This window comes from Oryctolagus cuniculus, chromosome 6 (genome assembly GCF_964237555.1).
Source record: "Oryctolagus cuniculus chromosome 6, mOryCun1.1, whole genome shotgun sequence".
In the NCBI taxonomy this organism is placed as follows: Eukaryota; Metazoa; Chordata; class Mammalia; order Lagomorpha; family Leporidae; genus Oryctolagus; species Oryctolagus cuniculus.
This window is the reverse complement of record NC_091437.1, coordinates 116500075-116572163: the sequence shown is the minus strand read 5'-3', so window position 1 is coordinate 116572163 and position 72089 is coordinate 116500075. Positions and strand designations below refer to the sequence as shown.

The window sequence follows — 72089 nt, the reverse complement described above, 5'->3', positions numbered from 1 at the left end:
CATGGATCCATGTCAATTATTTAAATTAATACAGAGAAGTACCTGTAGATAGTTACATGAAATTTTTTATTCAATGATAAAGGTTTCACTTCCATATGTAGTTTTGTCTGATAATTACCACACATTTAGGGGGCCCGTGCTGTGGAGCAGTAGGTTAATCCTCCACCTGTGGCATCGGCATACCTTGTGGGCGCCGGTTCTAGTCCCAGCTGCTCCCCTTCCAATCCAGCTCTCTGCTGTGGCCTGGGAGGGCAGTGGAGGATGGCCCAGGTACTTGGGCCCCTGCACCTGTGTCGGGGACAAGGAGGAACCTCCTGGTTCCTGTCTTCGGATTGGTGTAGCTCCAGCTATTGCAGCCATTTGGGGAGTGAACCAAAGGAGGGAGGACCTTTCTCTCTGTCTCTTCCTCTCACTGTCTGTAGCTTTACTTCTCAAATAAATAAATAAATAAAATCTTTAAAAACACATACACATTTAGGTAATTATTTGGATGCAAAGGCTGTTACTGTATTAGTTTCCTAATATTGGTGTAATGAACTGCAATGAACTTCATGGCTTAAAACAACACAAAAATATTAAAGTTCTTGAGGCCAGAAATCAGAATTGGATCTCAGAGACATGCAACCAGTGGTGGTAGCACTGTGTTCATTTCTGAGAACTCTTAAAAGAACTGTAAGAGAGAGGGCTATCAATGACTACTTGAAATTTCGTTTCTATAAAGAAGTAGATTTCATTCTTTTCCCTAAAGTTTAGTGAAAAAATTCTTAGTAGTCAACCAGTATGGAGAACCTAACAAAATCTTGAGCACAGATGAGATATGCAAGAGTATCAGGCATCAAAAAAGGTCCAAGATTTTATCCAATGTGCAAGCTAACAAGTTAATCTGCCAGTTTCATAAATGCTGATAGAGACTGTTTCTGAGAACTTCAGGAAAGAGACAAAGTACAATTACTTTGAACAACCGAAGTGCCAGCATATCACTATTTTTGCATTAGAAATGCAAAAGAAATGATACCAGGATTACAGTGAGCTGTGTTACAGAAAAGAAACCATGTGCATAGGGACCCTGATTCTTTTTTAATGGGCAGTAAATGATTCACCTTTGCTCCAAATGGAGACACTTATTTTCAAGGCTGTCTGCTATTTAAATACCCTTGAAAAGTTAATCCAGAACAAAGGCAGCCTATGCTTCTACTTACAAGACATTTGGAAGAAAAAAAGAGGGTGCAATTTATATTTTAAAATTAGGTAGGTAAAAGTAAACAAGAAATAGAGCTTGTGATTTCTCACATTATCAATATCTTTCCCTACATTTCTGAGGACACATATTGTATAGTGTTCATTTTGCATGTTATGACGTAAGTTGTCAACTACGAACTAGAGATAATTTTGTCATTGTCTACACAATATCTAAAGGAATGGACAAGATATATAAGGATAGCATCATAATTTGATTCCATGGCATATCAAAGAGAAGGCACAGGATATTATCAATCTTGACTATAATGTGAGGTGGCTTTTTATTTTATTTCATGTTTGTAAGGTTTTTGTGATGACTAAAATATAAACAAATGAAGAAAATACATTCTGAACCACCCATATTCTGAGAATATAATCATCTCTAAGAAAGTAGCTGGAAGGTCACCTATTGATTTAAACACTCTGAAAAATATGCATTTCATGCCTACCATGGGCATGAAGTAAGACACATGAGTAAGACACATGACATCTTTACCCTGAATTTGCTTACACAGTAATAGTAAAAGAGTGGTAACACAATAAATGGCTGAACAATTAATAATAAAAAATAACAAACCATATTAAGATGATTTTCAATCATCTAATTGAAAGAGGAGAGAGTGATTGATCGGGACAATCTTAGACATTGATAGAGACATGAGTGACACTAAGGAAGAAGAAATGACTAAAATAGGCCAGAGCTGAGGCTTACTTGGCTAATCCTCCACCTGCGGCACCAGCACACCAGGTTCTGGTCCTGGTTGGGGAGCTGGATTCTGTCCCGGTTGCCCCTCTTCCAGGCCAGGTCTCTGCTGTGGCCCGGGAAGGCAGTGGAGGATGCCCCAAGTTCTTGGGCCCTGCACCCACATTGAAGACCAGAAGAAAGCACCTGGCTCCTGGCTTCGGATCGGCACAGCGCGCCAGCCATAGCAGCCATTTGGGAAGTGAACCAATGGAAGGAAGACCTTTATCTCTGTCTCTCTTTCTCACTGTCTACCTCTGCCTGTCAAAAAAAAAAATGACTAAAATAAAGATCCCAAAGTAAGAATGTTCTTGGTGTGGCTGGGGAGGCAAAAGATGCAACTGATGCAGCTGAGCACAGTGGGTAGAAGGAAGCCAACAAATATGACAATCAAAAGGGTTATCTGGGTCAGATGTATGTATGGTTTTGTAAAGCAAAGAAAGACAGTGGAGAGAGATGGATAGGTTTTGGAGTTGCTTTCAATGTAAAGCAAAAAGAATGTGAGATGTAGGAGAAACAGAAGAATCATGGATGGCATCTATCTTTGAAGTCTGAGCATATGTGCACATGTGATGGGCAAAACTAGTTCAATGGCAGTTTTTGGAAGAGGAACAAGGAATTAAGAGTTTTTCTTTAAAAATTTATACAAAGAGAAGATATTTCATGTATTTCATATATACAATTTTAATTCCATATGATACTTCCCACCCTAGTGCCCTCCTTCCCTCATCCTTCTTTTTTTTTTTTTCTTTTAATGTTTGTAATAGCACACTTTCAATTTAATTTATAGTTATGGCTTAATCCTCCACTAAATAAAGAATTCAATAAGTAGAAAGTGGAAAAACCATTGTTATGCAGGAGTATAAACAAAGGCAATAAACAACAAGCAAACCTCACAATGTCAATTTCACTCAGATACATTTTTTGTACTCTATGAGCTACTACGAATCAAACATATGATATTTGTCTTTTTGGGTCTGACTTGTTTCATTAAGCATAATGGTCTATAGTTTCAGACCTAACCTATATGTATCACTAATTCAATTATGTTTATTATCAGTCTGTTGCAGATACATGAAAAAATGCTCAGGATCACTAGCCATCGGGAAAATGCCAATCAAAACCACAACAAGGTTTCACCTCACCCCAGTTAGAATGGCTCTTATACAGAAATCAACAAATGACAAATGCTGGTGAGGATGATGGGGAAAAAGGTACCCTAATCCACTACTGGTGGGAATGTAAACTAGTACAGCCATTGTGGAAGACAGTATGGAGATACCTCAGACAGCTGAAGGTATATCTACCATATGATCCAGCAATTCCATTCCTGGGAGTTTATCCAAGGGAAATGAAAGTTCCTGTATCCCATTTATTGCAGTTCAATTCACAATAGCTAAGATATGTAATCAACCCAGATGTCCATCAACAGATGACTGTATAAAGAAATTATCACTCACACACACACACACACACACACACTATCAATTACTACTCAGCTATCAAAAAGAATGAAATCCTATCTTTTGTAACAAAATGGTTACAACTAAAAACCATTATACCTTATGAAATAAGCCAATCCCAAAAAGACAATGACCATATACTGGGGCCGGCGATGTGGCTCACTTGGTTAATCCTCCACCTGCAGCACCGGCATCCCATATGGGTGCCGGTTCTAGTCCCAGCTGTTCCTCTTCTGGTCTAGCTCTCTGCTGTGGCCTGGGAAGGCAGTAGAAGCTGGCCCAAATGCTTGGGCCCCTGTATCCACATAGGAGACCAGCAAGAAGCACCTGCTCCTGGCTTCTGATTAGTGCAGCTCTGGCCAGAGCAGCCATTTGGGGAGTGAACCAACTGAAGGAAGACCTTTCTCTCTGTCTCTTTCTCTCACTGTCTATAACTCTACTGTCAATAAAAAGCTTTTTTAAAAAAAAAATACCATATGTTTTCCCTGATCTGTGGTAACTAATAAAGTACCAAAAATGTAATGTATAGACGTGAAATTGACATTTTGAGATTTAATGACTGTTTACAGTCTTCATCTGTACTGTTGGGGAACAGTGGTTTTTTTCTTCTTAGTATTTGTTGAACTCCCTACTTAGTGTAGGGTTAATCTTTTAAGTATAAAGTAAAGTGAAAATAGATCATTGTAAAAATTAAGAGAGGAAGGAGGATAAAGGATGGGACTGTGGGCAGGAGGGAGGGTAGAGTGGGAAGTATCACTATGTTCCTAAATCTATATATATGAAATACATGAAATTTTTATACCATAAATAATTTTTTTCTTGATCTGAAAAAAATAATAAGTCTCTTCCATCCTACTATTATTTTGAATGCTAGAGGTACCACTCTGAACGTAAGATCTCTATCTTACATTTTAGGGAGTTAGACAAGAAATAAGCCAACAAATAATTTAACTGTTTAGTGTGAAGTTCTAGATAAGAAGGAAAGAAAGCAGGATAATGGGCTAGAAAACAACTCAGGCTATACTGGATAGTTAGGGAAGATCTCTCTGAGGAGGTGACATTTGAGGTGAAAGATGTGAGGTTCCGGCTGGCGCCGCGGCTCACTAGGCTAATCCTCCGCCTAGCGGCGCCGGCACACCGGGTTCTAGTCCCGGTCGGGGCACCGGATTCTGTCCTGGTTGCCCCTCTTCCAGGCCAGCTCTCTGCTGTGGCCAGGGAGTGCAGTGGAGGATGGCCCAAGTGCTTGGACCCTGCACCCCATGGGAGACCAGGAGAAGCACCTGGCTCCTGCCATCGGATCAGCGCAGTGCGCCGGCCACGGCGGCCATTGGAGGGTGAACCAGCGGCAAAGGAAGACCTTTCTCTCTGTCTCTCTCTCTCACTGTCCACTCTGCCTGTCAAAAATAAATAAATAAAAAAGAATTAAAAAAAAAAAAAAAGATGTGAGGTTCCTTGACAAAGTTGTTCCAAATGGTATTTTACTAAACAAAGGGTTTCAGAAATAGTAGCCATCCAGAAAGAACATACTCAGTGGGTGGTTAGTAACAATCTATGGTTATGAGTAATTCCTAAAGGAAGGTTTTAGTCACAGAGAGCTACTTCATAAGTGTGAAAGCTTGGATGGCTTTAATAATTATGTATAGATCCAAGTTCTGTTGATGTTCAGAGAGAGGAACTTTTCTGTCCTCTGTAAACTAGTATGTTGCCTTAGATCAAAAGACACAATCACCCCAACTGATTTGTTATGAACCCATGATCCAGGAATTAAAGCATCTTACAATTAGGAGCAAATTTCTAATAAGCTAATGACATAAAGTTTAGGTGAGTATTGTATGCCTTCCTTATGAACACACCCAGGGACAGGTAGCTCTATTATCTTGTTGGAGAGATATTTAGCATCTAACTATTTGTGTATATCTATCATCTTGCTCGATCTACCTATATCATCTATCATTAGTCTATATCTTTTAGGCTTAGACTCTTCCCAATTCTTCCCACAGCAATCATAAACATTTTTTAAATCAAAAATTGTCCATTTTTCTTTCTCTCATGTGCTCATCTTTTAAATCTTCAAAGATTAATATCATATTCCCTCTAAAATTACCCCATTTTTCCTTAAGCATTTTCCTCAAGATATAATTCCCAGGCCTCTGACCATCCTTGCCACTCTCTAATTTTTGTGAATATTTCTCTCTGAAAATGGAATGCCTAGGGTGAGACAGGAAATGAGTCTCATAGCACAGATGCTGATGGGACCACTGGGTTTCCCTCGGGCCAATGACTGCGCTTTCATGAACGCAGCATAACATGGCATGCACTCTTTCAGCAACAGGGCATGTTGGTGGTACATAATTAATTTTGTCTGTGGCCAACAAAACCCCTCAGTTAGCTGTCAAGCAGATAACCCACATCCTGAGCTTGTGCAACTGAATTCTTTTCTCAACCTAAATGCAGGAATTTACATTTAGCTTTGTAAAAAAATGTATCTTATTGGTTTTGGCTCCAGTGCATCACTCCAAATCAATGCCCCTAAACAAAGCAGATCTGTTTTTTGCATTCCCATTTTGTTTAACACACTTACTGTTCTAATAATACTATGGTGGCCAAACTTTGAAGTCACCTAGAACTTCCTTCTTTTACACTCCCTAAATTCAATAAGTCACTAAGTCCTATCTCAAAGTTCCTTTTAGGTTCATCTTCTTCAGCTCTGGCTCATAATAATCATATTAGTACTATACTCGTTAGTGCTTGCCCATAGCGCTACACAGCAGAACACAAAGAATGGGCTGTGTTATCATTTAAATTCCCTTTATTCAATCCTACTAAACTGTATTAGTTGCCTAAATGAATCAGTCCATGTACAATTTCCCTACCTCATACATCCTCAATGTTTTCAATTTCTTAGTAGCCTTTTTAATTCCTTGTTACAATAGTCTGTGTCTTCTCTTCTTAAATTTTATTTTATTTGTTTGATTGAATTGACCCACTCATACCACCAAGCTATAAGCTATCTGTGGCCTGCCTTGAAAAGTTGTCTGCATTTCTTCTTACAAATTGGACACAAGGTAAACATTTCAGTATCCACTGAAACCTTTGGGTTTCAGTGTATAGGTTCAATGTATAGTCTTTGCATGAATGAGAAAGAAAAGAACACAAAATTTGAGAAGGAAAACTACTTATCAATTTATTTTGACAATACTAATGGCTAACATATAAATGGAATTTAATATGTACCATACACCATGCCGGTACTCTTGAGCATTGCCTAATGTGGACCTCACAATACGCCTGATTTTACAGAAATGAATCTGAAATGTAGACCATGATCTATGGTACAGTAACAGCTTCATTCTATGGTCTACACTCCTAACTTCTTTTTAAAAAAATTTTTTTTAATTATTTATTTTTTTAAGGAATACAAATTTCATATGTACAACTTTGGAATATAGCTATTCTTTAATTTAAAAAAAATACTTCAAATAATGCAGAAAAATATAAAGAAGAGTTCAAAAGCATATATAGATGTAACAATGTTTAGCATTTTTGCTTCATATGTAAATATTCTACATATGTACATATAAACACTATTTTTCATGAAAACAGAGCTGGCTATATTAATATTACATAATGTGATTAAAAACAAAAATTATAAAGTGAGAAAAAAGGCTATATTATTATATAAGTGGTATTAGTGAAGACAACATTTATAAATAAATATATAACATATTATATGGTGCCCACATATCTTAATAATCTATTTATGTATACTACATATATGAACTGCTATATATGAGAGAAACATGTGGTATTTGTCTTTCTCTATCCAGCTTATTTCACTTAACATAATGATCTCCAGTTCCATCCATTTTGTTGATATCAGAAGTTATAATTTCATTTCATTTTATGGCTGAGTAATATTCCATTAGGTACATGTACCACATTTTCTTAATCTATTCATCTATTGATGGACATCTAAGTTGATTCAATATCTTTGCAACTGTGAATAGCACTGCAATAAATATGGGACACACTCCTAACTTTTAAGCTACACTTCAGTAATACTCAACCCTATTATTTAAATATCATATACACACAATACACATATGCACATGCACACACATGATGTGCACACACATACACAATGGAATTCTCATTTTAAATATTCTTGTTCTTTTTGTGTGCTCATTGTTTACTCATATTACACAGTGAGCAAACATAGGTTTTGGAGACTTCCTGTTATACAATGTCCTAGCTATGTGATCTCAGGTAAGTCATTCAAATTGTGAAATCTCCACATATTTTTTTAAAATGGGGATACTAGCATCTACTTATAAAACTATTTTAAAGATTAGAGACAGTTTAATAAGGTACCTAGCAAGTATAAGATATTATTAAATGCTTCCTATAATCCAAGAAGATAATGTGGGAGAAAATGTTAGACACACATAGTGCTAAATGCAGTAGGCATTATATATTTATTGCCTACTGCATTTAGCATTTAGCTAAATTTTATATATATATATATACACACACACACACATAATATAACTTCTAACTCATTTGTTCAAGTATATCTACAGTCATGACGATTTTTTAAAATCAAGTATTCAGGGACCAGCACTGTGGCATGTAACCTGCAGTGTCAGCATTCCATATGGATGCCAGTTCAAGTCCTGGCTGCTCTACTTCTGATCCAGCTCTCTGCTGTGGCCTGGGAAAGCAACAAAGGATGGCCCAAGTCCTTGGGCTCCTGTACCCAAGGGAAGAAGCTTCTGGCTTCATATCGGCTCAACTCCAGCCATCTGGGGAGTAAACCAGTGGATGGAAGACCTCGCTCTCTCTTTCTCTGTAACTATGCCTTTCAAATAAATAAATAAATAAATTTTAAAACAAAATAAAATGAAGTATTCAGCATTAAATTTCATAGATTAAAAATCATATTAACTTATAAACATATTCATTCCACAATTCAAAGTGAAGAGCAGTTGGCTTAACTCAAGGAGTGGTGCTGATACCCAGTGGGATCAGAAGGATCCCCCTGTGCAGGGACAGCCATGAGCACAGGGATTTGAAGAAGACCTGCTGGGAATGCCACAGAGCAACTCTGCATTCTGTCTTGTTCTGCCCTCAGAACTCTCTGACCAGAGTTTGGAGGGCACAGTTACTTACAGAGATCTTATTTCCCTTCTCATTTATTATTGATGTTGGAAAATAACATGGTGTGACAAATTCCCACAAAGAATATAGCTGATAGAAACTAAGGGACTGATATGTCTTATGCCTGCAGCGGCCAGGGGGCCACTGGGAACTCAGTTCAAGTCTCCCATGGAGGCAACAGGGACCCAGCCACTTGAGCCATCACCAGTGCCTCTCAGGGTCCACAACAGTAGGAAGCTGAAATCAAGAGCATGAACTAGGGACTGAACACAGGCACTCCAGTGTAGGATGTGGGCATCCTAACCAGCAGCTTAACTACTAAGCCAAATGCTCATCCCAGTGTTTTCCCTTTCATCACACAAGCTCTTCACCTCTTTGGTTACGTTTATTTCTAGGTATTTTATTCCGTTTTGTGGTTATTGAGAATGGAATTATTTGGTTAGTTTTCTTTCCAGATAGTTTTTGTCAATTGCCTCACATCACTCAGCTGACAAGTGAAAGGGCTGGGTCTCTTCTAGATGCCATCCTGCTAAGTAGAGGAAGAAGCTGAAGTGTCAATAGGGATGCAGGAGGCTTAAGCAGACACAAAGGAGAAATCATCAAAAGAGCTTGGAGAGAAGGAACTCATTAGGTTCGCCTAGTTATACCATAAAGCAGGATAAGGAATCCCTGTTTTGATAGTTTGGTTTAGAAAATAAAAGGTTTTACCTACTTGATGGAAGACAAAGGGCTTTCCAGGGAATAAGATAGGAAAAGGAAAAGCCTGATGTTGACAAACAATATAAATGACATCAGATGCATCCTGTTCTGCTAGGATTAGAGTGAGACACAGGTGGAAATGCTCATGGAGGTAGAAATAGTCTTTTCACACCGTCATCTCTCTCGTATTCCTTTGCACAGTTCTTTCCTTATGATCACCTTCTTTGAATTCTCTGACTAGAGATTCACACCACAATAAAGATCTCCTTCCCTGCACTTTTCACAATTGCAATTTTCATTTACTCATGTGGCTGATTACCTCTCCCTCCTAAATCAGAGATAAGGGATAGACAAATGTTTTGTTCCTGTTTGTGTTGCTATCACCTAGCAGAATGCCTAGTTGCTGCAAGCAGAAAAAACTAGTTGTCTAACTCATAAAAAGGAAGCAAGCAAGCAAGCTAGCTATCTAGCTGGCTCGTTGGTTGACTGATCTGGGGTCATCATAGATAGTAAATGTGGAAAAAGGAGAGGCTAGGGACACAGTAGCGCATTTATAAACTATACAAGTCTGCTTAAAGTTGGCCTTATTTACTGTCAGTTGTTTGTGGTCAAGTACAAAACTCTGAAAGACAGTATCTTTGCCCTGGGCAGCCACACATATGAGCAGCTTAAGGGGAACATTGCCACACTGTTACTGAACTTTGTCATGCCTGTCAACAACATTGCAAACAACTGGAAATCATAACTATTGGTTTCCTTGAGGAATTTAAAACTATGGCTGCCTTACCTTTAAGTAACTTTCAATGATTCCCTAAGCATGATAATACCATATTAGTTAAGCCTGGCTTGGAAAAATGCTTCCATTCTATTTTCACTCAAGATGACATTAAGTAGCCCTCTTGTTGCCAGGAACTAGGGAGAGGACAGGATGTTTGCCCTCAAAATTTATAAGGTGCTTCTTTGAAAATTGTTGATATCTCAGCACTTCAATAGTCACCATAAATACATTCATCATAAATTATAGAATATTAACTCACATTTTGTTGTCATTAGAAGTGAATGAAATTTCCCATAGAGTCACTAATCAAATTAAGCAAGGAAGAAAAGATATGATCTGTATTTTCTGAGGAAACAACTCATACATTTTATCTGTTTTAAGTTATACTGTAATGGTAATACTAATGATAATAACAATTAAAATGTATTGAAAATTTCCTACATTCCACCCATGAAATTTTTTTCTCCATTCATATTTAATTTAATCCCCAAACAGAAAAGCAGGAACCACATTTAATTCGCACCTATATCCTCAGAACCAGCACAAATGTAAGAAAATGAACGGCTAATATTTGCTAAAAGAATGGATATGCAAACAAATCAGAGATGAGGACAACCCATGTTCAAATCAGCCATCATCAGGAAATCTAGGTTTTTTTCTAACTATAATTTGAACACCATATCCTAGTAAATTTCATGTTACATACAAGTATATAGAATAATACAGCAAAGGAGCTGAAAGATACTTTGAAAGAGTCCTCATCCTATAGATATATTCACTCAGTGTGTGAATATATCTTGACATGTGACATAATCTCTTCTTATAAATTTTATTGACAATATGAGGGAAATAACTTCCTTGCAAGATTGGAGAAAATGAATGAGGAGCCCCAAGTACTATGCCCGGTTCTCAGAAGACAGTGCTGTTATTCTATGTGATACCATTTTGTGAGTATAGAAATTTAAAAGTAATATTTTGATTATGGGAACCTTAAAAAATATCCAGACTACCTTAATATTTTTAATTCTGTGAAAGATACGAGTAAAAATCAGTATATTGAGAGTTTCTTTGATGGTCAAAGAAAGCTCAGTCCAAAAGAGAAGCATGGTAGGGCAAAATGAAACAGAACAAAAGTGGTAGGTTGATAAATTATGTTAATCATTATTGATAAAAGCAGATAACACGTCAGTCCTGGGCACTGCTTTTAGTCCTATCTCCACACATTTAAATTTTCTGGAAATATTGTATAAATAATATAACATTTTGAGATTTGATGATTGTTTACAGCCCTTGTCTCTACTGTTGAGGAACAGCATTTGTTCTTCTTATTTTTGTTGAATTTTTTACTTAGTGGAGGATTAATCTTACAATTATAAAATAAAGTATGTAATTGTAAAAATTAAAAGAAAGGATAATAAAGGGAGGAAGAGGGAAGGTGAGAGCCTGGGTGGGAGTGAGGGGAGAGTGGGAAGCATCACTATGTTCCTAAATCTGTATATAAGAAATACATGAAATGTGCTCACTTTATATAAATAAAAAATTTTAAAAATATATAACAGGTGGCATTTTATACAAGATTTCTTTCACTCAACATGTTTTTTAAGGCTCATTCTTGTAGCATGTATCAGCGGTATGCTCATTTTTATTGCTGAAAAATATTTCCTGTACTATATTTCTTATTACTATAGTTTTTTTTATAAACAGAATAGACTTTGTTTATTCATTCATGAGTTGATGGAAATTTAGATTATTTCCAGGGTAGGAATATCATGTATAATGCTGTTATGAATAGTCACATACAAGTATTTGTGTCCACATGTTTTATTATTCTTCAATAGATACCTAAGACAAAAATTGCTGAAGTGTATGGTGAATTTATGTTTTTTTTTTTTTGAAGCTGATTTTCCATTTTGCATGCCCACCAGTAGTGTGCAAAGGTTTTAATTTTAAAACACACTCACCAGTACTTGGTAGAGACAATATTTTTATTAGAGTCATTCTAGTATGTTTATAGTAGTATCACATTGTGGTTATAATTTTCAGTTCCCTAATGAGTAACAATGTTATGAGTCTTTTCACACACTTATTAGCCATTCACAGATCTGTTTGGAGAAACATCCGTCCAAATCTGTTATATCAGTTATCAATTGATCCATTTGGAGCACACTATCCCAAACTTAGTGATTTAGAACAATAATAAGTATTTCTAAGAGTCAAGAATCCAGTTGTGGGACCAGCAGTGTGACACAGCATGTTAAGCTATCTCTTGAAAATGCCAGCTTCCTATGTGAGTCTTGGGTTGCTCCATGCAGCTCACTGCTGTGCCTTGGAAAGTAGAAGATAGCTCAAGTACTTGGGCCCCTGACACCCACATGGGAGGCCAAGATGGAGTTGCAAGTTATAAAAGGCCACAGGACACTAGGCAGCACAGATAACTCATCAACATTTCAACAGAATGCCACAACATGCCCTGCCCCTTTTCCTTGCTCTTTCTCCTTTGCATTAATCAACATTATGCATCCTATTTTACTTAATTTTTTTTCTTATTCTCTGACTAGAATGTAAACTTTATGAAGGCAGGGATTTCCATGTGTTATGCTTACTGCTAAATCACCAGTCCCTACCTCCTGAGCCATAGACTATATTCAATACTTGTTTTTTGTGAATTGAATAAATGAAGGCAGAAATTGAGGCCAAGAAAGATTAAGGGCTTTATATTCATCCAGTAAGTAGTTAAACCAATTAAGTTATTCCAGAACTTTGAAACTCTTATCCAGGCTCCTTTCAACTCTCTAAGCTCTCTCTGACTCTCCACTTTCTCTCTCTCTCTCTCTCTCTCTCTCTCTTTATCTCTATCTCTTTCCTTCTCTGAAATCATCATTCACCCTTTCAATAGCAACCACAAGAATGAATTATCAGAATTTCTGAACTGTACAATAATGTATATCCATTATTTGAGGGTTTCTAGCACATTATAACTCACATTATAAAGGAGAAATGAGTTTTTTTAAATCTCACAATTTTGGAGACCTTATACAAAGAAAAGTGCTAGTTCACAAACAGCTAAACGGAATAATGCTGTTAATACAAATCTGAATTATAAAGTATTTTAAAGACCACAAAAAACATAGTTTCAACCAGCTGAATCTTAGAGGGCGGGAGGGAGTGAAGTATCATTATATTCTTAAAACTCTCTATTTGAAATATATGAAATCTGTTCCCTTTATATAAACAAAAAAATTGCTTAGCCCTATCCCTATTGAAGGAAACTAAGTTTGTGCAAACAGAAACCAAACTTTAGAGTTACCCCTAAATTGTAGAAGAATAAAAAGAAAGCAACAAGAGAAGCTATAAGAACAACACAAGTAACAATAATGATAAAGGTAGTGATAACCAGACTTGGTATTCTTTTTACTGAAGAAGCATTTTTTAAATCTGAACTTTTTTTTTTAATCAAAGCAACTACTAATCAAACATGAGAGGAGAACACAGACATTTTCAGATATGCAAAGAGTCAAAAAATATTTGTACGGGCCGGCGTTGTGGCTTTAATGTCCCAGCCTGCAGTGCCAGCATCCCATATGGACGCCGGTTCAAGTCCCAGCTGCTCCTCTTCCAATCCAGCTCTCTGCTATGAACTAAGAAAGCAGAAGAAGATGGTCCAAGTCCTTGGGCCCCTGCCACTGTGTGGGAGACCCAGAAAAAGATCCTGGCTTCAGATCAGCTCAGCTCTGGCCGTTGCGGTCATTTGGGGAGTGAACCAGTGGAATGAAAGACCTCTCTCTCCCTGGCTCTACCTCTCTAACTCTGTCTTTCACATAAATAAAATAATTCTTTAAAATAATTTGCAATTAATTAATGTATTTGAAAGAGTTACAGAAAGAGAGACAGAGAGGAAAAGACAGAGAAAGAGAGAGATCTTCCATCTACTGGTTCACTCTTCAAATGGCCAGGGCTGGGCCAGGCCGAAGCCAGAAGCCAGGAGCCTCTTCCAGGTCTCCTACGTGGGTGCGGGACCCAAGCACTTGGACCATTTCCACTGCTTTTTCGGGCACATCAGCAGGGCACTGGATTGAAAGTGAAGGAGCTGGGCTGCAAACAGGCTCTCATATATGATGCCAGCAGGAGGTGGCTTAACCCACTATGCCACAACACTGGCCCCAAGAATCAAAAAAATTTAACTACCACATACTCAAACTAGGATGGGTTGCTGGAGACTCATTCCTGAAAAAATAAGACGGTAAACCAAGAAAAAGAGATAGCGAAAATAGTGGGGGCAGTTCAGGAGAGCAGCAGAAGGATGCTGTGGGCTGACCGTATCCCATGAACCCAGAGCCAGCAGCGCACTGGGCCAGAACAGTGGCCCCTGAGGAAAGGCTCTTCGGGAGAAAGCACATCTGATAGACTAGGTAGTGTGACCGAATCTGAAACAAAATGAGACCATAACAAAGCAAGAGCACGAAGTAAAGCAGAGGGAATTAGAAACTCCGAAGGAACAAAAATGGTACCCAAAGAAAGAAACTACAGCTACACGAGATTGATTGACTCCATCTGAATTACATTTACTTATTATATTAAACAATATACATTTTAGAAGTTTAGAATTCACCAAGAGACAAAATAAAGTGATCATGGTTAGAACTGAATAGTGTGTAAATTCTATAAATTTTACAGAAGGGAGAAGGAAGAGGGAGAGCTTTACAGGGATTGCAGACTTGGATATTGTTGTTTTACCAAGTGAGGAGTAAAAGGAAATTGTGGGTGGTGAAGGAAGAAATAAAGGTGTAATAGTAAGTTTCTAAGATAACTATGGATAAATAAACATATAAATAGAACTGCATTTGGAAGATGAAGAGTAATGTCTAAAATCAAGGGAAAAATGATGAGTTAAAACTGATTATATATGGCGATCAGAGTTGGAGATGAGGGGAATTTGGACAGAGATCACATTTTAATATGAACTTGTTTTAGTAATTAATTTTCTTAGAAACAATTTGCAATATTACTTTAATGAAAATAAATTCAAGCAGTCGGGAAGAACTGTTTCATGGTTTGGTTCCAAATTCTTTTTCCTATAAACCCCTCCTTCCCATTACAAAAGCCCACGTCCTGTAGGCTTGTAACTACGAGTACTCTTTCTGAGGTCATTGCTGAAGGGAGAAATGCGTGGCTATCTGGCTATTTCCTTATTTCTTGTGAAAACCCGACCATGGATTACACATTGAAATTTCTTTTTAAATATAAAAGGAAATCAGGCAAAGTGACAGTAAAACAGAGATTTATTTTATTTGCTTATTTATTTTTTGTAACTCTGAACTCAAAATCAGTGAGCTAGAATGACTTAGCTGCTTGAAGCTTCTTTCCCTGCTAATGAGCATTTAAAAGCAAACAAAAGGAAAAATCACAAAGTTAATAACCCTTGCCTTCTCTCAACCTCAAGATTTTCAGCAGCTGGAGTTTTACATTGTTAGGCAGAAAAGTTTAACCCAAGCATCTGGGATTCATTTACGTCAACTATTGCCCTCTAAGAAGGGCATTCTTCATTTAAAATATTAACCTGCTTTTAAAGACTGTTTCAGAAGAAATGAACATCCCCTCCTTCCTATTCCCTGCCAACATGCCATTTCAAAGTTTTAGTCTGCTCTAGGAAATTGAAAAGGAACTCCCTTCCCACATCCTAAACTTTCTTCATTCCATATGCAAAGGCTTCAGGACAATCCCCAGGGAGAACAGCATCTCCCAGATTCTCAACCTACTTCCAGATGTGAGCCCCCAAGGTAGACAAACAGACCCCAGCTTCCAACCCCTTTCCAGATGACAGCCTCCAGAAAGATGAGCGCAGCAAGGACCTAATCCCCTGATCCCAGATGTGGGCCAAAGAGCACACAAATAAATTGAAACATCTCTCCCTACCACACGTAATTCCCTAGCGAGAAAGCCTTCTTCAGCTTTTCCAACAATGCTCTACATTAGATATCCAGAGAGCTTAGCCTCCAAAGAGCAAAGGTTTATTGTTCTCTCTCTCACTACTTTTATCAAGCTAACAAAATACGCTGTTCCTCACCTGGGTTAAGGTGCTGATCTCTGGGCATACTTTTGGGATTCGGTTGTTCTGAAGGTTCAGAGTATTCAAGCCAGGCAGTTTTTCTAATGTTGAGGGCATCTTTGTCATCTTCTTCCCATTCAACGTAATGATCTTAGTGTTTTTGCCACCCTTTAATGCACTTATTAACAATCTCTCAGTCATGATCTTGGAAGAGAAAAGGAAAAAGAAGGTAAGAACTAGGAATCAGAGTTCTTTAGAGCCTCTAATTGCAGAATTAGTGTGTCATGGAAACAACAACATTCTAAGATCTGCCATGTTGAAAGTGGAACATTAGATGATATTCTATGTGGAAGGTAGGCTGGAGAAACAACTGGTCCAGGTTGGGGGCAGGAAATGTAGAAGATAAGCCTGGGGCGTCTTATGCCAGAGGCATGGAAGTTATCAAAGACCAGTGTGTCCACATCAAAAGGACACAGAAGCCAATTTCTGGAAGCTCCCATTGAAGATCAGAAAAATAACCTCGAGTGGACTGAAACACAACAAAACATAGTAAAGTCTGTGTTTATAATCACACTTTTAAAACAGCAATTCATTAATGAAAGTAGGGGGTTACTAAGGTACTAAGGCTGAAAATTGATGAAGAAAAAATAAGCATTTATTATAACCTAACAGTTAAGGAAGTTCTCTTTTGTACAGCAATTAGTGTTAATAAATGAGGAAGAAAAAACTTGCTTTAGAAAAGTCACCATTTTTGCAAATTATGCTGAAATAAAAGATCTATGCAAAAATCATAATTGGATGCTAAAATTAGGTGAAAAGTTGATTAGGAACTTCATAAGGAAGGGATCAGAGCTTAACCCACCAGTCAATCTTGGCAGCATTAAAACTGAGACTATCACATTATAAGCCTTAAGATATGAAGCAATAAAAAATGTACACAACACCATCTGTGAAATGTTCTTGACTAAAAATTGAACCTGAATCTAGTCACAGCTTTGATATCTACCATTTACAGAAAATATGAGGACAAAAGTACAAGTCAAGTTCATATTAAGGAAGCGGTGAGTCAAATTCTGATCTTGGAAAATCTACAGGGCAAATAATAAAAGTTTTCACCAACAGTTATTCGTTCTTAACAAAAATGAGGGAAAACTGTTACAGAGTAAGTGAAACTTAATACAAATAACAGCAAATACAATTCCTGAACCTTGTTTTAATTCTTGAAACTTGTTTTAATTCACATTTGAATAAAAGTGTATTGGAATCAATCAGGGAAATTTGTTTATGGATTCATATTAGGTGATGGGAATTATTTTGTCATACATGATAATATGATGGTGGTAGTGCTTGTTTTAAATGTTCTTAACATTTGGAAATACTCAAATTTTCAGGTGAAATATTATGATGTCTTGGGTGGAAGAAACATACCAAACAAGACTGACCAACGCTGATAGTTATAAATGCTGAATAATAACTACACAGGGGTTCACTATACCAGTTTTGCTATTCTTATGCTTAAATATTTCCAAACAAAAGATTAAAACAAAAGAAGATGGGGAAGATATATTCAGTGATATCTGATTATTGTCAGAACCTCATTTGTACCCAGATATAATGAGGATTCGAGGCATTTGGGTTACATTCTCATATAAATATGCCACATTTAAATTGACTTTCAAAAACAAGGTTTCATTGAACATTTACTAAATGCTCAACACTTGCAGTTACTGAGGTAAAAGGATGATAAAGACAAAAATCCCTGCTCTCAAGGACATTACATTCTACTAGAAGATGGACAATTAGGATAAATAAAATGTATATTAAATGATGATGGATGCTACAGGAAAAGAGTAAAGCTGGAAAGTGAAGGGAGCAGCCGAGAGCCGCCGAGAGCCGCCCTAAAGGTGGCCTTGATAAGATAGAAAAACAGGAACTTCGACCCAGTACTTTTCCACTGACTATACTTCCTCACCGCTCAACGACCCCCTCCCCTTGTCCAAGCTTAACAAAGAAACCTCAAGGCACGTAGGGCACCGTTTCTCCTCCTCAATGACCCCCTCCCCTTGTAGTTGCCCAATGAACTCACTAACATACCACCCTATGGTATGTTAATTTTGTGGTTTTGCCCCTTAAAAGCTGTGTGAGATAACTGCTCGGGGCTCCTCTCTTTCTCGCTGCTTGCGGCGGCAGAGGGCCCATTTGCGCAAATGAAATAAAACTGCCTCTTGCTTTTTGCATCGCCTGGTCTGGAGTCTGTGTTTCTGGGGTCGTCACAAAAGGGCACCACTTTTGGGGTCCTTCAGAAAGAAAATGGGGAGTATAGGGAATGAGAAGCTTACAGTTTCAAACAGGACCACCAGGGAAGACATCCCTGAGAGAGGAGAACTATTAGAGATAAGACTTTTTCCAATAGTAGAGTAAAAGCCTAAGTCCTAAAAAAGGAACATTAAATTTAGAAAGATGTTACAATGAACCTCAGTACTACCATAACAGAAAAACAAGAGGTGCTGATTGACAGTAGCTTCCAGAGCAGTTCCGAGAGTGATGAAACAACTTTTCAGCTGCTTAATCACTGCACTTTGCCTTACCACTTCCAAATCTGTCTTTCAACTTCTTCATTGTTATTATTTTAGCTATAATAATATTCAAACTGTTACTATCTAAACAAACTGATCTTAAGGCTTTAAGTCTTAAAAAAAAAAGACTTTCATCACTTATAGTAACTTCTGTAGTCAGCACCCCAGCTGACACTAGGGAAACATTGGCAATTGGTTAGCTACCTAACCGGGGTAAGAAGGTCATTATAATCTGATATTGCTTCTTGTTAATTTTCTGAACCTACAAAACCCAGTAAACCTTGATTCCTTCTCCTTTACTTTCAACAATCAAACTGGCAATCCAGCCATTACCACCTGTTCCAGCTATCTATCACTATGAAACAAACCACTGCATAACCTAGGGACTTGAAATGATAGTTACTTTATTCACAAAGCGAATTTTGGACAGAGGTTGTCCATGCTCTTTCTAACAGTCATGACAGCTCAAAAGCTGGAACAGAAATCATCTAAGGGCTCCTTTACCCATATCTAGTAGTAGAAGCTGGTGGCTGGCAGTTCAATTTTTAAAAAGATCAAAGTAGCCACTGGTTCATAGCAGTTCCAAAACCTGACAAGGTACCTAAAGTCAGTTCCTTGATTGGAATTAGCTTTTGGTTCCCCCTCTTTAAGCTCTTGATCCGTCCTGTGCATACAAGTTCAAGAGTCTAAGGAACTCTTTTCATTTTCTTATTTTGTGGTAACAACTTTATTAAAATATAATCCACATATCACACAATTCACCCATTTAAAATGCACAATTCAATGTGTGTTCATATATTCACCAAGATGTAAAACCATCAATTTTGGAACACCTTCATTACTCCGAAAACTAAACCTGGAGGTTTTAGTAATTACTTCCTAATCTTCTATCTACTACAATGCCAGCCAATCACCAATCTACTTTGTATCTCTATAGATTTTCCTATTCTGATCATTTTATGTAGATGGACTCCTCCAATATGTGGTATTATGTGGCTGGCTTCTATGACTTAGCATGATGCTTCACAGGTTCATCCATATCATAGTACCAGTACTAAAGTACCAGTACTTTATTTATTTTGTCAAATCACACCCACTGCATGATAAGCCACATTTTACAGAATTTCCACTAATCAGTGGATGGACTTTTTTTTTTCTACTTTTCAGCTATTAAAAATAATGTTGATATGAGAATCTGAGCATATCTTTTGTGCATGAACATTTTTCATTTCTCTTGGGTGTATACTCGGGGTGGAGATCTTGGTCATATGGCACCACTCTATGTTTACCTTTTTGAGGCAATGCCACAGTGTTTTCCATGGCAACTAGCTGTACCATTTTACATTTGTGCTTTGTGCTGTTCCTTTTTATCCAAAATTATACAAACCCTTTAATGCTTTTGTGATGTTTCTTTTCAGTTTAGAATTTACCCCATCAGACAAAAGCAACACCCACAAATATCTTTGGGATGGCCTTTCTCTATCTTGGGTTCTCATATGAAACTACTGTGGGTCCATTCTCTTTAAGATTTGTAGAAACACTGTCATTTGTTGATGAAATAGCATTTTTAATCTTCATGAGATCTTGAAAAAGGCTTTCCTAGTCATGCCTTTGACTTCTCCTTTAAACTTCATTATTCTGAGAGTTCCCTGGATTTTCTGTCTGGAATCTATTTCTTAATTTTAGCATTATTTACTGTCTGGAGAGGCTAGTAATGAGAAATGGTTGTATTTTTCAAAGCCAAAAATGTGTGGCTTCTTTGTATTTCATAAGTCTTCCTCTTGCTTGCCTTACTCCTTCTGTCTTTTAATATAGGCAGCCAGAATAATACTTATAGGACTTTCAATGCTCTAACTAGGAATCTTAACTTAATCATCCTGTTGGAAATCTATATTTTACTTTCCATGGGTTCTTGTTGCCAACATTGCTAAAAATTACTGTGTAATAGCAGTAATCTTTCTTCTAGCATCCAAGAGTATTTTCCTTGCTTTCTTTAAATTCACACCAGCAGCCTCCTAGAATGACATAAGGTTCCTGTCAATAGTCTCTTCAACACCCTTATAACTTCCACTCAAGGTCCAGTCCCAGTGCTCCTGGTACACAGCTTAGGTATTTTGCTATAGCAAAAAAAATTTGTATCAAGGTTCAATCACAATAAAAATTAGAAGTTACATAGAATGTGGAGTTCACTGTAAAGAGTTGACTTTATTTGTGTAAGCTGGGTAAGACAACTATGCACAGCTGTTGCTTTTTTGTTTACTGTTATGCTTGCCCCAAGATTTACAGAAGCTGAAGATGTGGCATAAGTGGGAGAGACGGCAGGTAGAACTGTTCATTCATTACAATGACTGAGCCAGCAAAGCAGCAACAGTGTGTGTGATATTAGCAAGTGATGTTTCCACACCAACTGCACTGACTGTTACTTCGCTTGTGATTTCCAAATGTTGGGCCATAATGTCTCTTGTGACCAGGGTTGGCCTGAAACCATGCAGAGAAGGGGATTCTGAGATAGAAGCTGGGCTTAATTATGTTGATTAAATATAAATATAAATCCGCGGCCGGCACCACGGCTCAATAGGTTAATCCTCCGCCTGCAGTGCCGGCACACCGGGTTCTAGTCCCAGTCGGGGCGCCAGATTCTGTCCCGATCGCCCCTCTTCCAGTCCAGCTCTCTGCTGTGGCCCGGGAGTGCAGTGGAGGATGGCCCAAGTGCTTGCTTGGGCCCTGCACCCGCATGGGAGACCAGGAGAGGCACCTGGCTCCTGGCTTCAGATCAGCGCAATGCACCGACCGCAGCGCACCGGCCACAGTGGCCACTGGGGGGTGAACCAACGGAAAGGAGGACCTTTCTCTCTGTCTCTCTCTCACTGTCCACTCTGCCTGTCAAAATAAATAAATAAATAAATAAAAAAGATAAATCCGCCACACAGTGAATCAACCTATTTTTCTTCTTTTTCCACTACTAGTATCATAGCTCAGATTCCAGTCACCTCTTACCTGCACTACTTTCTGCTTCCATCATATACTCTCCCATTGCACTGTCACAGACATCCATCATCTTTCCATAGTAAACCTGTACTTCTAACTGTGGGGAGCAACTGGGAGCAACTCGGACTAGACTATTACTGGAATTAAGACTTATTCTATGCATCTGCTCTCCCACAATATGGCGCTGAGAAGGGAGTAACAGCTTCTACACAGCTGCCTCCAGTTCAACCAATGAACTGTAGGACCTGCTCCTGATTGGAGGAGAGCAGCGTACTCGGCGTGTGCGTAGCAGAGTTGGGATTGGTGGAAGAGGACTATAAAGGAGGAGAGAGACAATATGCACCAGGAACATCTATCTGAAGGAACACCTGTGCAGCCCCCGAGAGAGCCGGCCGGCGGTGTGCCGCTCCCCCGCGGAAGTGGGGAAAGTGGCAGGGGGAACCGCCCTTCCACGGAGGTGGAAGGGACAGTAGCCAACCCGGGAAGAACCAGCAGCAAACCCGGGGAGGGCCGAGCAGACGAAAGAACAGCGCAGGGTCCTGTGTCGTTCCTCCACGAAGACGGGGAGCGACATAATGGTGCCGTGACTCGGATAGGAAACCTAGGCAGTGTCTAGTGTCGTTCCTCCACGAAGAGGGGGAGCGACACTAACATACACACTTTTCATAGCATCATTGCTTAAAAATTAAAAGCTCAACTATTGAGACTCAAACCTTATCAATCTAACCCCAGATATATCACCTATCTTCCTTTCACAAAATACTATTAGTTATTCTTCAACAGCATCGAGTACTTTCACCCCTTTGCTCATGCTGTTAATTTTTCTTATATGCCTTTCCTCCCATTTACCTAACTCTTCCTAATCCTTTGAGAAGGCAGATCAAACATTTCCAGTATTCTTTTCCTTGAACTATGATCTTTGCCTCAGTCAGAATTAATTTGCTTCCATATCTGTGTTTAAAGAACACTTTAAACAGACTCCAATTTAGCACTATGTATTTATGGACTATTCACATTTGTCCTTTGTTACAGTAGGCCATGTTTGAATAACAAATGCCAGCTTTTGGCATACAGTAGACAGTCAATAAATATTAATTAAATTGATTCGACAAGGCCAATGCTGTGGCATAGTGGGCTAAGCCTCCGCCTGAGGCATCAGCATCCCATATGGGCACCAGTTGTAGTCCAGGCTGCTCCTCTTATGATCCAGCTCTCTGTTATGACCTGGAAAAGCAGTAGAAGATGGCCCAAGTGCTTGGGCCCCTGCACCTACATGGGAGACCCGGAAGAAGCTCCTGGCTCCTGGCTTCAGATTGGCTCAGGCCTGGCTATTGAAGCCATATGGGGAATGAACCAGCAGATGGAAGACCTTTCTCTATGTCTCCCTGTCTCTCTCTGTAGCTAAAAAATGTTCCCTAGAAATCATTATAGCATAGAATTCACTTCTTGTGTTGTGGCAGGCTATTAAAAGAAAAAAAATTACTATCTGAAAGAACATGTTATACAATGCCCATCAATTCCATAACATAAACTTCATAAATATATATAAAATTAATAACACTTAGTGACTACCATTTTTAGGCACTGTCCAAGAAACACTGTATACAAAAAAACAGTTACTGTCTTCAAGGAGCTTAAAGTCTAAATGGAAGTTATAAATGTAAACATATCTTTCATTCATCAAATATTTATTAAGTATCTATTATCTCTGAGGTCCTGGAAATATAGTAATGAACAAGACAGATTATTGGCTTACATTCACACAGTAAGGTAAATGCTAATTTATTAAGTACATAAAGTAGAAAAGAGCCTCAGCAGTTGGTTCAAAGACTTCCTGCTGTTGAATGTTGTGCATAGTCATAATAGACTAATAAAGAACTAACCAGTTAATATAAGTATGATGGAGGAAATCATTTAAATAAAATGAACATAAAGAAAATGTTCAGAGACATGAAATATACAGGGCCATAGAAATATAAATAATTAGCTCTAGTACACAAGTCTAAAGAAAGGAGCAATGGGAGGTGACACTGGAGAGATAGGTAAGACCAGTCGAAAGACCTACCATAAATTCATAAGGAGAGTGAACACCATCCTATGGGAATGGACAACACCTTGAAATTTAATATGAAGCATATTAAAACAGAGCACTTAGTCCAGAGGCTAAAACACTTAAGATGCCTGTGTCCCTTATCAGAGTACCTGGGTTCAATATTTGGCTCTAGATCTTGACTCCAGCTTCACTAATGCATATCCTGGAAAGCAACAGTGATGATTCAAGTACTTGAGCTCCTGTCACCCATTTGGGAGACCTGGATTGAGTTTTCGGCTCTTGGCTTTGGCTGGGGAGTGAACCAGCAGATAGGAGCACTCTCATTTTCTCTCTCCCTCTGTATGTGTGGATATGTGCACATGTATGCTGAATATCTCAAATGTAAAAAAAAAAAAAAAGTGTCCATGATTTGATTTTTTTTAATATCTACCTATTTATCTATTTAATTGAAAGGCAGAGTTACAAAGGGAGAGAGAGAGGTCTTTCATCCACTGGATCACTCCCCAAGTGGCCACAATGGCCGGAGCTGGGTGGATCCCATGCCAGGAGCCAGGAGCTTGTTCCTGTCTCCCACATGAATGCAGGGGACCAAGCACTAAAGCCATTTTCCACTGCTTTCTCAGGCACATCAGCAGGGAGCTGGATCAGAAGTGGAGCAGCCAGGACTCAAACAGGTGCCCATTTGGGATGCCAGCACCACAGGAGGTGGCTTACCCCACTAAGCCAGCGAAGCCCCACCTTATAATTTGTTTTAATCAGATATGGTAACAAATACTAACATGGGTGTGACTGTTATGAAGGAAATGTATACTCAGATCCTTAGAAACAGGAGGGATGGTAAGCCACTCCGAGCCTAGTGGGCAAGGAGTGGGATTGGTCCAGAGGTAGAAGAGGACAGTGAGGATAATGTCTTGGCCTTTACTGGAATTTCCAGAGGAACGAAAAAGCAGGGCAGGGTAAACAATCTGAATAATTCAGGCAGAGTTTGGATTCCAGGGGTGGTCCCTGGTTGTCTAGTACCTGGCATTGGAATGATTATGGCAAGAAAAAAAAAAAAAAAAAAAAAAAAAAACTGAACCCTGGCTTATGGGACAGATGGAGAAGATAGGAGACAAGACTGGTGATTTGCATGTCAAAGGCATGCTCCTGGATGGGCCCTTGGTTATCTCCAATACTTAGCCAACCCCAAACATGGTAGTCTTTTCCCAGCCAGAAAGATTTTTTAAGATGTCAAAACATAAGAATAGAAAACATATTTGAAAAATATAAAAAATACAGGACGGCAGTAGTAAAAATTGCATTTCTTGAAGTCAATTTTAGGAGCATGAAGAAAGGGAGAGTTTAGGGAAGTTAAGACCGGAAGCAGGGACAGCAATTATGAGGCTTCTCCACTATTCTAGGTGACAGAGAAAATGGAATATAGATGGATTAAGAGGTTACAATGTGAGTGACTTGGGACTAAAACCTGTTCTCTTCACTGCTTCATTATGGCATGAATGATAATTTTGGATGTAAAGGGGGGAGATGAGAGTTGGCTAACATTTGGCAGGCAGAATTGTAGAACAGTCCAGGCTTATTAAGACATTAAAAGCCTAGGAAGAGAGATGCACAAGAGGGGATGGGGAGTTTGCTGCTTCAGAGTTTCAGAGTTTTGACCTGCATCTTAAACACACTCCATATTGACGGGCATCTGAAAACAAAAGAGTTGCTGAACTTTCTGCTGTAGAGATTAGCCTCATAGAATGTCTAAATCCAGAGTTTTCCCAGCAGTCAATCCTTTTGGCAGAAAAATTGAAAACTGGCCAGTTTTTTTTTTTGAGATAGTGCAGGACTAGAACCTAAAGTTGGATGTTAATCCAAAAAGAGTTAAAGACTTATTATGTCAACTTAAGCAAGTCAGTCAAACTGGCTATATCTCTCTTCTCATCAGTAAAACAACAAGAAAGAATACCAATCTATTCCACTGAGATTATGTGGGAAATAGCTAGCTAATAGTCATATACCACTTTGGAAATATAAAGTATTGTGAGAATGCTAAAATATATAGCATCCAAAAACCACAAGGACCGTAAAGTAATCATTAATTTTATTGACATAGACAGGCTTGTTCCACTTATTAACACTCTATAATACAGAAGGACCTGGCTAATTCTTACTATGACAGAGGCCTCCGCAAAAAATTACATGATTTGTTTTAAGCAACAAAAATAAGAGTTCATAAATGCAGATTATCACAGAAACCAATGAACTTATTTGTTTTGGCAAACTTATTTTTAATTTAAGCATGTTCTGAGACTTCAAGTAAAATCTTCAACAGGAACAGATGCTTCATATACCCAAAAAACTACAGAAATCCTCTGTCCTGTTGTGAAGAAGAATATTGAGTTTCTCAGTTCATTTTCTTTTTAAATATGGAAATTTAGGTTTGATTTAAAAGGCTTTGGACTCCCAAAGGCCTACTTTCAAGAGTCAACATCACCACTTAATAGACCCATGGCTTGAGCAAGTTATTCGTTCTCAACCCCTTTCAGTCTCCTTTCCATTGTTTCTAAAATAGGGATGAATATATCAAGCTCTGCTTTCTATTAGCAGTAAATATGACCACATGCCTGGCACATTGAGTGCTCAGCAAATGATAGTTGTACCGCACATAAACATTTAGATTGAGGTCTCCACTTTTTAAAAAATAATCTAAGAAGGTTTTAAGTGTTTTAATATTTATTTATTTTCCTTTTATTTAAAAGGCAAAAAGAATATTCCCCAAATGCCCACAATAGTCAGTCAGGTCTGGGCCAAGCAAAAGCCAAGAGGCTGGAACTCAATCTGGGTCTACCGGATGAGTGTTAGGGACCTAAGTACTTGCTGCCTCCCAGGGTGCACATTAGCAGGAAGCTGAACTTGAACTAGACACTCCAATACACAATGTGGGCACCCTAAAATGGCAACTTAATCACTGTGACAAATGCCTGCCCCAAAGATCTCCACATTTTTATTAACAATCTCACATGCAAACACTACCCTTGGGGTTGATACAAGGTGCTGCCATACTCACTATAGCAAGGACTTGTCTTTTTTTTTTTTTTACTTTTATTTAATGAATATAAATTTCCAAAGTACAGCTTATGGATTACAATGGCTTCCCCCACATATCGTCTCTTCCACCCGCATCCCTCCCCTTTCCCACTCCCTCTCCCCTTCCATGCACATGAGGATTCATTTTCGATTCTCTTTATATACAGAAGATCAGTTTAGCATACATTAAGTAAAGATTTCAACAGTTTGCTCCCACACAAACATAAAGTGAAAAATAATAGATGATTTTTTAAATGATGATGAAATCAGATTAGACCTATTGTCATGTTTAATCCCAGTGAGAGTCAAGTTGGGAATTGATAATTTCTTTTTTTTTTTTTTACAGAAGATCAGTTTAGTATACATTAAGTAAAGATTTCAACAGTTTGCACCCCCATAGAAACACAAAGCAAAATATACTGTTTGAGTACTCATTATAGCATTAAGTCTCAATGTACAGCACATTAAGGACAGAGATCCTACATGAGGAGTAAGTGCACAGTGACTCCTGTTGTTGACTTTACAAACTGCCACTCTTGTTTATGGCATCAGTAATCTCCCTATGCACCAGTCATGAGTTTCCAAGGCTATGGAAGCCTTTTGAGTTCAGGGACTCTTATCTTGTTTAGACAAGGTCATATTCAAAGTGGAGGTTCTCTCCTCCCTTCAGAGAAAGGTACTTCCTTCTTTGAAGACCTGTTCTTTCCACTGGGATCTCACTCACAGAGATCTTTCATTTAGGGTTGTTTTTTTTTTTGTTTTGTTTTGTTTTTTTGCCAGAGTGTCTTGGCTTTCCATGCCTGAAAGGACTTGTCTTCTTACCACAGGTATGCCACTATCCTCTTCTTTACCCATTACTACGTCAACTTGTTACTTCAATAACTGCGTGTACGCATTAGAGGGGTTCAAATCAGAGGCTAGGTGGGAATCTGTGGAAAATGTTATATAAAGAATCTGTATATTGGTTATAAGACTGGAGACACATCAACAAGTGTTTTCTAAGAAAGTTATCCACTCTTAATTTTGCCAAGAGAGATTAAAAAATATTTATTCTCAACTAGTACTACTATAAAAAAAGGACAGCATAAACCCTTCTGCTAAAAGAACATAACCCATAAATAAATTTCTTTAAGATGAATAAATTTGCTTTAGGAAAGGCCCACTATCATATACTAAATATTATTTTGCCAATGGGATCTCCTGACAGATTAGCATTTACTTCATAGGCCAGATGGACCTCTCAATATTCTACCAAAAAATGCACAAATACATATATGTATTTTTTAAAAATTTATTTTATTTATTTGAAAGACAATTCCAGAGAGGTAGAGAGAGAGAGAGAGAGGTCTTCCATCTACTGGTTCACTCCCCAAACGGCCACACTCCTCAGCCAGAGCTGAGCTGATCTGAAGCCAAGAGCCAGGAGCTTCTTCTGGGTCTCCCACATGGGTAAAGGGCCCAAGGAATTGGGCCATCTTCCATTGCTTCCCAGGTGCGTTGGCAGGGAGCCGGATCGGAAGTGGGGCGGCTGAGACTTGAACTGGTGCCCATATGGGATGCTGGCACTGCAGGCCAGGGCTTTAACCTGCCATGCCACGATACCAGCCCCTATATATATATTTTATTTATTTCTTGGAAGCTTCTACCAAATAGTAAATACATAAAAATCAGAAGAAACCTTTTGCATCCAAAGGTTCTGCTTTATGAAACAACCACCATGATAGCTCCACTCTTCCAAAAGATGAATGACCTCTCATGGTCCTGCCCCATTTCCAGGTGACAAACAGGCCAAATACATATCCATATAAAACCATTATTTGGGACAGGCATTTGGAACAGCAACTAAGACACTGCTTAGGATGCCTGCACTCCATATCAAAGTGCCTCATTTGAATCCCAGCTCTTCCACTTCCAACCCGGCTTCCTGCTAATGCACACCCTGGGAGGTAGCAAGTGATGGCTCAAGAACTTCGGTCACTAGCCTTATAAGGTAGATTTGATAGTAGTTCAGGCTCTTGGCTTTGGCCTGGTCTAGCCTCAGCTATTGCAGATATTTGGGGAGTGGAACAGTGGATGAAACATCTCTATTTTTCAAATAAGGTGAAAATAACTTTTTAAAAATAACCATTGCTCTCTAAATACCATAAATTATATAGAATATGTCAAAATGGTTCATGTATTACCTAAATATCCTTACTAGAGGCAATCACTGTGGCATAGCAGGTGTAGTTGCCACCTGTAGTGCTGGCACCTCATATGGGTGCTGGCTCATATCCTAGCTGCTCCACTTCCTATCCAGCTCTCTGCTTATGGCCTGGGAAAGCAGTGGGGTATGCCTCAAGTCTTGGGTCCCTCCCACCCACATAGGAGACCTGAATGAAGCAGCTATTTCCTAGCTTCAGCACTGCCCAGCCCAGCAGTGGCCACTGCAGCCACGTGGGGAGTGAACCAGCAGATGGAGCTCTTTGTGTCACTCCCTCTCTCTCTCTAACTCTTTCAAATAAATAAATAAATCCTTAGAGTATAAATACTGCTCTTTATCTTCATAGTTTTCCTATCAGATAAATATTACTTTATAAATAGCAAACTGGAGTTCTGAAAGGTAAGTGCCACCATCAAGATTTAAATGTATGACCACAACTGCCCAACTTCCAGTACATGTGATACTGCTTCACATTCACCAAATACTCCAGCTACAAATGCAAAACTGCACTTTGAGGATAAGTGAGGAAATTTGACTATTTTGAGCCAAAGACTAGAAATGAGACGTACTTTTTCTCAGCCACAGAATTCATTAGATGGAGTGAGACCCTCCAGAATGCTCTCCCCACTAGCAAAATTTAAGATTAGGACAAATCCAACAGCTTGGGCTTCAAGTACATAAACATGGAGCAGAACCTCAGACAACTTGCAAAATGTAACACAAAAGTACTCCTTTGCTGGTACAAGACAAGATTTTTTTGAGTTGCTACCACAATATAACCTAGTCTATCCTGACTTCTACAGTGATCTGAAAAGTCAAACACCGTTTAGTGGGTAAGGAAAAGAAATTAAGACCCACTAAGCCTTTCAAAGGGGGCTCATGTAAAGTCTGGCATTAGGGGATTTGCCAAAGTTATGCAAAGCAAATGAGTAACTGTGCCCAGCTTGTGTTTTAAAAGGTTTTCCCAGGGCCGGCGCTGTGGCTCACTTGGTTAATCCTCTGCCTGCAGCACCAGCATCCCATATGGGCGCCGGGTTCTAGTCCCTGTTGCTCCTCTTCCAGTTCAGTTCTCTGCTGTGGCCCGGGAGGGCAGCAGAGGATGGCCCAAGTGCTTGGGCCCTGCACCTGCTTGGGAGACCAGGAGGAAGCACCTGGCTCCTGGCTTCGGATCAGCACAGTGCCGGCCGTGGTGGCCATTTGGGGGGTGAACCAACGGAAGGAAGACCTTTCTCTCTAACTGTCAAAAAAAAAAAGAAAAAAAGGTTTTCCTTAGAACTTTCCAATCTGATTAGCAATAATACTTAAGATTTAATAAGTGGTTCTCGACTAGGGATGACTGCCTCCAACCAGGCGGTGCTGCAGGAACTTGGCAGAGGCCAGGGATTCACAAAACAGGTTGCATAACAAAGAAACAGCCAGCTCAAAACATCAAGAGTGCCAGTGCTGAGAAATTCTATTCTAGATGTATAAAACCTTTCCAATTTCCCTCTTACTGCTTCATTCTTGTATACAAGTGTTTACTTTTTAGCACCTAAAAGATGTAGTTAAATTTATTGGCTCTAAATAAGTCATTATTCTAAAAAGTTCTAAGATTCTAACTTATTTCTTTTTTAAAGATTTACTTATTTGAAAGTCCAAGTTACACAGAGAGAAGGAGATGCAGAGAGAGAAAGAGAAAGAGAGAGTGTGTGTGTGAGAGAGAAAAAGTTTGCCATCTGCTGGTTCACTCCCCAATTTGCTGCAACGGCCAGAGCTGCACTGATCCGAAGGCAGGAGCCAGGAGCTTCTTCCAGGTCTCCCATATGGGTGCAGGGGCCTAAGGACTTGGACTATCTGTTACTGCCTTCCCAGGTCATAGCAGAAAGCTAGATTGGAAGTGGAGCAGCTAGGACTCCAACTGGCACCCATCTGGGATGCCAGTACTACAAGGCAGCGGCTTTACCTGCTATGACACAGCACTGACCCCTAACTTATTTCTAAGAGTCACGGCTTATCCTATTATCTCCCTCTATTCTGTCACATATTTCTTCCAAACCAAATCTCTTAAACCCAAGAATTGGTGATAGTACTGTTCTTAATTACATGTAAAATCAAAACAAAAGCTGAACAAAATTCTGAAGCAAAATGAGTACTCTTTTCTGAATTGTAAAATTGTTAAAGAATGACAATAAGAAGAACAAACAAATGTTGATTTAACTCATTTATCTTTTATTCTTTTGGCAAACATCAGATAATATGAGCAAAACTATATGGCTCACTAAAGATATACACATTCTTTTTTGCTTTATACAGTTGTAAACATATTTAAGTGGATAAAATTCTTGGCTAAAGACATATTCCAGAACTCTTGACATATACTCTTCTCAGTTAAGACAAAAGAAAGCTTATATAACTTCCATTAGACCATCATCATACAGCAAAACTGAATTAGTACATGCTGCTTTTGAATTAACATCTGCCATTTTTTAAAAGACTTTTTGGTTATTGTTAAAATGATATTTACCTGAAGTTTTATGGATCAGAAGCTGATCACACAAACAGTTCATAACCATACTGGTCATTTAAAAATTTGTTAAAATAATAAAAATGCAAAAATAAATAAATAATTAAGAAAATTCCAACTCTCCTTGTTAAAGAAAAAAAAGCTACCAGTAAGTTTTCTTTCAAATATTTTAGATAAAGGTGAAATTTACAAGTAGACTACATTATACTTTTACTATTTTAATACTGATATTTTCTGTAAAGTGAAAATATCAGTATTAAAACAGTATTTTCATTTTACAGAAATATTTTCATTTTACAGAAAATACAGCATTAAAACAGTAAAAGTATAATTATTATTTCAAAATAAACCCAAACCCTTTAGCATTTTACAATTTAATTCTTTTACAAATTTCAGACCCCCAAAAGTTGAGATCAAGTGTCACAAAACAGGCAGCCCTCAGAATATATTTTGTTTGTCAGGCAGAATGACTTTTTCTTCTCTTAAATTGTAGTGCCTTCAGGAAGTACTTGCTCGCTCTAGTTGACTGCAGTCCCTACCAAGTTTCCACATTGTCAATGTGATAGGCATGTGAGACTGACACCCCATTTTCATATTATAAACCCAATGCTTACTTATAAAAAATTGGTTGTGTTCATGGAGCAAATGTCTTATGTTACAAGCATGATGATAAATCCTACTGTTGTATTTCTAATTTTGGGAAAATTCATCAAACAGAAAATATCTCAATTTCTTACTAGTTTAACATAACAAATTATCAGACACAAGTATGTACGGGTAATATAGAATGGATACTGTTATGAGTACCTAAAATCTGAACTACACAAATCATTCCTATAGAAAACTATTGTATACCAACATTACTGCAGAGGTCATGGCTCCTGACAGTGCTGTCAACATAAAAACTCTCAAATTTTTGAGCTGATGGAAAGGTGACATTAATAAGGCTAATAAAATAACAAGTAACAAAGGTCTTCATCTAATCTTAAAGTATAAAGCATAAAGTGAGAAATCCTGTAAGATAAATTGGAAAAAAAAAAAAAGAATGAAATAAATGTGGCCTTGGACCCTTTTTCCTGCACAAGGTACAGAATAAGAGAGGTTACAAAATGTTTCTTGGTGGAAAAGGCTACAGACAGCAATGCAAGGAAACATACACATACATACACATACACACACACACACACACAAATACAAAAATCTGTAGTTACAAAAAGAAGCAAGAAATGATGGTACTAGCTCCAATCTGAAGTTTGAAAAACAACAAACAACAACAAATGAATTAGAAAAACAGTAATCTGTTAGCTCTTTCTGAAGTCATACACAAATAAAAAACTTATCTCTCATTGTTTAGGTTTAAATCTGACAGGGAACACCTATTTGCCTTTGAATTTTCTCTTTGAAGTTAATGACTGATTCTCATCTGAATAAATATTTTTAAGTTTTTAATTATTAAGGTAAGTAAGCTTCTTAACTGCACTCAAATAGGTTTATATCAAAAGCTTCATTGCATTAATCCCCTCAATACCAAGGTTACTACAATCAAGTTCATTTTATAAGCATTAATTACATTTGCTATCACCATACTACAATATTATAATGATAAATGACTGAGTCACTTTACTTCTTCAAGAAAAATTACATTGAAATTGTCACTTTGAAAGCTTTCAGTAATGAGGAAAAAAATGAAAAACATTTAAAATGCATTCCAACACAAGGCAGGATGTCCAGGATCCTAAATAAATAAAAGTATCAGCAAACAGGGTACCATCTTGGTCTGTCAATGATGTTCTCCACAATGGACTTACCAATTTTCAGAGTAACACTAAAAAGACAGTGGTGAAAGCTGATCTCTGACATATTTCTCAAAAGCCTGTTAGTAGCTTTAGCATAAAACTGGTTTAAGGTAGTTGTGTTTTTCAGTAGCATTTAGAACAAACCCAGCACTTGACAGGAATACTCAGCTTGGCACACTGTGCTAAAACACAGTTGTATAGCATTTTGCAAACTAGCTGCAATTTTCAGTAGCTGTGTTCACCAACTGTGTAACAGAATTGTAATGCTCTCCTAAGCCATATGCATGTCTCATATATCTGAAATGAAAAAAGAAGAAATTAGATTTGATCAAAGTAATTTATTATATATAAATGCTTCTTGTGTAAATAAAACAAGGCACTTTAAGTTACTTAGTCCATAGGAAAATCACTCAGCAGACTACATGAACATATTTATTAAGAGTTCATAGGGTGGGTATTGTGACACAGTGGGCTAAGCCACTGCTTGGGACTACCACATCCCATGTTGGGTGTTAGATCAAGTTCCAGCTACTCCCTGCTTCCAATCCAGTTTCCCCAAGAATCTATCAGGAGACAGTGGATGATGGCTCAAGCACTTGAGCCCTTGCTACCTATGTGGGAGACCAGGATGGAGATCCTAGCTCCTAGCTTCGGCCTCTCATGGCCCCAATTATTTTAGACAGTTGGGGAATGAACCAGCAGAAGGAAGATCTCTCTTTTTCTCTCTGTCCCTTCCTGTCTGTCACTCTGCCTTTCAAATAAAATAAATAAATCTTTAAAACCAAAAAAAGAATTCAATACCATCTGAAAAGTATCAGCGTCAGGAAGATCTGGTTCAATCATCACAGGGAAAATGGAAAAGCTGAGATGCTGAGTGCTCAATAAGCTTCCATTTTTACCTCAACCCAAGCCATTAATGACTATCTTAATAGGATTAGCTAATAAACATTAAAAGCAACAGCAAACATTTTATGCTATATTGCAGAGATTTCTCAATTATGTAAAATATTTTTACAATATGAAAGAAAACCTCTAAACAAGAAACTTGATATATTTCAGTTTTACACTTGTAAAATTTTAGCATTGTTAATGTCAAACTAGAATATACAAACTAATCCTAAAACTTCAAAGCCTTTAAAAATTACCTTATTCTTAACTCATTATACAAGAATAAATCACTAGCTTAAAACATTTCTAAATCATAAATCTTGACAATGCTTTCTAGTTTTGTAATAGCTTTATACCATAAAATAAGCAGAAATAAGTTAGCTATTGTTTTTGATTGATCAACATATAAAACCTAAATTTTTTCATATTTCTTTTTGTCTTAATTATGAAAACCAAACAGCAAACATTTCTAGGTACTTACACAAGTATTAATGGTTTTTTTTTATATTCTTCACCAACTACAATAGGAAGAGAATCCGCCTGTATTATTTCTATTGGAGTTTGCAAAATGTGAGATAGAGCTCTTAGCTACAGGGGGAAAAAAGTATATTAGTAAGAAAAATAAAAATATAAATTTTATTCAAGTCATAAACTAGTGAAATGCATATGAACAGGGCAAATGAGGAGGAATGTGCTCTGTTTGTCACTGTACACCAAGACCCTGGCACAGTCAGCATTTTATAATTATTTGTTGAATAAATAAATCTAATGCTTATTAAATAAAATACAGAGGTTCCTAAGCCCTCACCAACAGCTTTTTAAAATATCAATGAAATTAATGAAGTGGGTGATAAGTAAATTGAATTTAATTTTTTTTAATGCTTTTTATTTATTTATTTGAGAGGCAGAGTTAGAGAAAGGGAGAGACAGGGAGAACCATCCCCTAGTTCACTCCTCAAATAGCTGCAATGGCCAGAGCTGGGCCTATCCGAAGACAGGTGTCAGGAGCTTCTTCTGGGCTTCCACGTGGGTGCAGGGGCCCAAGCACTTAGGCCATCTTTAACTGCTTTTCCAGGCCATAAGCAGAGAGCTGGATCAGAAGAGGAGCAGTTGGGACACTAACTGGCACCCATATGGAATGCTGGTGCCACAGACAGAGGCTTAGCCAACTAAACCATAGCACCAGCCCCGACTGGCCTTATTAAACTAGTCTTATCTGCTTTTGAGTAAGCTTGAAAATTTCTATAAAAAAATTTTTAAATGCTCAAGCATCAGACCAAATCAACTACAATGCAGGGGCGGGGGGGGGGGGGTTGGAAGGCAAACCAAGATTTTTTTTTAAAGCTTTTTGATGATTCTAACATATAAACGACCAGTGCTGAGAACTTCTGTAACTGTCAAGGCAAAACTAGGATGAGGTATAAATGAACTGTACTTCCTTTTAAGGAATTTCCAAATGATAAATACACAACTTTAAGTAATTTTACACCACACCATATACAACTAGAACCCATACATATAAATAATGGATAAATAATGGTTAATAACAAATATTAATGCTAATATTTTTTAGACTTACAATGATCAAGTCCTCTTAAATACTATATATGTATTAATTCAATCTTCACAACAGCTTTAAGAGATAGGTATTATTATTATTTTAAAGATTTAGAGTCTGAGGGAAAAAATGGTAAGAGATTTATCAAAGTCAGGTTTTGGGAAATGAACTGACTTGTGCTGAAATAAGGAAATCTGTCTCTGGAGTCTGAGTTCAGAAACAAATCAATCGTTAACAGTCTTCAATCATAGTACCTTGGCTTATATATTTGGCCCAGTATAAGGACACCCTATCAACAACCTTGTAAGAGGTTTTGAAAGAACATAATAAACTACTTCAGGAATCTGCAAGGTGGCAAATCTAATCCCATATTCTACCTTCTAAAATATTGCTTTGAGGCACATTTTCTAAATTTAAAATGACATTTTTAAAAAACTAGTACAGAATGGAGGGTGAAAAACAAGTTCTGGGAATCTTAACATCCCTGCTAACTCTTTAGAAATCACATAGATTTTTCTCTTTAATACTTCAAATTTACTCCATTGCGATAACAGCAACTCTTACTTCAAATGAATTCATAAATGAATGGTTTATGGGTAAATATCCTGCAAAGAATGTTTTGAAAAGCTTTTCTTGATTTAAAAAGAGTTGATGAGGTCTCTAATACTCATAAATTTGTGATACTTGTAGGAAAATTCAACCATCTTTATTCCTAATTCAGTCACGAGAGGCATACAAAACTAATGGACACAGTACCCTCTAGTGGAGAGGTTCCAAAACAGCAAGATGTGAGAAATATCTAGTAACAAGATGTGAGAAACACTCATGTCACATCTTCAAGCAATAGCTTCTGGAACTGAAATAGTCAAACCTGCAGACTACTCAAGATGACTGATCATCATTACATACTACTAAATATGACAGTGCCAGATTCACTACTTTAGCTTATAAACTTTTATGCATGTACTCCCCTTATTTAACCCATTAAGCCTAAAATTTTCAATTCTGTGAATATTTCACATAATATTTATTGCAAAGTTACTAATAAGTGGGATATATATTTTTAATTTAAGTAGTTAGAGGATCCTACAAACATTAGACTATGGAACATAACAGGTTAATGTTCATAAATGCTTGATTGCATACATCTACAGGAGTTTTACTATCCCATTCAATAAAGTTAAGAAATGAGTTTGGGGCCAGCACTGTGGCTTAGCAGGTAAAAGTGCTGGTTCGAGTCCTGGCTGCTCCACTTCCGATCCAGATCCCTGCTGTGGCCTGGGAAAGCAGTAGAAGATGGTCCAAGTCCTTGGGCCCCTGCACCAGTGTGAGAGACCCAGAAGAAGCTCCTGGCTCCTGCCTTTGGATTGGAACAGCTCCAGCCGTTGTGGCCAGTTGGCTAGTGAACCAGCGGATGGAAGCCCTCTCCCTTTCTCTCTCTCTCTCTCTCTCTCTGCCTCTCCTTCTCTCTGCGTGTAACTCTGACTTTCAAACAAATAAATAAAATCTTAAAAAAAGAAAAGAAAAAGAAATGAGTTCAGGAATTTGGCTAACTCCTCCAATCTCACAAAACCGAAACACAGGGAAAAGCAAACACCTGAACCTGGGAGTTCTCACCTTCCGTCTTTCTAAAACATCATAGGCTGCTTTACCATAAGTCAGCTCACTTTTCTATTTTATGTATTTAGTTTTAATGAAACAAATAGTAAGATTTTTTTTTTTTTTTTTTTTTTTTACAGGCAGAGTGGACAGTGAGAGAGAGACAGAGAGAGAAAGGTCTTCCTTTGCCGTTGGTTCATCCTCCAATGGCCGCCGCTGCAGCTGGCGCACCGCACTGATCCGATGGCAGGAGCCAGGATCCAGGTGCTTTTCCTGGTCTCCCATGGGGTGCAGGGCCCAAGCACCTGGGCCATCCTCCACTGCACTCCCTGGCCATAGCAGAGAGCTGGCCTGGAAGAGGGGCAACCGGGACAGAATCCGGCGCCCCGACTGGGACTAGAACCCGGTGTGCCGGCGCCACAAGGTGGAGGATTAGCCTATTGAGCCACGGCGCCGGCACAAATAGTAAGATTTAAATAAAAAAAAAAGTACAGCTAAAACAAAATCTTAACTCCCTACAAATGATCTGTTTTATTATTTTATTACATATGAATTAATGCATCCACTACTGCATTCAAGTGGGCCAGTATTCTGGCATAGTGGGTTAAGTCGCTATCTACGTGGCTGGCACACAATATGGGCACCAGTTCAAATTCCTTGTACTCCACTTCTAATCCAGCTCCCTGCTAATGCAAGTAGGAAAGCAGTGGAAAGTCCATGGGCCCCTGCATCCATGTAGAAGACCCTGAAGCTCCTGGCTTCTGGCTTTGGCCTGGCCCAGCACCAGCCATCTGGGGAATAAACCAGCAAATGGAAGACTTCTCTGTCTCTCTGTGTAACTCTGCCTTTCAAATAAATAAATCAGACACTATGAAATGGGAATTCAAAACATAATTGTGGGGCTGGCCCTGTGGCACAGTGGGTTAAAACCCTGGCCTGAAGCGCTGCCATCCCATATGGGTGCCGGTTCTAGTCCCAGCTGCTCCTCTTCTGATCCAGCTCTCTGCTGTGGCCTGGAATAGCAGTAGAAGATGACTAAGTCCTTGGGCCCCTGCACCCACGTGGGAGACCCGGAAGAAGCTCCTGGCTCCTGGCGTCAGATCAGTGCAGCTCCGGTCGTTGTGACCACCTGGGGAGTGAACCAGTGGATGGAAGGCCTCTCTCTCTGTCTCTACCTCTCTCTGTAACTCTGTCTTTCAAATAAATAAAAAATAAATCTTTTTAAAAAAGAAAAAGCCATAATTTTAATAGATGTGTTATGATAGGATTTGATTTATAATTTCACATTAAAAATATTATTTACTATTTCTGATGTAAAGGAGAAGTTACTTTTCCAAAAGTGATTTTCATCAGCTTAGCTACTAGCGTAAATTTAAATCTTCAGTTTCAAAAGTCCAGAAAATCAAATATATTGCCAGTAGCAGGATCATAAATGAAAATAACAAACAACAAATTTTCATAGATGAAATACTAGTTTCTCCAACACACAGATCTAATACTGAGCTATTCAAAATCAAATAGTGCTTCACTTCCTCAAGGTACCTCTTTTAATCAAAAAACCCAAGAATGTTAATTCCGTATTTCTTTGTCAGTAGGGAAGGAGCAAATATAAAAACAAAGGAGTCTTCAAAGAGAAATTGGGATCAACTGAAAAACATCTGAAACCACAGAAGGGATTTAGAAATAATTTAAGGATCCACAGTCACTCTGAATAATTACAAACTTACCTCAAGCTGACCTCCCCATGCAGCTGTGTTTACAATATCATCACAGTACTTTCCAAACTCTTCTGTTAAGAACAGAGCAGAATTCACACTTAATAATTTTCCTAACTCATGTTACAATATCCCTTTTATGGTTCCCACAATTCTTGGTGAAAATGTCCAAATTATAAACATCCTCCTTTCTCTACCAGAACCCTCCAGAATTTAATCTACTGCTCAGATCCAACCTAATTCACCCCAAATTTCTGCGACCTTTCCACCCAAGAACAAAGCAATCCACTTCAGTTTCTCTCCCTCAGCCGAAGCCCAGAGACTCACCTCTATAAGAAACCTACTTCTCTTTGTTTCAAGCAATGACCCACAAAATTGCTATCCTGGTCATTACTTTGATATGAGTTTTGAAATTCAAATACCACAAAAACTAAAATATTCAGCCTCTATATAATTAGGATTGTTCTAAGACTCTACAAGAAATGTGAGAAGGAAATCAGGGCAGATGTACAAATGAGTTGAAACTCTCACCAGAGATACAGCATCAAATAGTGCCGCCACTTGTTATTTTGGAAGCACTTACATGATTTGTATCAGTACCACTTCTACAAAGAAAGGGCTTCTGGGAGGAAAAATAAAAGACCTAATCAGAGTTTACAATGGATATAGCTTATATACACATCTTTTTATATAGCATGTTAAGTTTAAAATTGGCCACAAACATCAGAGATGGGAGAGGAAATATGGGCAATCTAGAAGAAAAGTATGTCCTAAATATGTCTCACATACTCGGTGTCTAGCACACCATGACCTCCAGTAACCATTACCTGAATGAATAAAGATAACTAAGTCGTTTGAGTTTTCTCCGACTCACCACAAATGCCCTACAACTAGCAGCACTGAGAAGTTTTAATGATCATTCTGAAAATACATTATAAAAGAGCCATTTTTTATGTTAAGAGATACAGAAAAATGTTTCATGGGCCCTAGCAAATTCTGGCAATTTGAAACATAGCAATGGGCCCAGGACTGTGGCATAGTAAGCATCCCATATGGGCGCTCATTCATGTTCTGACTGCTCCTCTTCTGATCCAGCTCCCTGATGATGGCCTGGGAAAGCAGTGGAAAATGGCCTAAGTGCTTGGGCCCCTGCACCCATGTGGAGACCCAGACAAAGGTCTTGGTTCCTGGTTCCTGGTTTCAGATTGGCTCAACACCAGCTGTTGTAGCTATTTGGGAAGTGAACCAGTGGATGGAAGACCTTTGTCTCTCCCTCTTTCTGTCTCTTCCTCTCAAATAAATAAATCTTAAAAAAAAAAAAAAAAAAAAAAACAAAACAGCAATGATCTAAAACAGATGTATTAGATATATTAACACTGATAACATGACACCTATGGAAAATAAATTGTCTATAGAATTAGTTACGTCTGCAGTAAATACTTGATATCTTTCAACAGATACCTTAGCCCATACACACTAAAGGAGACCTAACTGACAATCAGTGCTCACTCTTACCTATTTTGTATCATGCCGTACCTTCCTTTCATGAGGACAGCCTCCATCAAAGGAAAGTCAACCTGAACCTTCCCCTGCCCAATCTGTCCTGGCCTTATGACTTGTTCCCAGTGGATAGTGCCAACCCTGCTACATTCTCCCAAAGATGAACTTTCCTCTATTCTATTCTTGACTGCCTGGAAGTCCTTTCAGAATTTTACTTGCTTTTTCCTCAATTGCTAGGTATGCATTTTGTCATAACTGTCAGAAGTACTAGAGAGAATAAAGCAGGTTTCTGGTCTTAAAAATCATACTTTATGCCAATACAATCTTTATAATTATGCTCTAGAGAGAATAAAATTAAATCTCCTAAAGTAAAATATTAAAGGAGGAATTAGTTTTCCTAAGCATTCTCTGCTTATGGTTTTCAGACCCATCATATAAGGTTACTTCAAAAAGCTCATGGAAAGTGGAATTAAAAGATAAGTTTTTTTGGTGCAAAAATTTTTTTAAATTCATGCAGTTTTTCATAATATATATTTTCCATGAACTTTCTGAAGACCTCTTGTATACTTTCAGAGACTGGCCAAAGTTTACCTTCCTATATGCTTAATTTGTTAAATATGAATTTATACTATTCTTTTTTTAATAGCAATGATTAAGACTATTACTATTTTATCTTATAAAACCAATTAATATATTTTAACCACAAAGTGGTTACATACTTAAGGGATGTTAATGAAACAAAATGTATCAGCACCTATTAAAATTACAGAAAATAATTCTGCCTAAATTTTGTGATTTTTTTCCTGTAATGACCATACAGGCTTTTCTTATGCTCAATCCCAGGAAGCACTTTATTAAAAACAACCACAGCCACAACCACCAACAGCAACATGACAAAGAAAAATATATCACCTGAAGTATACATATTTCCGGTATTAGGGTTTGTTAGAAATGGCAGGAAGTCTTCCACATGGCTCTGCATATATTCAGCGGTTTGACTTCTTAATGCAGCCACAGTCACAGCAGAATCCTGTTCTTTCAGTTGATCTTCAATAGCTCTATACATACAGTGGCCATCTGACGGAATCTGTTTAATTTCCAATTGTCTAGCTGCCAATATTTGAGCAAGTTTTTCACTTTCTATATGTCTGGCTCCAGATAAGTTTTCAATTTCAGCTTCTGCTATCCTTTCTTCTCTCTCCTTCTCCAGTGCAGCTTTTTTGTCCTAGGAGACAATGTAGAACAATTAATTCATATAGTGATTAGGCTCATTCTCACTAAGGAGACTGAAATGTAATATTCTCAAAACTTTTTGGCATTTTTCTCCCTTCTCCCACAAGCATGATCATATTGATCATCTCATCACTTGTATAATTTTCTACACAATGGGGTTTGGCATTGTGGTCTAATGGATTAAACCACCACCTGCAATGCCAGTATCCCGTATGGGGCCAGTTCAAGTCCATGCTGCTTCACTTCCAATCCAGCTCCCTAGTGATGTCCTGGAAAAAGCAGTGGAAGAGGGCCCAAATGCTTGGGCCCCTGCTACCCACGGGAGAGACCCAGGAGCTTGTTTCGGCCTGGCCCAGCCATTTGGGGAGTGAACCAGAGGATGAGGAGCTCTCTCTCTGTCTGTCCCTCTCTCTGTATAACTCTTTCAAATAATTAAATGAATCTTAAAGAAAGAAAAGTCTACACTATGAACTACTTTAAGAGACAACTGTCTTACTCATCTGTGTGTTTCTTATACCTTGCTTTGTACTAGTACTTAAGAAAGACTTTGAATCCTTCTTTGAAGAGTATGTAAAAATTATAGGTCAATTTCTAAAATTTGTATTTACTGACTTCAGAGTAATATCTCAAGACTGAAAGACTAAGTTATCCTAGACTTTAAAGCACAACATTATCATATTTAAGCACTGGATAAACCAAGCTTCTGGGTAAACCAAGTGAGACATCAGTATTCGCAAGCTTTTAGAAGGTCACAAGAAGGGGGCCATTTGGGGAGTGAACCAGCAGATGGAAGATCTCTCTCCCTCTCTGTAATTCTTTCAAATAAAAACAAATAAATCCTTAAAAAAAAAAAAGGCAAGGGGTATAGGCAGGCACACTTTTTATCTAGTTTTAAATAAACTGTGTGTATTTACACTCACACATATTTAATAAAAGGATAAAAACATTCACCTTTATAAAAAATTACATTACAGATAGACTAAAGTTCCCTTTAAGGATCAGTGCCATTACCATGCCCAGTCCAGAGGTTTTGTATAGATCCTTCTAGACTATTCTTCCATGTATTCTAATAAATACATACTGTAGTAAAACTCACAGAAAATGTTTTGTAATAAAAATGATATATATTACATCCTGCGATTTGCTTTTGTTATTCAAGTGTCTTAAGAGATCTTTCCACAGTAGCATACACAAGCATGAGGTGGGGTGAAGTCAGCGAGAAATGTGTGACACGAAGGATGACAGGAGATGGGATGGGAAGGCTGGGGAAGGAGATTCCCAACAGCTCAACTAGTAAGGATTAAAAACCAGAAAGCAATGTATGTTTTATATCTAAAAACAACTGAAAGAGCTAGCTAGCTAGGATACCAGAGAAAAGTGCCAAAGACATAATGCTGGGGGCAAAACAAGATAGCTATACAGTTAATATATATTAAATCCATGCATATACAGCACACACACAGAAATATATACACAAAATATTTGTGCATTTCTCTGGAGGAGAGAATTATAAAATAGATTGTTTTATTTTGGTGTGTGTGTGTCTGTGCTTTTCTGCTTCTTTCTAGAAGATTGCTTACCATGAGTACGTTTTACTTGTACACTTGGGGGGAACTGCTCTTCAATTATGAGAATAAAAAGAGTTCATTAGTAGTAAAGTACAGTGAAGGATTTCACAAACAAGAGTAGGGAAAAAATAGACTCTCATAACCCCATCTAATTCCTCTTTGAAATAGACACAAATAGGTAGGTAGGCAAACTTCAATTAAATTTATTGCCAAATATTTGTACTACTTGCACATTATGTGTCATGCTAGGCTTCACCTTGAGTGATTCGTAAGTTTTCTGAGTCAAAAGCAGTAATAGCTTCCTAATAAAACCTAAGTCTCTTTAGGTAATTTTTTCTCTCCCAACTCTAACCATGACAGAGGTAACAAATTTATTTTACTGCATACCTACAACTGTGGATTACAGAGACCTAAACTCTTAAAAACACAAGCTGGCACTATTACTTTACAAAAGACTAAATAAAAAGCAGTTTTAGAGGGGAGAGGAAGAATAAGCACCTTAGAAATCATCTAATCCAAACCCCCTCATTTTCCTCTTCTGAGGAAACAGCACGCAGAAAGATTTCCAAAGGCCACACAGCTGGTTACAGCAGAGCAGGGACCAAGGGTAACACTTCTATGCAGGCACCTGAATCAGAATAAAAGTCAGAGCACATGGGAGCTGCAGTTAATGGTTATTTATGGGAAGAGGGGACCTGCAAAACCATGTAAGCCTCTAGAATACTAATTCTACTCATTCTATTTTTTTCCTAGCAATGTATGGTTTCCCAGTAGCACTAGGCACTTTGGTTTTTACAACCACAGTACTGGAGATAAAATGGCACCAATAAAATCTAAAGAAAATATAAAGAAGATTAAAATAGTATGTAATTCAAAATACACCATTGGTGAAACTAGAGTTGTATTGACATAAAGGAAAAACTCAGAAGGATGTTAAACCTGGGTTTGTATGGAATTCTCAATATATCTTTGAAACTACCTGTCTAATCTTTCTCATTTATAACATAAAGTGAACTGGATCTCATTCTAGTTCTCAAATTCCAGTTTTGAAGCTCAGTTCTTCTAAGTTCTACTTTGGGCTCTTTGTATCACACCAAAAATCTTCTAAGTTCTTTGAATTACATAAAATATGCCAATGTTTTTCTAGATTAAAAATAAGAGATACGCTCAACAATGCTCCACAATGCTCTCACAATAATCTATACAAGGTTCTGTCATGTTTTTCTTCCAGAGCTGTATGTATCTTTCCTAAAGAGAAACACTTCTAGTTAATTGACCTTTATGCCTTGTGCCTTTGGCAAAAAGATAAGTTCCAAATAATGAAATACCCAGTTGTTCACCCTGTTTTCAGATTCCATTTTCTTATATATTATAACCTTTTTGTTTCTAATATAAACAAAGTATGTTTTATATTGCAGTATATTTTTATAGTGTATGTGTTCTGTTCCAGAATCCCATTAATTTAACAAAATAATAAGAAATTTAGGGCATAATTTCTAGTGTATTTTCTCTGCCAACTATTAGGGCAGCTGACTATAAAAAAGATAACCAAATTTTTTGAGCATCACTGGAAAAGGCATTAGTTTCATTTAGGAAAAAAGTAACAAAATTTTTGAGTAAGGACAGGGAGTTTTGTTTTTGTTTTGTTACCCAAGGGTCCAAGTGGGGATAACCAACTTTGAATCAAGACAAGAGGGAATTGCATCCGTACATTTTCAAGAATTAAATACGCTACTATAAGATGTATCAATTACTAAGTAAAAGTAATTCCAAAAATTATCTTATTATGCTACTGCCACACAAAAAATCTATGTTTCAGCTTTGATCTATGGAAGCTAGATGACAATTTTTGCAGGGCCAAAAAAAAAAAAAAGAATGAATATCAAAAGCAGAGAGTTGAACTAGACAACCTGTAAGATACTGTGCAATCTAAATTTCATGATTCCAGGAAATTCACATAATATTTAATTAAAAATAACATTTTATACAAGCACCAGAAATGTTTGACTATTTGCAACTTAACCAAATTTCAAATATAAAAGACATTGCTCTTGGGTTTAATTTTTTTAGAGATATACTGCAGTATTTAACATAGTAAAAAACACTGGCATTTATTGATCCATCAGTTTTCCAGGGCTTATGTTAGAAATGCTGGCAATAGTATATTATTTAATACGTATAACTCTATGAAGTGGGTATTATTTTCCCCCTTTGTATAGATGTGAAATTGATGCTTAAAGAAGGTAAAACTGTAAGTAAAATTAAAAACTCAACTGTCTGACACTAAACTCCATACTCAACTATATTATGTACTACTAAATGATAAGATGCAAAGCTAATTTTAAAATATGCATTCAATTGCTCGAAAATATCAAATACTAGTAAAATAATCCCTGGGACTAAAAAGAATGAAATTGAATCTTTTTTTTCTCTTGCAAACTGAAAGGATCTTACTTATATAATCTCATTTCCATAATACTGAATTGATTAATTTGCTACTTCCAACAAATTAGTTTCTTTATAAAGCTACATATTTCTCTGAGAATTTTATATATACATATGTATCTTGTTTAACTTCCAATCTATTTTCTATTACTCAATACTATGGTTTTTAACCAGGTTTGTACATTAGAATCACTTGGATCCACACTCTGAAGATTCAGAACTAAGTCTGGAATAATATATTTGTAAATAGAAAAGAAAAAAAATCCTTTGCATTATCACTTTCTATGTAAACTTCAAGCTAGACACGCTTTTTTATATTGTCTCAGTCATATTTTTCCTCTATAAAATGAAGATAAAAAAATCCTTCTCGCAGGATTATTATCCAGAGAAAATGAGATAAAAGCAACCTGGTATAGCATCTTGCACACAGCAAGTGCTTAATAAATGTCAGTTCAAATTTTTGACAAGAAACTCCATTCTTTTATTCCTCTTCCCTTTCTATGCAACACCTGGGATACGGAGCACATAGCACGAACTTATATACTGGTGACATGACTTTCATACCCGTCTCTTTTGTGCTTTTGATATCCGTGGTGGCTGATTCTCAAGTACCAAGTTGGAAATGTTAACAGCAACAGAATCTATCTGAAGGAAACAAAAAGCATTAACATGTCAATGGAAAGTACTTTTATTAATGAAAGTATTAGATTACTAAATTATTACTGAAATTCACAAATATACCCAATCCTATATTTGAAAGTTCAGTAACAGCACCAGACATGGTATTAGACAACATGGTTTTGTCTGTTTTCTCATTTTTACGTCAGACTTTGTCAGATACTCGAGAAGTGTCCCTGTAGTTCTTCAAAGATGATACTCATTCCGCAGGTTTTCCTTCCTTTTACTGCAATAATCTAAATATTCCCTCCTGTCAGTGCCAACTCATTCAGTTCTTCACTCTTCTGTTTTCTGAATGTTGACATTATAGGTTGACTATCCCTTATCTAAAATGCTTAAAACTAGAAGTGTTTTGGATTTCAGGTTTTAGAAATATTTACAAATACATATTGAGATATATTAGGGACAGGGCTCCAATTTAAACAAAATCCCTTCATGAGTGATATACACCTTATACATGGAGTCTTCACATAATATTTTTAGTACACCTGTATTTTAACCGTGAACTCCCCTTCATCTGAGGTCACATGTTGAATTTTCTACTTGTGGCAAATTAAAAAGTTTTATAATTTGGAGGATTTCAGATTTAGGATTAGGGATATTTAATCTGTATAACATATAGATCCTGTGCTGCTTCAGTCCACTGCACTACTACTTTCATAACTTCAAATGTGGCAGCAGAGGCTTCTGCCTTAATTAGCTAGAGCTGATGAGCAATCATTCGAGGCCCTTGTAACAAGCTGAGCTTTTCCTATTCTTTCCTATATACAAACTGATAACTACAGAAAATACAGTTAATGTATATAACATCATTAGATACTACAATGAATTCTAATATTCAAGTAGCTATTACCTGTTTGCTGAAATAAGACAAAAGATGATGGTCTACTACCAGGATGAGTAGCTAGTATTTATTACAACTTTAATTTAAGCTAAATATTTTTGTAAATATTTATTTGAGAGGCAGAGAGAGAGAGAGACAGAGAGAGAGCGAGCGAGCTCCCACTCATTGGTTAGCTTTCTAAATGCCCACCAAACCAAGCCTAGTCCAAGATGAAGCCTAGAGTTGGAAACTCAATCCAGGTCTCCCACATGGGAAGCAGGGACCCAGCTACTACAGCCATTGCCTACTGCCTCACAGGGTGTGCGTTAGCAGGAACGTGAGCTGAGCCAGGACTAGGACCCAAGCACTCCACTTTGGGATACAGGCATCCCAACCAGCATCTTAAACACAAGGCCAAATGTCTGCTGCATGTTAAGCTCGTTTTCAGTATGACACATACATAAAATGAATCAAGGCCTCCAATACACAGAGACAGAGCTCTCAAAAAGTTACGTCCCAAACAATCAAAATAACAATCAGAAAAAGACTTCAAAGCATTGTAATTAACTTTAATGAAATAAGGCATCTTCAGATTTTTTGAAGTAGGACCAACACTGTGGCACGTCACAGGTTAATAAGCTCCTACTTGTAATGACTACATCCCATAACAGCATACTGGTTCAGGTCCCATACTGTTCTGCTTCTGATCCAGCTTCCTCCTAATGTGCCTGAGAAGATAGCAGGCAATTGTCCAAGTGCTTCTGCCCCTATCACTCATGTTGGAGACCTGAATGGAATTTCTGGCCACTGGTTTCAGCTTTCAGCATGGTCCAGAAACTGTTGCAGCCATTTGGGGAAGTAAACCGACAGATGGAAGATCTATCTACCTTCCTCTCCCCCTTCTCCTGCCCCACCCCTTCTCTGAGAGTTTGTCTTTCAAATAAACAATTTTTTTTTAAAGCTGTTCAGAGGAATCAGTTAAAATTCACAAACTGCCATATTGACAACAGGCAGGATACAACAGAGAAGCAACTGAAAACAAAAGCAATGGCATGGAATTTAGGCAGTATTCTGAAAGAAAACCAATTTAAGTTAATGAAAAGATTATAGTTCTAAGTAGAATGAGAGTTTGTATTTTAACAGTTGGCAAATACATATCTTAGGAATCAAATATTTTCATAGTTGAAAGACTAAGAAAAATATCTGAAAACTGAAAGGCCTGAGAAAGCGAACAAAACAATCTTACGATCAGAAAAGAGAAGCAATTAGCAATACCACAATCATGACAACAAAATTAAACACCTATAGCACCATGTCATGTTACAAGAAGATTAAGTATAATAAAAGCAAGGTAGGCCAAGGAGCTTGATGACGAAGCTAACAGTTAAAGAAAGAGACGAAGTTTTACAGGACCAATGTAAACCAGTAGACAGGCTGATCTCCCTGTCAACAGTAGACCAAAAGTGAGCCAAACAAAATGTAATTATGCCAGATATGATTTAGCATAGACCTAAGGATTTTCTATCAAATGTAGAATGAGGTTGTAGAGGTTATCATCCTTCATATCCAAATCCATGCCATAAAATACCTCACTATACAAAGTATTACGGAACTCAGTATTCACGCCCTGATCATTCTGATTTTTAACTATGCCTTTGGCACTGAAGAGCTCTTATAGCTTCGAGACAAAAAATTATTAATCTCTCTAAGCCTGTTCCCACTTGGAAAATGGGATCATCTACACTCATTTCTTAGGAAATGCCTCAATGTTACTGAGGATTAAATGAAATAATGCATGTAATATGCTAAACAAAGTACTTAGCGCATGCACACACACACACGACATACATAAACAATGAAAAAACAGTAGTTAAAATGATGAAAGTTAGCATACTTTCATTATACCAAGAAACATCAATAAAATCTCATTCATTATAACTTGTTCGTAAAGTACTTTTATAATTTAAAAATGATCTCGGGGTGGGCCTTTGGCCCAGCGGTTAAGATGCCATCATCCCTTATCTGAGTGCCAGGGTTCAAATACTGGCTCTGCTTCAAATTCCAGCTTCCTGCTAATGCACATCCTGGGGGGCAGCAGGTGATGGCTCAGTTGGGTCACACCTCCGGAGGGAGACTAAGAATGATTTCCTAGCTCCCACCTTGGGCCATCCCAGCACCTTCTACTGGTGGCATTTGGGTAGTGAACCATCTCTGTTCCTCTGCCTTTCACATAAAATAAATAAATTAATAATTTCGGCCTGATATGATGCAGATTAATTAAGCTGTTACCTTCCATTCCAGCATCTCATACTGAAGTACAGTTTGAGACCTGGAGGCTCCACTTCCAACCCAGCTAGCTCCCTGCTAATGCTTCTGGAAAGCAATAAAAGATGGCCCAAGTATCTGGGCCCACACCATCCATGCGGGCGATCAGGATGAAATTCTTGGCTCCTGGTCCAGACCTCACTGTTCCAGCCATTTGAGGAATGAACCAGGGAATGGAAGATCTCTGTCTCTCCCTCTCTGCTGCTCTGCCTTTGAAATAAATAAATAAAATCTTAAAAAAAAAAAAAAAAGGCTCCTACATTTATTGTTGAATTTGTTTCTTTTAAGAATCTGTGGATCAGATGGCAGAGGTATGTGTATTGTCACACTATATGTGATGAAAGGTGAACTAATGAAAGATTAGCTAACTTTGTCCAAGTTCCAGTGGCAATTTTGCAAACAGAAGTCTCATCTTCCAACTTCCATTTGGTGAAGCTTCCTCTAGACCCTATATCAATCTGCTGGTTTTTCATTAAGTAAACAGGTTAAAAAAAAAAAAAAAAAAGGTGTACTCCTTTCACTGATCTCTCATACAAAAACACTACCAGGTAAACCTGGTCACAAAAATACTCATGAAAGGTGATATTCTTTTCTCTACCAATTATGATTTTATACATCAATAGTTTAACAGAGGGAGACGATGTTTTCAAATGCTGCAGGCAAAGACGAACATTTTTCACATACCTTGTTCTTAGAAGTCAGCTTCAATTGCTCTAGTTCCTCTTTGTGTTTCTGTTCCAGTTCTTTTTCCAACTTAGCAACATCTTCAGTGAGTTGCTTCCTTCTCTTTTTGTCATTCTTGGGAACAGCATTTTTCATACCCTGAATTTTGGCTGCAAAATCACCCAAATCATTATGTCAGAAACTCAAGAGTAAGGAAATGGTGAACAGGAATCAATAAGGGAATGATAAAGGGAGGGGGTATAGAAAAGAATAAATTATGGAAGCAAAAGGAGCCATCACAGTTAAAAAAAAGGGGGGGGGGGCTCAGATGAAGCTGAGAAAAAAATACGTTCAGTAACATAACCTTGAATTTATGTGCATTGTTTGGCGACACAGGAGAAAAAAAAAACAAATTGGCTGAAGGTCCCAGTCTTTTAAGTATCCCTTTTGAGCCCTCCAAACCGAGGTGAGGACATCGGGCGGCGAGGAGTAAGCGGCAGGCCTCTGAAGAAACTTGGGCTGAGGAATTACGAGGCAGCCGAAGCAGGAGGGGAAGCAGGGAGAAAACGACCACCTGCTGCTCTGGGGGCAGTCTTGGGGGATCCAGATCAGTACACGCTCCCGAATCCGCAGAACCCACCCGCCACGCGCCCTGCCCAGGGCCCGGGAGACGTCTAGATTCCCACTTCCTCCCCCATCACCTTGCAACTCCTTCTTCTCTTTACGATGCCTTCTCACCAGCTGCTCCTCTTCATCAAGTTCTTCTGTCGAGACTGCCTCCATGACGCCCAGGTAGCCCAGTACACGCGAGAGACGGAAGCTGCAGTTCCAGCGAGCAGGCACCTTCAACCCTCAACCTTCACCCGGGGCCCCATTGGCTACGGCTGGACGTCAGCCCCGCCTTCAAGGCGGCACCAGACTTACACCGAGCCATTGGGATGAGGAGTAACCGGAATGGAATTCTGCGCGTGCGCACGACCGTGGCGCGGCGCTGAGGGGAGGAGTGGCAGGGGAGGAGAGTGAGGGCGCACGGAGGTGTGGCTGGAGTTTGCAGCCTGGTGATTGAATGAAGCGCTGGGCGCCCTGCTGCAATCAAGCTACGCGCTAGGCTATTGGCTCTGGCGTGAGGCGCGCAGAGATGACGTCGAGGAAATCATTTTGGTAGTTTATTTTGTGTGGTGCTAAGTGACCTTTAATCTTTGCTTTTGGCCCCCATCGGTAAGGACAGCTATTGAAAAGGTAAGAAAGGAACGTAAAACATTTTTTTTTAATCGTGGGTAATTATCAGTAGACATCATTGGGTTGCATTAATCAAGGTACAGGGAACTAAGTTCTGTTTATTATTTTCAAGGTCAAAAAACTGCCATTCAGAAGAAAGGAACAGAGCCAAGTAATCGACAAAGTGTCTTCTCTCGAAATGGATGAAGTGGTGGAAATAGAAGATATTGAAAGGATTGGGTATAATATAGTGCAGGAGCTTAATGACTTAGGTTCAGTGGTAAAACAGGTAATGTCAGGGAGTTGAAAGAGGTAACGTGTGCAAACCGGATTGGCCATCAAATGGAATTACTGCAGTAAAGTCACAGCAAGAGAAGACCTCACGGAATGCAAAGCAAAGGGGAGGAGGCATCAAGATAAGACAACAGAAGAAAGGCCTAGAGGGTCCGGCCAGGAAATGCAATCTTTGAGGAATAGGAGTACCTGAAACAGGACTAAGCAAACGGCGCTGCAACAATAATTAACGAGCTAATTGAAAAAAAAAATTTCTAGAGTTGAAAAACCAACTAGAGCTACAAGTAGAAAAAGCTCACAGGATACCTTTAAAATTTAACAAAAGTAAAGCGACTCCCAGACATATCCTAATAACGCTTTTAAATCTTGAGGATAAAGAAAAAGTTTTACAAGTATCCAGACAGAGAAAGCAGGTTACCTAAAAAGGGACAAAATCAGGCTGACTTCAGAATTTCCTTTTGCAACTCTAAATGCCAGAAAACAATGGAACAATATCTACAGAGTTTTAAGGGAAAATAATTTTGAGCCAAGAATTATATACCCTGCTAAGTTGTTGTTTCTGTACAAAGGGAATTGGAAGACATTCTCAGGCAGGGCTTAACAAAGTATGTCAACCAAGAGCCTTCCCTCAAAAATTTGCTGAATGATTTACTGCAACCAACAGCGAACAGCAATTGAAGTGAGTAGAGAGGCAATTTTATAGAAGAGTAATGGTGACCATTAAAACTAATCAAAGAGCATTAAGTATAAATTATGTTATGTTAGGGCTGTAAAACTAAATATAAAAATAGACTTGTGAACTATGTCAAAAATTTCAGTTGATAGAATTTTAAACTGAAAAAGCATGCCAAATGTTCAATATATTGAACAAATACATACTGTTTTATGATGTAGTGTTGTACATAAAGATATGCATGTTCTTAATAAAAATGAAAGAGCTTTGTCACTGGACAGGACAGGTATAGTCAAGGCATTCTAAATAGTAATCTGACAGAGTTAGAAAGTGCAGGTTCTGTTATTTTTTTCTTATAAAAGGGGAGAGGTACCAAATTTGTCCATGTTTATATTGGAAGTATAAAAAGAAAACTAGTTGGAGATGAGTTGGGTAAAATTTTGTTCTGTGTACATTTTGCTTGGGGAAAAACAATAGCTACTTCCTTATGTAATGTTCATCTAAGTCAATATAACATCAATGTGTTAGACAAAAATAGAATATACATATACCCTGCAACTTTTTGATTGAAGAAGAAATGGTAAAAGACCAAGAAAATACAGGAAAAGGAAAATGGCAGGTGGCATTTAAATTGGTATAAAATACATTGAGGTACAGAAGTTATAAACTGGTTATAAATATCTCAATTATCAGGTAGGGTCAAAAGTCAGAGTAACTATGCATACTGAAATTGTATAAAACCATGAATAAAAGTAAGGATTGTGGGAACTAAGCCACAGAAATAGAGAGCAACATTTGTGTTAATTCAAGCATGTGACAATTCAAGATATAACATTAAGGAGATTATGTGGTAAATGTGGCATCCATCTAAAACAAATGTTCCACAGCTTGACATGGGTGATAGTTTTACTGATGTAAACCAATAGATTTCATTAACACTGTACACTTAAAATTGCATTTTATGAACTAAAAATTCATTGAATATCTTGCAAAGAAGAGAACACCCAGCAAAAACTGTTGAACTCTAACTTCAACATTTATTTAATAGTTAAATGGAAGGCTAAATGGGTAGTTAAATAATGAAGAGAGAGTGTGTGAGTGTAATGTAGATTATTTCATTACCTTAATTGCATTTTTTCATTTAGCCTGGAGAAATTCTAAGTTATTGTATGCTAGATTACAAAGAATACTTGAGTAATGTTCTAGAAAGCACAAATGACCACATAACAAAACTAAGAGGTTTTGACACAGGAAAAAAAAATGCATACTTGGAATTTTTTTTAAGATTTTATTTTATTTTATTTATTTGAAAGAGTTACAGAGAGAGGTAGAGACAGAGAGAGAGTTCTTCCATCCACTGGTTTACTCCCCAGATGGCTGCAACGGCCGGAGCTACGCCAATCCAAAGCCAGGAGCCAAGAGCTTCTTCCGGGTCTCCCATGTGGGTGCAGGGGCTCAAGGACTTGGGCCATCTTCTGCTGCTATCCCAGGCCATAGCAAAGAGCTGGATTGGCAGAGGAGCAGCCAGGGGCTAGAACCGGCGACCATAAGGGATGCCGGCATTTCAGACCAGGGCTTTAACCTGCTGAGTCACAGTGCTGGCCCCCCATACTTGGAATTTTTAATGCTCTTAAGTAATCTTTGGGTTAAAAAGAAAAGTAGTAATGATTTAGCAAGTGCAATCATGAGGGCATTCTATTTTACATGTCATGAGATAGTTGATATAAACTATCTCTACCCTGGAATTTCAGTAATATTCTGTTTTATTATGTTTTATGTGAATAGAATTTTTTTTTGGAGAACTTGAGACATTTTGGATTTCATGTCTGGGTAAAAGTGATGGAACATAATAAACCATACTCTGAATTAGAAATTGGAGACAGAGAAGGAAGGCCCTGAGGAAAAAAGACAATTAAAAAAAAAAAAAAACCAGATTGGTTGATTTATTTGAAAGTGAGAGACAGCAATGTCTTTCTTCAGCTGATATATCCTCTGGATGATTGTTTAACAGCCAGAGTTGGGCCAGGCCAAAGCCAGGAACTTCATCGGGGTCTCCCACATGGGTGGAGGGGGCACAAACACATGAGCCATCTTCCACTGTTTTTCCTAGGCCATTAGCCAGAAGCTGGGTTGGAAATGGAGCAGCCCAGACAGGAACCACCAACCATAGGCGATGCTGACAGCAGCAGTGGCAGCTTTACCTACCACACCACAACACTGGCCCCAATGAAAACCCAATGAGAAACAAACTTTCAGAGGCATTTGATGTACCATGGTGTACATTTTGAAGTTTCATGTAGGCAATCTCCCTCTCTTCCAAATAAAATGAAAATAAACAACCAAAAATTGAAAAACAAATTAAGTTTTACAAAGATTGGAACTCTCCAGGATAAAAGGGGAATTCCTCCTACCTAACTTCCTTTTAATTGTTTCATTGTTTTGTTGTTTCATTTTCCTGCTTTTGTACTTGAACTAATAACGTTGGTTTGGTTCATTCTGGCTGTGGAATCTGATGGCCTTCAGACTGGAACTCACTGTTGGCCTTCCCAAGTCTCTGGCTTACTGTTTATAGATCTGGGGATTTCTCAGTCTCTATCAATTGTGAGAGCCAGTCTCATACACAGACGTGCATGAGGGAGTCTTCCAAAGAACTCATGTAAAACATGTATTATGAAAATAAAAGATGAGTTTATTTTAGTACAAAAATATTTTGAAGGACTGGGGTTGTGGCACAGAGGGTTAAGCTACCACTTGCAACACTGGTATCCCATATGGTCACTAGTTCCAATCCTGGCTGCTGCACTTCCCTGCTACCTGGGAAAGCAGTGGAACATGGCCCAGGCCCTTGGGCCAGCTACACATGTGGGAGATGCAGATGGAGTACAAGGCTCCTGGCTTTGGCCTGACCCAGCAAATGGAGGATATCTGTTTTTCCCTCTCTCTCTCTTACTCTGCCTTTCAAATAAATAAATCTTTTAAAAAACATTTTGAAATGTATGCATAGTCTTTTCATTATATACATTTTACACAAACTTTTTGAAGTCCTGATGTGTGTACGGATTTCAAGAGTTTTTGCACCAAAATAAACTTATGTTTTAATTCCATTTCCACAAACACTGAAATATTATATGCAAACTTGTTATATTGGATGTTGTCTGGCTGTCTTCTTTGACACACCTCCTCCTGCTTTTTCTCCCTTGTGTTTGCTGTTCTTAATCTTATCTCTCTGAAATTTGCTGAGCCCCTTAGTGCTCTATGCCATGTCCATTTTTCACTCTATACACTTTCTACCAACTTCAACTCCCATGGCTTCAATTACTGCATCTCTGTGACAATTAGATCTTTCTCCCAAGTTTCACAGTATATTGGAATTTTCTAGAGAAACAGAACCAATATTTAAACAGACATATAAGGGACCTATGGGAATTGGCTCACACAATTATGGAGGCTGAGAAGCCCCACAATATATAATCTGCAAGCTGGAAAACCAGTGGTATTCAGTTCCAGTCCAAATGCCTGAAAACCCGGAAATGAACATCTGAGGACAGGGGAAGACAGATGTCCCAGCTCAGGAAGAGTGAGCTTTCCTTCCTCTACCTTGTAGGTTTGGATTACGCCAACCCAGCTTTCTGCTTATGGCTGGGGAACAAAGTAGAAGATGGCCCAGAGAGCTGGACCAGAATAGGAGCAGCCAGGAATGAACTGGCAGCCAGGTGGGATGCTGGTGCTGGTGCCACAGGTGAGGACTTAGCCTACTACGCACAGCACTGATCCCACTGTATTTCTTACAGTGCAGAATTCTCTAAGGCCCTATTCAATGCATACACATGCTATAATCTTTCAATCTTTAGCCTTTCTGGATTTTAATGCCTTGAATTCTCCGACTCTTTTTGCCTTGGGAATAGTATCTCACCACTGGAAGAATCTCATCTGCTGTCATTCTGTGCTAGCCTTATCTACAGTCATTCACCATTAATCCATTTATTCTTATTAGAAACATCCTATTTTGCTTTATTGTACCTGCACTTGTCTTCTATTTCATGCGTTTGAATATAATGAAGCATAATCCAACTGGACCTGTCTTCCTCATCTTTCAGTCTGTCTTCATTATTTAATGTAGTACTTAGCACATAGAAGTCATTTAATAAACATTTTAATGAATCAAGTAGATAAAGGAACATTTAGTTATTTACATACCTTAAATTATGCAGTTGTGGAGATACTGACTAACATTTTGTCCTCGATATTCCACAGACATAACATACCAGCTTTCAGTGGTTATTAGGAGACTAAAAGACCTGAACTTGTCCCTGTGATAAGCTTTTAACCAATGGCTACCATTATACCAATAGAATACCAGTGAATGCAGAGAACATTTTATAGAACTCTCTCTCTTTGTCTTAAATTTCTAGTCTGCCTCTTCATTTTTGTTTTCACATACTTAAAGTATTTTCAGTTACATTTTAAAATCTGTCATTTTTTTCCTCTGTGCCCTTTGCCAGATCCTTTTTCCTAAGTTGTTTCTCTTCTTCCTTTATAATAAGTATGCATTTTTCCCTTTCCTAACTCTAAAAAATTATTGGCATTAAAAAGAATACCAAAGTGGTGGAAACTGATGTGGTGACTATAGTAAATTCATACTCAGTATCCCTTCCCCCTCTTCCCCTCCCCTCCCCTTGCCCTCTCCCTAGCATCTTCTCCCTAGCATTGAAAGAGGTTTCAGAGGGGTAGGAATTTGGCACAGCAGTTGAGATGCTACTTGGGATGTCCCCATCCCATATTATAGTGCATGGGTCCTGTCCTAACTCTGCTTCTGAGTCCAGCTTCCTGCTAATGCCTACCCTGGAAGGCAGCAAGTGATGGCTCAAGTTCTTGGGTCCCTGCCACTCACGTGGAGACCTGGATTGATTTCCAGGCTCCTGGCTGTGACCTGGTCCAGCCCTGCCTATTGGGATTTGGGGAGTAAGCCAGTCGATGTTTCTCTCCCCTCCCCTCACTTTTAAATACATTTTATAATTCTTTTACAGTTCCAAAGACATAGATATTTCATTTCTTACATTCTTTTGTAGGATTCTGGTTACAAATTGTTTCCATCAGTTAGAAAAAATGCCCAACCTTAATTGATATATTGAGATGAACTCTTTTTTTTTCTGTTATTTCAGATGACAATATTGATTAGGACACTTATAAAGATCTAAGTGGCACTGCAGCAGCATTCCTGTGTCCAATGCCTAAAGTCTCATTTTTAAGGATTTTCATGATCTCTGATGAATGTTACATCAGTATATTCTTGAAGTCATCAAGTTTCTGTAATCACCTCTTTATACCATGACTTCCTATTTTAAATCAAAATGAATGTAAAGATTTAAAAACATCTTTTTTGAATTATTTTTAATACAAAGTAATTTACAAATAAGATCCTATACAGAAGTCCAATATATGATACACATTTTTTTTTTGAAAAATAAACCAATGAGGCTGGCGCCGTGGTTCACTTGGCTAATCCTCTGCCTGCATCGCCGGTACTCCGGGTTCTAGTCCCAGTCGGGGTGCTGGATTCTGTCCTGGTTGCTCCTCTTCCAGTCCAGCTCTCTGCTGTGGCCTGGGAAGGCAGTGGAGGATGGCCCAAGTCCTGGGAGACCAGGAGGAAGCACCCAGCTCCTGGCTTCGGATCGGCGCAGCGCACCATCCATAGTGGCCATTTGGGGGTGAACTGAGGGAAGGAAGACCTTTCTCTCTCTGTTTTGCTTTCTCTGTCACTGTCTAACCCTGCCTGTCAAAAAGAAAAAAAAAGAAAAATGAACCAATGAGACTGAGGGAATGATTCACATGGATTCCTACTAATTCTTTGGAGTACTGGAGTCACCTTTGCAGAACCTTCAGGAGATTGGCTTGAATATCACCAGATAATCTAAGGTAGAAATAGTAATCTGGCTGAATATTAGAATTATCTAGAGTTTTGCTTTGATTAGTTCTGCTTCTAATACTAATGTCCTGATGTTTCTCCCATCCAAAAAGTCTGCTATTAGGACCAAGCAGGCTAATTTCTAAAATAATGCAGCTCTAATAATAATAAACTGCTAATAATAATAATAAGCAGCTATAATAGCCATTTTCATGATTGATTCTGAGCATGCATCTGTTCACTGATTTCCCTTGAGGCCTTAAATTGAGTCCTTCATATCATTTTGGGTGCCTTTGTTTGTTTGTTTTTAATCAATCTACACTTTCTCTATAGAATGCCAGGATTTTCAAAAGGTTTCATATTGCATTATAACTATTTTGTATGTTACCTAACTGGTGCAAAACCAGGGCTGCTTCCAAAACAAATTATTGATTCTTGTTCTTTCTTATGAGTTTGCTATTCTCCAATACAAGTTTGTAGAATAATAATTTAATGTTTAACAGATGGCCCTGGTATCAGAATTGCATTATTTTATAACTCTTGCCCTTACTAACTCTGCATCTTACTAACTTCTTGGACAAGCTAGGGAACAATGTTAGTATTAATGCAAAGAAAAATCATAAAGATTGGTGGGGTGATTATTATAAAATTTTTACATAGTGCCTAGCTCAGAGAAAGTGCTCGAAATTGTTAAGCATGTGGTTACAAAATATGTAAATGATTATTGTTCAATTTTTCTCTCCACATAAATAACTAACTTTTGAACCTTAGTAACCAAGTGTAGGTGGTTTTGTATTCAGTCTACTTGCGTATGTATTAAGTACATTTACTGTGAAAGAAACTGGAGAGACAGTCATTATTCCTAATATTCCCCAAGTGTTAGTGCTCTAAGATGCTGTCAGTTGAAAATGAAAACTATCCACTACAATGGAAACAGACATCTTCAGGACTGACTGTGGTCCAATATTTGTTTGACCTATCAAAACAGTGTGGCTAGTACCAGTGCTGTGGTGTAGCAGGTAAAGCTGCCACCTGCAGTGCTGGCATACAAATGGGTGTTGGTTCGAGTCCCAGCTGCTGCACTTCTGATCCAGCTCTCTGCTATGGCCTGGGAAAGCAATAAAGAATGGCCCAAGTCTTTGGGCCCCCTCACCCACATGGGAGACCTGGAAGAAGCTCCTAGCTCCTAGCTTCAGATTGGCCCAACTCTGGCTGCTGCCACCATCTGGGGAATGCACCATCAGATGGAAGACTTCTCTTGCTCTTTGCCTCTCCCTTTCTGTAACTCTGCCTTTCAAATAAATAATAAATAAATCTTAAAGTAAAAAACAGTGTTGCTATGTACAAGTATATTTGGTTGTGGTTTTTTTTCCATTAGCCCCCAAACATTTTGAAAATCAGAAAAAAATTTCACATAAGAAAAGAACTTGTACCTTCTCTTTGAACCTGAGATCTGGTAAAGGTGTTGTTCATTTGGGGCATGTTTTCTGCAGTTACCTACATCCTGCTGTCCTCTTCTGTCTCATCGCTGAGGCCAATTCAGTTGCTGCTTACAGGGAACTCACACAGTTGGTTTTCTTTTAGTGCAGTTGAAGTGAATTGTTTTCATATCCATTGATTTCAAAGATAGGAAAATAAATGTGGGTCAAGGACACACATGACAAGAAAAATAGGAGAAAGCATAATTAAGAAAATAAAGCACACTCTTTGTATCTACATGTGTATTTACATCAAAATAAATATATAGTACCACACAACAAAACTCCAAGTCAGAATTTACTAATATATTTTCAGTTTTAGGAAGGAATTAGGTTTGTCTTGCATCTTGTTAGATCATCTTTACCCTGTGTGTGTGTGTTTTTAAGATTTTGAAAAAATATTTGTCCCTTTGGGACTGGCTTATTTCACTAAGTATGATATTTTCCAGATTCATCCATTTTGTTGCAAATGACTGGATTTCATTTTTTTTACCACTGTGTACTATTCCATAGTGTACATATCTCATAATTTCTTTATCCATTCTTTGGTTGTCGGGCATTTAGGTTGATTTCATTTGTTATTTATTGTGAATTGTGCTGCAATAAACATGGGGGTGCAGATAACTGTTTTCTTAACTGATTTCATTTTCCTTGGGTAAATTCCCAGGATTGGATGCCTAGGTCATATGGGAGGTCTATATTTAGGTTTCTGAGGTATCTCCATGCTGTCTTTTATAGTGGCTTTACCAGTTTACTTTCCCACCAATAGTGGATTAGGGTACCTTTTACCATACATCCTGGCCAGCATTTGTTGTTCGTGGATTTCTCTATGAAAGCCATTCTAACTGGGGTGAGGTGACACCTCACTGTGGTTTTGATTTGCATTTCCCTGAGAGCTAGAGATCCTGAACAATTTTTATGTGTCTGTTGGCCATTTGGATTTCCTTTTTTGAAAAATGTCTGTTTAAGTCCTTGGCCCATGCCTTAACTGAGTTGTTTGTTTTGTTGTTGTGTGGTTTCTTGATCTCATTGTATCTTCTGGTTAAAATACTATATCAGTTGCATAGTTTTAAAATAATTTCTCACATTCTGTCAGTTGTCTCTTCACCTTCCTGAGTGTTTCTTTTGCAGTACAGAAACTTCTCAATTTGATGTAATCCCATTTGTCAATTTTGGCTTTGGTTACCTGTGCCTCTGGGGTCTTTTCCAAAAACTCTTTGTGCCAAAGTCTTGCAAGGTTTACCCAGTGTTCTCTAATAATTTCAGTGTTGCCTGGCTGTAGATTTAGATCTTTAATCCATGTTGAATGGATTTCTGTGTAAGATGTAAGGTAGGGGTCTTGCTTCATACTTCTGCATGTGGAAACCCAGTTTTCCCAGCACCATTTGCTGAAAAGACTGTTCTTGCTCCAGGGATTGGTTTTAGCTTTTTAGTCAAATATAAGTTGGTTGTAGATGCTTGTATTGATTTCTGGTGTTTTCTATTCTGTTCCATTGGTTTATCCATCTGTTTTTGTACCAGACCAGGCTGTTTTGATTATAACTGCCTTGTAGTATATCTTGAAATCTGGTATTATGATGGCTATGGCTTTGTTTTTGTTGTGTAAGATTGCTTTAGCCATTTGAGTTCTTCTTAGTTACCATATGAATTTCAGCATCATTTTTTTTCTATATCTTAGAAGGAGGTCTTGACTATTTTCATTGGTATTGCTTTGAATCTGTAAATTGTTCTTGGAAGAATGGACATTTTGATGATATTAATTTTTCCAATCCATGAACATAGAAGATTTTTTTTATTTTTTTTGTATCTTCTATTTCTTTCTCATCATGGAGATCTTTGACATCTTTTGTTAAGTTTATTCCAAGGTATTTGATTTTTTTGGTAGCTATTTTAAATGAAATTGATCTTAGACGTTCTTTCTCAACCATGGCATTGTCTGTGTAATCAAAGGCTGTTGATTTTTGTGTATTGATTTTATATCCTGCTACTTTCCCAAACTCTTTTACGAGTTCTAATAGTCTCTTCGTGGAGTTCTTTGGATTCCCTAAATAAAGAATCATGTTGTCTGCAAATAGGGATAGTTTGACTTCTTCCTTCCTAATTTGTATCCCTTTGATTTCTCTTTCTTGCCTAATGGTTCTGGCTAAAACTTCCAGGACTATATTGAATAGCAATGGTGAGAATGGGTATCCCTGTCTGGTACCAGATCTCAGTGGGAATGCTTCCAGCTTTTCCCCACTCAAAAGGACACTGTCCATAGGTTTGTCATAAATTGCCTTGATTGTGCTTGAAGAATGTCTCTTCTATACCCAATTTGCTTAGAGTTTTCATCATGAAAGGGTGTTGTATTTTATCAGAAGCTTTCTCTGCATCTATTGAGATAATCATGTGATTTTTTTTTTGTTCAGGTTGTTAATGCGATGTATTAAATTGATTGATTTGTTACATTTCTTTTTCATCTCTAATTTTGTTGATTTGGGTCTTCTCTCTCCTTTTTTGGTTAGTTGGGCCAATGGTGTGTCAATTTTTTTTTTTTTTTTCAAAAATCCAGCTCTTGGGGCCAGCGCTGTGGCTCACTTGGTTAATCCTCCACCTGCGGTACTGGCATCCCATATGGGCGCCGGGTTCTAGTCCCGGTTGCTCCTCTTCCAGTCCAGCTCTCTGCTTTGGCCCAGGAGGGCAGTGGAGGATGGCCCAAGTGCTTGGGCCCCTGTGCCCACGTGGGAGACCAGGAGGAAGCACCTGGCTCCTGGCTTCGGATTAGAGCATTACTGGCCGTAGCGGCCATTTGAGGATGAACCAATGGAAGGAAGACATTTCTCTCTGTCTCTCTCTTTCTCACTGTCTATCTGTCAAATAAAAAAAATAATAATAATAAAATCCAGCTCTTCATTTAGCTTATCTTTTATATTTTTTTCAATTTTGTTGATTTTTTTTTCTTTAATTTTAATTATTTCTTTTCTCCTATTAGTTTCGCATTTGGTTTGCTTTTCCTTTTTTTAGAGCCTTGACATGCATTGATAGCTCATTTATTTGGTGCCTAATTTCTTGATGTAGGCACCAATTGTAAATTTTCCTCTTAACACTGCTTTTGCTGTATCCCATAGGTTCTGATATGTTATGTTGTCATCTTCATTTGTTTACAGAAATTTTTTGATTTCTCTTTTGATTTCTTCCAAGGTTCGCTGTTTTTCAGGAACATGTTGTTCAGTCTCCATGTGTTTGCATATGCTTAGAGACTCCTGAGTTGCTGATGTCCAACTTCATTCCACTGTTATCAGAGAAGATGCATGGTATTATTTTGATTTTTTGAATTTTCTGTGATTTGCTTTATGGCCTAGTATGTTGTCAGTCCTAGAGAAAGTTCCATGCACTGGAAAGAAGAATGTATATTCTGCAACTGTAGGATGAAAAATTCTGTAGATGTCTGTTAGGTCCATTTGGTCTTTAGAGTCAATTAATTCTGTTGTTTCCTTGCTGATATTCTGTCTGGTTGATCTGTCCATTGCTGAAAGTGGGGTGGTATTGAAGTCCCCCATTATTATTGTATGGGAGTCTATGTCTCCCTGTATATCCCTTTTTTTAACTTTTATTTAATGAATATAAATTTCCAAAGTACGACTTATGGATTACAATGGCTTCCCCCCATACCGTCCCTCCCACCTGCAACCTTCCCCTTTCCCACTCCCTCTCCCCTTCCATTCACATCAAGATTCATTTTTGATTCTCTTAATATACAGAAGATCAGCTTAGTATCCCTGTATATCCCTTAACATTTCTTTTAAATATCCAGGTGCCCTCTAATGAGGTGCATATACATTTATAATAGTGACATCTTCCTGTTGTATTGATCCCTTAATCATTACATAGTGCCCTTATTTGTCTCTTTTAATGATTTTTGTTGAAGTCTATTTTTTGTCTGATATTAGGATGGCTACACCAGCTCTTTTTATGGTTTCTGTTAGCATGGAAGATCTTTTTCCATCCTTTCTCTTTCAGTGTGTGTGCATATTTTTTGGTGAGATGTGTTTCTTGTAGCAGAAAATATATGGGTTTTGATTTTTAATCCATTCAGTCTGTATCTTTTAACTGAAGAGTTGAGGCCATTTACATTCAAGGTGACAATTGATAAATAATGACGTTGTTCTGCCATTTTTCCAAAAATATGCCTATTTTTTACTTTGGATTCCTTTGTAATTTTAGTGGCAGATTTTCTTCCTTTATTTTGTAGTGATGATCATGTTTCTTTGTTTCTGTGTGCAGCACATCCTTAAGCATATTTTGCAGGGCTTGACAGGTAGTGACAAATTCTTTCAATTTCTGTTTGTTATGGAAGGTCTTCATTTCACCTTCATTCATAAATGAGAGCTTTTCAAGGTATAGTATTCTGGAGTGACAGGTTTTTTGTTAAGACTTGGACTATATCTTGCCCTTCTTTCCTAGCTTCTAGGGTTTCTGATGAGAAGTTCACTGTTAGTCTTATTGGAGAACCTCTGAAAGTAACCTGGCATTTCTCTTGTGCACATTTTAGAATCTTCTCTTTATGTTTTACTGTGGAGAGTTTGATATCAATCTGTTGTGGTGAAGATCTTTTCTGGTCATTTCTATTAGGAGTTCTATGTGCTTTCTGTACTTGGATGTCCCTTTCTTTCTCAAAATTAGAGAAGTTTTCTGTTACTATTTCACTAAAAACCCTTCTAATCCTGTCTCTCTTTCCCTGCCTTCTGTCGCTCCCCGTCTTCGTGGAGGAACGACACAGGACCCTGCGCTGTTCTTTCATCTGCTCGGCCCTCCCCGGGTTTGCTGCTGGTTCTTCCCGGGTTGGTTACTGTCCCTTCCACCTCCGTGGAAGGGCAGTTCCCCCTGCCACATTCCCCACTTCCGCGGGGGAGCGGCACACCGCCGGCCGGCTCTCTCGGGGGCTGCACAGGTGTTCCTTCAGGTAGATTGTTCCCCTTAGATGTTCCTGGTGCATGTTGTCTCTCTCCTCCTTTATAGTCCTCTTCCACCAATCCTAACTCGGCTGCCCACACGCCAAGTACGCTGCTCTCCTCCAATCAGGAGCAGGTCCTGCTGTTTATTGGTTGAACTGGAGGCAGCTGTGTAGAAGCTGCTTCTCCCTTCTCAGCGCCATATTGTGGGAGAGCAGATGCATAGAACTTAGTAGCAGTAACTTAGTCTAGTCCGGGTTGCTCCCCACACCTTCAATACCTCCTAGAACCCATATGTTGGGTTGTTTGATAGTATCCTGTGGATTCCCAACAGTGTATTTTAGTTTTCTAATTTCCTCTTCTTGTTTTTGGTCTGACTGTATAATTTCCTGTGCTTTGTCGTCTAAGTTAGATATTCTTTCTTCTGCTTCACTGATTCTGTTGTCAAGGCTTTCCACTACATTTTTCATTTGTTCTTTTGAATACTTTTTTTCAATTTGATTTCTCTTTAAAAAATATCAATTTCTTGGGAGAAGTTTTCTTTCATGTCCTATATGGGTTTCAATAGTTTGTGCATATGCTTCTGATTACTTCTATGTAATCTTATGATCAATTTTTTATTGCATTTCTTGCATTTCTCCAGTCTCATCATATTCACAATCTAGTAATGCAGTTGTTGTGTTCTTTTGGGGGCATCACGTTGTCTTCCTTATTCTTGTTTCTTGAATTGGTGCATTTGTGGAGATACTGTTGGTTTCTTTGGTTTTTTGCTGTGGTAGCTTTTGTCTTTGTACTATTCCTCTGTAGATTAGTGGAGTAACTGCTTTCAGTGAATATATAAAGGTTTATAGTGGGTGTAGCCATAGAGCTCTCTTCAGTTCTCCAGGGTGAAGGATGTGACTAAGCTGACACACCCAGATTTGGCATGGTCAATCTCCTCCTTTTTTTTTTTTTTATCAGAGGGGAAGTTTATTCTGCTCAGCTGAGCTCCTCTCATCAAAGGAGACCAGTGCATGAGCGCTAGCTTCAGTGGATGTAATATTCATCTGCTGTGCCACAAGGACCACACAAAGGATCTGTGCAGTCTTCAGTGTAAGCTCAGATTCCCCAGCAGTGTTCCTCACCAGGTAACCAGGGATCCCTGAGCATGTGGATTCTCCCCACAGTGACTGCCCAAAGTCCCAGCCACACCATGAGCCCTCCCACACAGCCTCAGTTTTTTCAGTTATAGCACAAAAGCCTCCCACAGTCATGAGCACCCAGTTGCCTGTTAGTTCTCCCCACCAGAGTCAGGAGTCTCTACTCGGCTGGTTGTTGGGCATAGGCATGACACTAATTTTTTTATACTGGTATTTATTAATTCTTATGGCCCAGGAACTGCAATAAACATTGAGTAAACATTTGAGAGCTAAAAAGGTATATTATCATTTTTTAAAATATTTTTTTATTTATTCATGAGATAGAGTTACAGAGGGAGGGAGGGAGAGACAGAGAAATAGGTCTTCTATCCACTGCTCTACTCCCCAAATGGCCGCAACAAAGGGAGTTGGGCTGATCTGAAGCCAGGAGCTTCTTCTGGGTCTCCCAAGTGGGTGCAAGGGCACTTGAACCATCTTCCATTGCTTTCCCAGGCCATTAGCAGAGAGCTAGATCAAAGAGGAGCAACTGGGACTAGAACCAGTACTTGTATGGGATGCTGGTGCTGCAGGCAGAGGCTTAGCCTGCTATGCCACAATACTGGCCTCAGATATATTCTTATTAAAAGAGACTATTAAAGCAAACAAGTAAATAAATATATTGGTTAATATGCAAGTAAACACAAGTAGACAAGTACAAATTGTATTAAGTACTATGAAAGAAAATAAGTAATGTGCTGTCCTACAGAATAACTGGTTATGTATGTTGGGGGTAGAAATCTCTTCAGAATGCTCAAGGATCCTCTATTTGAGAAGATAACAAAGACACTGATTTCTGAATTAAACATGAGGAGCCAATATTCTGGAAGAGGTAGCAGTATTTCCAAAATAAACAGAATATTCCCGGATATTTGCTTATTGATGCTATCTTGAACCAAAAACAATGTCCTACCTGTGCTACAGATGCTATGTGCCACCTCCATGTCTCCTTTACTACCACAAGACTCAGTGTGATGCACAATTTGAAGCAGAGGCTGGTCCTGGTTTCCCATGTGTAGAAGAAACTTCAGTGTCAAATAAAAGCAAGCCATTAGCTCAGATAGAATCTGCTGAAGATGATACTTCTGTGTCAGGATATGATTATTCCTCTGGGCAAAACCACAGGAGAGGGATTTATCTCCAGTGCCTTCCCAAGTTTCCCTTCCATGTCCATTCCAGTTTTCCATCTGACACTCTTTTCCATAAACTGCAGGCTAATAAAGCATGTATACAGCTTTCTCTCTGTGTAAATCAAGAGTTCTAATTGTATGTGCCTATCTTTCCTCCCTGTGGGGAGCAACTCGGACTAGACTAAGTTACTGGAATTAAGACTTATTCTATGCATCTGCTCTCCCACAATATGGCGCTGAGAAGGGAGAAACAGCGTCTACACAGCTGCCTCCAGTTCAACCAATAAACTGTAGGACCTGCTCCTGATTGGAGGAGAGCAGCGTACTCGGCGTGTGGGTAGCAGAGTTGGGATTGGTGGAAGAGGATTATAAAGGAGGAGAGACACAACATGCACCAGGAACATCTATGGGGAACATCTAGCTGAAGGGAACCCGTGCAGCCCCCGAGAAAGCCGGCGGTGTGCCGCTCCCCTGCGGAAGTGGGGAATGCGGCCAGGGGGAACTGCCCTTCCACGGAGGTGGAAGGGATAGTAGCCAACCCGGGAAGAACCAGCAGCAAACCCGGGGAGGGCCGAGCAGACGAAAGAACAGCGCAGGGTCCTGTGTCGTTCCTCCACGAAGAGGGGGAGCGACATAATGGTGCCGTGACTCGGATAGGAAACCTAGCTCGGATAGGAAACCTAGGACAGATAGAAAACTTAGGAGGGAAGAAACGTGACTCGGATAGGAAACTTAGGACGGATAGGAAACTTAGGAGGGAAGAAACGGGAAGAAGTGGAAAATACCGGAGAGAGAGACTAGCAAACAGCCTAGGGAAAAGCCGGACGAAAAGGGTGCCGGAAGAAGCTATTGAAAGCCTAGGCATAGACTCAGATACGGACTATGGACTACGGGGGGAAGCTGGGAGAAATCTTTAAGGTCAAAAGCGAAAGTGAAAGCTAGAACAAACAGACTCGGACGCGGACTGTGGGGAGAGGCCAGGAGAAATGAGGGAGGAATATCGTTGGAGGAAAGCTTGGGGAAACATTCCGGGTAGAGAAAAATATGTTAGGGAGGATGAAGCCGCGAGTGCAGGCTGAAGCGGAGACGTAAGCTATCTTGGGATTCTTCAAGTCAGCCCGGGGAGCAAAAGGCGAAAATCTGGAACCAGAGGCAGAGATGTGGGCCGCCAGGTTGGAATCCATCAGATTAGCCCGGGGAGTAAAGGACGGGAAGCCAAGCCGAAGGGTGCAGACGTGAGCTGGGTTGAATTCGCCAGGTTAGCCCGGGAAACTTGGACTGAATACCGGTGGCGGAAACGTGAGCTGTGCTGTGTGACTCGTGGAAGCCGCCGTGTGCAGAGAGAGCATGGGGCGTGAATAGATAGGGAACGTGGGGCTAGTGTGAGGCCGTGGTGCGCGCGCAAAGCCGGGAAGCCGCGCAGATGAGAGAAGCGCGGGCTGAAGCGGCTCAGAGCCGGGAAGCCGCCGAGAAGCAGCCTCGGGGCGGGCGCCGGGAAGCCGCAGGGATAAGAGAAACAGAAGTTTAGAAGTAAAATGAGAGAAATAGGAATGCTGGTAGATAGAAGTAAAATAGGAGAGACAGGAATGCCCGGAGATAGAGAAATAGAGAAAAATAAGGCCTCCCCTCAACATGGCAATGAGAGAGCTTGGATTCGGTCTGCCTGATTAGGGAGGTGGTGAGCACCTGCGGGCAGCTAGCAGCTTATGCGCCACAGGTCACCGAAGACAGGCACGAATTAACATCAATAAGTCTCCCCACAATACGGCAATGAGAAGGCTTGGATTCGGTCTGCCTGATTAGTAAGGCGATAAGCACCAGCAGGCAGCTCGACCAGAGTATGAGCTGCAGGTCACCGAAGATAGGCACGAATCAACATCAATAAGTCTCCCCACAATACGGCAATGAGAAGGCTTGGATTCGGTCTGCCTGATTAGTAAGGCGATAAGCACCAGCAGGCAGCTCGACCAGAGTATGAGCTGCAGGTCACCGAAGATAGGCACGAATCAACACCAATAAGTCTCCCCACAATACGGCAATGAGAAGGCTTGGATTCAGTTTGCCTGATTGATAGGGCTTGTAAGCACCTGCAGGCAGTTCTAGTAGAGCAGAGCATGCGCTGCAGGGCACCGAACACAGGCACGCATCAGCGCCTAAAAACCTCCTCACAACATGGCGAAGAGAGGACCCGGATTCGGTTTGCCTGATTGATAGGGCTTGTAAGCACCTGTGGGCAACTCTAGCAAGCAGAGCAGAGTGTGTGCCGCGGGGCACCGAAGACAGGCGCGTATCAACGCCAAAAATAAAAAGAAAGGGGGATCTGTGGGGAGCAACTCGGACTAGACTAAGTTACTGGAATTAAGACTTATTCTATGCATCTGCTCTCCCACAATATGGCGCTGAGAAGGGAGAAACAGCGTCTACACAGCTGCCTCCAGTTCAACCAATAAACTGTAGGACCTGCTCCTGATTGGAGGAGAGCAGCGTACTCGGCGTGTGGGTAGCAGAGTTGGGATTGGTGGAAGAGGATTATAAAGGAGGAGAGACACAACATGCACCAGGAACATCTATGGGGAACATCTAGCTGAAGGGAACCCGTGCAGCCCCCGAGAAAGCCGGCGGTGTGCCGCTCCCCTGCGGAAGTGGGGAATGCGGCCAGGGGGAACTGCCCTTCCACGGAGGTGGAAGGGATAGTAGCCAACCCGGGAAGAACCAGCAGCAAACCCGGGGAGGGCCGAGCAGACGAAAGAACAGCGCAGGGTCCTGTGTCGTTCCTCCACGAAGAGGGGGAGCGACACCTCCCCAATCTTCAAAAAGGAGAGTGGAATAAAAGGAAGAAGTAAAGCCAAGACAAACAGAAAATGATGCCCCTGGATATCTGAAAATCCCAGTCAGGTGTTGGAAACTCATTCACTAAATGTGTTTAAGACAGAATGAATGTTATATTCAATACATGTTCCTTAAGCTTTACTAGAGCCTTTATATTTTAAGAATGAGTGCTATGTAATATATTTCAATTGAGCAGAATTTTAGAAATTCATATAAATGAATTTCACAAAGGGTAAACTCATGTTTCTTCTTCTCATTTTTCTCACATCTCTTGGTCAGAGTGAAAAATGTCATTTCTTGACTCATTACTGATGCCTTCTCACTTCCTAATTCAGTGCCCAAAAAGCTTCACTCACTGTTAACATGCTTATTAGAATAATTTCCCAAACAACTGATTTCTGCCATTTAGAAATTCTCTATATATTCCCTATTATATTCAACAAGGTAGTTTTGCCAGGGAAACTATATGACAAAATTTACAATTATTTGAACAGAGACTGCAGTGACAGAAAGCTGTGATACCTTTCCTCTTCCATCATAGGAGTCACAGCTAACGTGCCTACAACAAAAGGTTGATTAAGAAGAGAAAAGCACAGCAAACTAATAAAGTTTTACTACTCAGAGGAGACATCAATAATGAAGACACTAAAACCTAGAGAAAATTGTTGTTATACTGAGGTTCAATGAAGCATGGCCAGCATGCAGAAATGTGATGGGCAGGAGGGTGTGACCTAATGGCAGAACACTGGGTGGGGAAACACAGCAAGGCTGGCTGTTGAGATTTGTCTTGGCCTGTCTGTGAAGCATTCCTTGCTCCAGAATATGGGAGCAGAACTCCTCTGGGTGAGGGTCTCCAAGGGAGAAGGCAGAGAGTGACCTCTTTAGGTTTCATTGCTTCCTTTGGGAGAGTATCTAGTTTCTGTGACCTGCCTTGGGAAAGAGGAATTCTGATTTCTGTTACTTGCTTCAGAGGAAAAAAAAGAGGTGAGGAAATGGGAGTTCAGGAGATCAGAGAATTTGCTTCTAAGGCGGCTTGTGAAGCCTCCCCATGACCTTTAATTCAAAATACTCAGCCCACCAGAGCACTGTACTTTGGGGTACCATTTTCTAAGCCCCAATAACTTTAGTTGTTAAAAGTATTAAATAACATTCATACTACCAAATTAAAAACCTATAAAGCAATAGTAGCTGAAATTTTCAAGTCTACTGTAACTTATATCGTAGTAGTCCTTGACGTCCTTAGTTAGACTGGAATGATTAGCTTCCTTTTTAAATTTTAAATTCAGTGAAATTTTGGATTGTTTAAAAATAAGTGATGGAGGCCGGCGCTGTGGCACGGCGGGTTAATGCCCTGGCCTGAAAGTGCTGGCATCCCATATGGATGCCGGTTCGAGGCCCGGCTGCTCCACTTCCCATCCAGCTCTCTGCTGTGGCCTGGGAAGGCAGTAGAAGATGGCCCATGTCCTTGGGCCCCTGCACCCACGTGGGAGACCAGGAGGAAGATCCTGGCTCCTGGCTTTGGATCGGCGCAGCTCTGGCCCTTGCGTCCAACTGGGGAGTAAACCATTGGATGGAAGACTTTCTCTCTCTCTCTCTCTCTCTCTCTCTCTCTCTCTGCCTCCCCTCTCTCTGTAACTCTGACTTTCAGATAAATAAATAAATCTTTGAAAAGAAAAGAATATTATATTAATGTGCCATATGGAGAGACTGGAATAAGTGATTTAAATAATAGGTATAAACCTTTAGGAGAAGAGAATAAAGGAAGGGAAGACAGCTGAAATATATGACAGAGTGCAAACAGCCTTAGGTGAGAGAAGGGGTAGAAACACAAAACTGAAGTAGGTAGTCACAATGAGCAGCGTACTTTTCAGATTCAAGAGCAGATCATCCTGAAAGAATTGAAAAAAACTGACTTTGGCAGACTATCACTAAAAATATAAATATGATAATAAAAATGCAATAGAAGGCTGGCGCCGCAGCTCAATAGGCTAATCCACCACCTGCAGCTCTGGCACACCGGGTTTTAGTCCCGGTCGGGGTGCCGGATTCTGTCCCGACTGCCCCTCTTCCAGGCCAGCTCTCTGCTGCGGCCAGGGAGTGCAGTGGAGAATGGCCCAAGTGCTTGGGCCCTGCAGCCCATGGGAGA

At 38.9% G+C, this 72089-nt stretch overlaps 2 protein-coding genes and 1 long non-coding RNA gene across 7 annotated transcripts in view; 1 reads left to right on the top strand and 2 right to left on the bottom strand.

Annotated features, from left to right (window-relative positions):
* Positions 1-16416, bottom strand: part of LRRC69 (leucine rich repeat containing 69) — a 136270-nt gene extending 119854 nt beyond the window's left edge. The window contains exon 1 of one of the 3 annotated variants that reach the window (XM_070075851.1): positions 16143-16416. In XM_070075851.1, coding sequence (XP_069931952.1) covers positions 16143-16325 — 183 coding nt within the window. In that variant the 5' untranslated portion in view covers positions 16326-16416. The remainder of the gene's footprint in view (positions 1-16142) is intronic. The other 2 variants (XM_017341434.3, XM_051843882.2) reach the window with 2 other exon arrangements.
* Positions 16417-31203: 14787 nt separating this feature from the next.
* Positions 31204-51278, bottom strand: OTUD6B (OTU deubiquitinase 6B). Of its 3 annotated transcripts, XM_008255722.4 has the most exons (7): positions 51012-51278; positions 50332-50480; positions 46386-46466; positions 41488-41800; positions 39088-39149; positions 34685-34791; positions 31204-33612 (listed from the first exon to the last, which is right to left on the bottom strand). In XM_008255722.4, the coding sequence occupies exons 1-7, from the start codon at positions 51091-51093 to the stop codon at positions 33528-33530; spliced, it is 879 nt and encodes a 292-aa protein (XP_008253944.2). In that variant the 5' UTR covers positions 51094-51278; the 3' UTR covers positions 31204-33527. The 3 variants fall into 3 exon arrangements, with proteins under 3 accessions (XP_008253944.2, XP_051699840.2, XP_051699841.1); XM_051843880.2 differs by lacking the exon at positions 34685-34791; XM_051843881.2 differs by lacking the exons at positions 50332-50480; positions 51012-51278 and adding an exon at positions 43875-44004.
* Positions 51279-51428: 150 nt separating this feature from the next.
* On the top strand, positions 51429-53092 carry LOC108176518 (uncharacterized). Its single transcript, XR_001793173.3, has 2 exons — positions 51429-51549; positions 51662-53092. It is a non-coding gene; the product is annotated as an uncharacterized lncRNA (long non-coding RNA).
* Positions 53093-72089: the final 18997 nt, after the last annotated feature.

Coding starts and splice junctions, on each gene's coding strand:
- OTUD6B (XM_008255722.4), bottom strand. CDS start 51,093: ATGGAGGCAGTCTCGACAGAAGAACTTGATGAAGAGGAGCAGCTGGTG. Junction 39,150..41,487: donor CGGAAATATGTATACTTCAG/GTGATATATTTT, acceptor TGTTCTTAACAG/AAGAGTTTGGAAAGTACTGT. Junction 33,613..34,684: donor AAAAAACCATTAATACTTGT/GTAAGTACCTAG, acceptor TTTTCATTTCAG/ATATATGAGACATGCATATG.